General features: G+C 39.0%; 2 protein-coding genes across 2 annotated transcripts; both read right to left on the reverse strand.

The window, feature by feature from the left end:
* Positions 1–18012: 18012 nt before the first annotated feature.
* LOC146000055 (uncharacterized) lies at positions 18013–47787 on the reverse strand. Its single transcript, XM_083137378.1, has 2 exons — positions 47351–47787; positions 18013–18741 (listed from the first exon to the last, which is right to left on the reverse strand). Exons 1-2 carry the CDS (start codon positions 47741–47743, stop codon positions 18505–18507), a joined length of 630 nt encoding a protein of 209 aa, XP_082993504.1. The 5' UTR covers positions 47744–47787; the 3' UTR covers positions 18013–18504.
* A 13112-nt stretch (positions 47788–60899) lies between these two features.
* On the reverse strand, positions 60900–62063 carry LOC146000574 (uncharacterized). The gene has a single exon (XM_083138325.1). The coding sequence runs from the start codon at positions 62061–62063 to the stop codon at positions 60900–60902; it is 1164 nt and encodes a 387-aa protein (XP_082994451.1).
* Between the last annotated feature and the right edge of the window lie 10026 nt (positions 62064–72089).

Genomic DNA, 72089 nt, shown 5'->3' on the forward strand with positions numbered 1-72089 from the left:
AATAAAATAACTAAAATTAAATAATGAAAATATACTTGTTGTTTAATCGAGGGTTATTTATTTCTGCCGAACGTATTGGAAGGCAAGGATTATATTGGGATCATACGACTTTGAATGACTGTAGGGCAAAGAAGATTTATGCAAGATTTATTACTACTTAACAATAATGCATACAATATTACCAGGAACGTTACTTTTCGTCAACTGGATCTAATATCTTATTTTTATATTCAATTCTTTATCTATTTGTAGGGAGACAAATTTATGGTAAATAAAAACTAAGGAGAGCGGTAAATAAAATGTTAGAACAGCGGTATATACCAGCGGTGGAAAAAAAAATTGGCACACACTTTTTCATTATGAGAGGAAACAACATACAAAAGAGCTATAAATTGATAAACTACTTCATTTTTATATACTGTACACATACACAAGTACACAAGTACTTAGCTGTCCAACCAAAAAGAAAACATCAACACATAATCACTTCATTTCTAAATTGCATATCTCAAGTGATATATTCATTGTATGTATTTAAAGGATATCCTTGCTGTCCAACAAATAAAATAATCACTACTGCACAAGCACAAACACATGTTGAAAATCACATGATGATAAACAAAATTCATTCATATAAACACAAATGACACCATTGTTTCCCTTGATGTGTGGGAACAGACTAATCTTATCGCTGCTACAGCTAGCAAGTTCAATGAAACTTGAAGTTGAGTAGACATTCGGGGGAAGAAAAGAATGCAGCTTGACAGGGAACGAAGTTTTCGAACTGAGATTATGTGCATGGGAAATCCCAATTTGCAGCGTCTTCCTGATGTGATCGAAGATAAAACGTTCTTCAGCTGCAAGTGGTAGGAAATTTTAGGCAAACGTTTCGTCACAAATGGACAGTTTGCGCACACAACCTCGATTGCCAGTTTTTGCGTGTTTTCTACTTAATTTGATGATATTTCACGGTTATTTCGCGAAAAAGCGTCCATTTCGTGGAAAAGCACACATTTCGCATTACTTCGCGAATAAAACGCATGCATATTTCATCATTGGGGGTGTAGTTACGTGCAGAATGTTCAAAATTGCATACTTTTTTCACATTTCGCGATTTCGCGCATCGCGAAAATTCAATGTCCCTATCTATTTGACATCAATTTCCTTGCCAGGGCAGGAAATTTTGCCGACCTTAACTATTCGAAAGCTACATAATGAATACGTGCCATTTATATCACTATCCTTATTGCGTCTTTTACCTATTCATGTAATAAAAATATAATATTAATTCATTTGAATATTTTAATTAACACTATTTTAATGAATTTAATGTAATTATACTTATTTTAATTTAAATATTCTTCTTCTTATTATTGTGGGACACTTGATTTCGACCCCCCCGAAATATATTTCTAGATACGGCCTATTAGAAATTTCTTTTTAACAATTAGATACTTTGTATGCTGGGCATACATTTTTTAAAATTATAATATTGGGAACATCTATTATCTTAGTTTCTCAAATTGGAGTGTCTACGTATGCAAGAAAGACGAACGTTGGGTTGCACACACCGATCTTACTCTACAAAGTTCTCAACCTCCAGTCACCTTCCTATCTCCTCTCGCGCTTCCAATTTGTTCAAGGAATTTCACGATCGCGACACCAGATCACGCAACTCCTCATCCCTCTCTCTCACCGTCCACAAATCAAACTTCTCCAATTCTTTCTCTGTTTTCGCTGTAAGGCTGTGGAATCAATTGCCAGACAGCACTAGAACAGTAAGCTCCGTCGCTTCTTCAGCAGACGTGTTTGCCACTCTCTTTAGAGTACTCGTTAGATCCAGGCCCGTAGCTAGAGGGGGGGGGGGGGCAAGGGGAGGCAGTTGCCTCCCCTGAGAGCCTGCTTTGCCCCCCCCCCCTGTGAAAAATGCAAAACACATTCTTACCTGGAATTCAGTATCTAGAACAGTTGTAAAATTTTGAGTGGTCTTGTATTAAAGGTGCCTAATGTGTTTTTCTGCCACTTCTAGCTAATCGCAACAATGAGTGATGACGTGAAATTGATGAAGAGACACTCAGAAACAGTGCTGCACCACAGGCGGGCGGGAGGCATTGTCCCCCCCCCCCACCTTGGACGGAAGTCCATTCATGGGGAAGCAAACATTGAAGTAAAAAAACAAGACTTGGAGAATCTAAGAATAGCAGGACAATTGGATACTCATGATGGGATTAGTTTTCACGTGTTCCTTGCATTTTTCTTCCAGACGGCCAAGGGCACTTGCAAGGGGCACAGAGTTGCTATTGCCCCCCCCCTCCGCTCGATTTCAAATTTTATACAAACAATACAAATGCATTTCGTAAAAATTTTTTGCTCGCTTCGACCGCAATGTCTGCTATTCTTATAGTCTAAGTGACGGGAGTCGGCCCTGGGAGACAAACGATTTTTTTAAAAAAAAAAAATAATGAGAATGCCATGGCACCCCGTAAAATTATTTGCGTCTATTAAAACAATTCCCTTCTATGAAACTTAATATGAAATATTAATGATGACACTGTAATCCAAGAAGTCATTGATCAATCAAGGAATTTCTACTTGTTTGTCAGGTGTCAAAACATGTATTTCAACTATAATATAATACATTTCACACAATATTTTGCAAAATCGTTAATGTAACCAGAATGGCAAACATTGTCTGTAGTGATGCAAGAGTCTCCCCTTTGAAGGAAATAGAGTCTGTTGGGGTCAAAGGGGCCATGTTTTAATGTTTTAGCAAGTACAAAAAAAATTATTACAATTTTTTACGCAATTCATCAAAGTGTAGATAATAGGTAACCATTAGTATTTAATTAATTCGATTTTTCTTTCATAACACAACACAATGGTGTTGTTCGATTCTCGTTAGATTCCTTTGTGCGTAAAAATCTTGCATACTGGAAACTAGAGGAAATCATTATGAAGCACGATTTATAAAGGACTTCCTTAATCAGTTCTGTGAGAGGCCCAAAGCTGTTGGTACATATTAATCGTCTATTAACATTATCGACCTGTAAATATCAAGTAGATACAGTCCCTACTAGCCTATTTATGTTAAACTTTATCTCTATATTCTTTGGCAATCTGGAAAGGTCATTATCGAAACATTGCTATTTGATGTTGCTCGAAGATTTTCTTGTTCGTTGGAGTTTCAGGATATCATCCCTTTTCTGTTACTTATCTCTTTTGGGGGAGGGGGAAGTGCCTCTGTGTATCCCGCTATATCTGCCAAGGCGACACAATATATTAAAAAATTGCCCCCCTCTAGGATTGACTTCACCCCCCCCCCCCACAAATAATTCCTGGCTACGGGGCCGGTTAGATCTTCCACTGTCAAGCAGACTGAAAGTTATATGCAAGTGAATGAATTCTAAAAATACATTGTACGTAGTTACTTGAAAACAATTTTAAATTTTGCATTCTCCCCGGCCGGTTCAAATCCGGGAACTTTTCTAACGTTGCAAGCGCCCCGGCGCCCACCCAGCGTCGAATGACATGGGTACCTGGGGGGAAACCCTGGAGGGTAAAGGCGGTCAGGGGCGTGATGCTGATCACATCACCCCCACTCACGACCGAATGAAGAAAGTGTGCGACGTTACCCCCACACCCCCTATACGCCTTCATGGCGTGGTGCTAAGCACAGGGGAGCACTTTTTTTAAAATATATATTTCGTATTTTATGTGTTATATATAGAACCAGGAAGTTTGGCAAAATGCCTCTTTTTATCTACTTCATATATTGATAAAATTTTTACGGATATACGTTTCTTATGTTGTTTCGAATGTTTTGGAAGCCTTTTCATTTTGCCTATTTTTGCCTATTTGGGACTCCACTGCCTATTTTTAATTATAATGCCTTTTTTTGCCTTTTTCAATGAAATTTGACATTTTTTTAAAAAAAAATGTGTATATAAATTATTTTTCTCCCAAAAAACGTTGTTGGCATTTATTTTTCTTCCGTTTATCATGTGAATAATTTTCGCCTTATTTAAGTAATATTGAACTCACGCATGTTTCAACATTGCTGAAGGAGAAAAGTGTGAGAAAAAAGTATTTCATGCTGAGTCAGGATATTGCCTTTCGGTTAACATTTCTTGTGCATGATTGACTGCTGAAGTGGACAGGTTGATTTCGAACACAAAGAAAATATTTCTGAAATCTCCCTCTCCAACCGAAAATTTCAGGAAGTTGCGATTGAGCTTAGTTTACCTCAGCAACCAGTCTTGACGAGATGGGGAACCTGGATATCAGCAGCTATATATTATGCTAACAACCTTCAAAAAATCAGTAAGGTGATCGATGCTCTTCCAGAAAATGAAGCGGCTTCAATTCGTGAGTGAAAAAACTCCTGTGCTATTCAAGTTTACTTTTGCACATTATGGTGCATTGCCAGAGACAATTACAATTATAGCATCCATGAAAATCTATGAGGAATCTATGCAGCAGATGATGGAAGTGCCAGGAGAAAAGGGGTCAGCTGTTGCGGAAAAGTGCTAACGGGTAGTGAGTGCAAATGAGGACTTGAAACAATTGAAAACACTTTGTGATATTCTAAAAGGTGAAAATGCTGTTACCAAAATGAGTCCAGCTACATTAGCTTGTTATATGTATGCTCCAATAACTTCTGTCGAAGTAGAAAGATCATTTTCTATTATGAAAAACATTCTCTCTGACAGACGACTATCAATGAATGTTGAGAACTTAAAAAGCACCTTGTAGTTATGTGCAATCAAGACGGAGAAAATTGAAATGCTCTTCCCAATTTAGATTTTAACATTTTGACAGGAATGATAGATAAAAGTAAGCGACTTCTAAATATGCCTTTTTTCGGTTTATTTTGCCTTTTTTTCATTTTTAGTGCCTATTTACCACATTATAAATGCCTTTTTGCCTGCCTATTTTAACGAAAATAAATGCCTGAACTTCCGGGCTCTAGTTATATATTTTGTATTTTGTGTGCTATATTCAGCACGTCAAGACTTGTATGTATGAGTATTCTGTGTGTGGTGTTGACATATGTGAAATGAATAAATGTACTTTGTGTTTAATATAATAAATAATAATATATAATTTTATGTATGTGGTTGAGTGGAAGAAAAGGCTATGTACGGCCTTAACTCCGCCATAAACAAGTCGTTAATAAGTAAATAAATAATAAATAAACAGCCACATGTAGAGCTTCAACAAGCACAATGAAGTTGTCAGTGATGATATTTTAGTAATAGCTTACCTAATAAAAGGTAATTCAAATTGTCATTGTAAAAATAATAGAACAAAGTATACCTACTATTTTCATTAAAAGCCGCAAATCGTATTAATTGTTTTCATAAATTCCTTTATGTTATTTTCATAAAGATTTCATATATAAATAGAAGAATGTCCTAACATCGAAAAATATTGATCAATAATAAATAATAAGTATGATAGCACATATATTACAAGAGGAAGGATTATCATCCCGGTTGGAAAGGAATCTAAGGAGGGGAAAATTTCTTGGGTCCCCCTTCTGTTTAATTCGAACACTGCAAAATGGCGCTGCCCAAAGCAGGGGGGGGGGGGTCGGAACTGGCTGGGAGATTTTGGGCTCTAAATCCCTACGCAAGATTATTTTTCGGGGGGAGCTGGAATTGTAAAGGTGGATAATGCACAGCTGCTTTCAAGGAGGGTGGCATACACAATAAGGTATCTCGTATATTTAAAACTTTCCACTATCAAAAATGGCAACCGCGGGCCATACTAAGGGGAGTTTTCATTTTACTCGTGAATATATGCAAACATGAAACCACAATGCAAATGAGCAGTCATTCACAGCGTGAGGCTGGTTGTGTGACGTAAAACCGAGAAAATCTGCAATTGAATAAAGCGATTTCACGCGTCATGCAAGTTCAATAGTAATTTCATCACCCAAATTCACAGCAACACATTTGCGCCAGTCCTAGGTGTTGGAGGCGTGTTCTTGGAACGATTTGGCAAGAAAAAGAGAAGGAAAATGAGACACGCATAGCGAGACTGTCATTCTCCCTAATAATGTCGTCTACGTGCCCTAAAGGCAAAGATTAACTTCCTCTGTCAAAGTTCTGCGGCTGTGATTCCACAGCGTAATTATGCAAACTCATGTCACTTTTCTTCTCGGAATGTGTAGTCTGCTGTTCAAGGGTAGACGATCATGGTGCAAAGTGTAGGTTAGGTTGCCTTGTATTATGCGTGTTGTGTCTTACAGTCTTACTCTTACTTATAATCTCAGCCTTTCTGGCATTGATCAAGTCACGTAAAAGCTTCAAAAGAAAGCTCAAAAGCGATTATAACACCATTAAGCCTTGTTTCCATGATATGAAAAACTCAATATGCTGACCAAGGCAGAAATTTATATTATTTTAAAACATAAACTAAACGTAACGTTTCAACCTTTTAGCAACATTTTAGAACATTCCAGCAGGTGGCCTTCCCTTGTCAACTGTACTTTCACATGACAGGCGATTTAGCTAAACATTTCCAGAAACAACTTTCTAATTATCTTGTGTCTGGAGGGAAGTGATTTTTGTGTATATACATCTTCCTGTTTTGTACCTTGTTTCATTTGTACTTGGTACAGAGTCTGATGAAGACCTTGCTAGAAGGTTGAAACGTTACGTTTAGTTTATGTTTTAAAATAAAATAAATTTCTGCGTTGGTCAGCATATTGAGTTTTTCAAAAGAGATCTATTCGGACAGCAGCAGAATGAAAACTATTCAGTAATTTTTGGTTCAGTGGGATACACAAATATTACTCGGGAAATTGTCCATGATAATAGGTCTTTTCTACTGGATAATGGATAATAAAACCTTTTTCTACTCCCACAAAAAAAGGCGATAGTTATGCTGGAGAGTTCAAATGAACTAACTGATCTCTAACTACGGACTAGTTTTTAGGTCTTTTCTACTCTTACGGCGGGCGATCTATATGCTGGCAAGGGAAGTGGGGAGCCGGACACCAGCGGTGGCGCCGAGAGTTACGACGTCGAGGGGAGGAACTACTACGCTCACCTCGTTCTAAAGAAGACTGCCACTTCCCTTGCCAGCATATAGAGCGTCCGTCGTAAGACTGGAAATGAACTATAATTTCATTAATTGTTCTCTTCCATCCTATGTATTTCAAAGAATTGATTTATACGTATGAGTGTAGACTGTAGAGGTTGTCAGGAGCTTCCTTGGTGATTTCTTTCAGTTCTTCAAACTCTCATTGAGTAAAACAGAGATAAGTAATAAACATGGTGATGGACAATTTGCTTGAAAATACATCTTACTCTACTAGTATTTATGTTGTGACTACTATTAAATGAAATTCAAAGGACCTGTAAGCAACTTATAGGCCCCTATTATTAGATGAAAGTTCAATCTGTTTACTCACATCTGTTTTTTGGTCTGTTTTTATTTTTCATTTTTTAAAAATAAAATAACTTTGCTATCATTAGGACAGCGTACAGCGCTAAGGGTACCGGGTTCGAATCCCGGCTTGGGCATTGGTGTTCTTCATGAGTATTCCTTCATTAATTTCATTATATCGTCACTCATCCTGATCTTCGCGATTTGCGAAAACTGGCAGAAATGTGAAGTAAAATTAACCAAATCAAATTAAATAGACTTATGGTCATTTCTGTGTTAAATTTACTATTACACCGCCTAAAATTGTCCTTGCATCCTCTATTTTTTTTAAATATACAAATCTCTTTTCTAGAGGTATAGGATCACTGAAAATAGGGATGCTACGGGGATTAAACCCTTCCTTTTGGACGTATGTATATTTTATTGGAGATTTGCTCCATTATCCTACTCAAAATGGCGTCAAAATACTTCTTCAGCAGCTGAACCTCCACTTAAACACCGTCTGGGTGTGTCTACAACTGGAGGGTAAATATGGGAGAGTTGGATACTGATAGCCGATATCAAGAATGTGTGGATTCCTATCTCTACACTTCGTGAGGGGACTTCCCGGTAGTGTGGCGACTAACGCTCTTGATTTGCAGTCAAGGGAACTCAGGTTTGATATGCAGTGGAGACACATTTCACGATGGTTCGGAGCTCACTTTAAACTGTGTCCACAATCCCTATTAGCCTATCAGACCTTAGGGTGGACGTAAACTTTACTTTCTCAACCTAGCAGTATCTTCAGGTGCAATGAACAAGTAATATAATTTGCTCTTACTTGTCTTACATTCATAGGCTACAGTAAGATGATCGCCTTATGTAACGGACGTGAACACCTAACTATATCAGTTTTCAATCAGGATGTGAAAGTGTGTATAGCGGTACGGGGTAGAGAGTCCCAGATATTTATTGTTTGACGTCACGACTCATACCCCCATCTCGATCTTACCTTGAAATATTTTTTGATCTCGGAGACAACCGACTGTGCTCGTGCATAGAAAATCCGCTTCTTCATGGACGTCACTACTGGCAATTTGCATCATCTTCCCTCGTTTCCAACTCACGAACGGAACTATCTCCAGAAAATAGTTGCAGAAATTATCTTCAAAAACCTTGAAATTTCGCAAACATGACGCAATGAAAGTACACACATTCAGTGTGCGCATTGACGGGAGAAGGGACATAAATCAAGAGTATTTGAAAATAAAATCCTTAGAAAATTATTGGGGGCTAAAAGGAATGAGACAGGTGAGTGGAAAAGGTTACATAATTTTGAACTGCATAATTTGTATTCATGTCCAGATATTATGATTAAATCAAGAGGACTTAGATTGGCAGGCCAGGTGGCACGAAAGAGGAGTTTACAGGATTCTTGTTGGGAAACCTGATGGTAAGAGACCTGTAGGAAGACGAAGACGAAGATGGAGGGATAACGTTGAGTTTGATCTAAAGGAAATCGGTAAGGATGGAAGAGATTGTATTGATCTTACCCAGGATAAAGACAGATGGAAGGCTTGTCTTGCTGCAGCCATAAACCTTCGTGTTTAAGAAGCCTAGACAGTTACTTAGTTAGTTAGTAGACTTAAGGGAGTTTTCAAACCTAAGCGACAAGCGACACGTGTCGCTTGGAAACGAACCCTCAGTAATAAACTCAACCGAACCGAAGCGACAGAGAAGCTGCACATGTCGCTTGGGTTGTTTGACTTTCGTTATTTAGCGTCGCTTTTCTGCCACTTTCGGCTAATCGCGGTTATGAGGATGAAACTGATGAAGGGACACTCACAACGAACACCCATACACAGGCCGGGATTCGAACCCTGGACCCTTGGCGTCGTAGTGCGCTGTTCTAATACTAGTTATAATAGCATAATATAGTAATAATACACATGTCGCTTGGACCGGGCTGTGGAGTAGTTGGTTTTAACAGTTGATTTGTAGTAAAATTCACAAGTCTGTAAATTTTCGATTCCCACCATCGGCAAGAGATATTTGACCTGCAGGCGAAAGAAGAGATGCTGTCTCGGAACGTAGTGTAAGAATAAGTATAGTTTAAAGCACTAGATAGTGGATAATGTCCTATTAATATTGCATGCTAATATAGAACCATTGACACTGACATTGAGAGATTTATTGTATTTAGTAGAACAACAATCTTTTATTTAAAAGAATAGTGAATCCTGGAAATCTTAAGTGTGAATACATACTCGAGTTCATTAGAAAGCATGTTGAGTACATAGTGTTTAGTTTACCATTTCTTCTCTCGAGCAATTTTTTTCTTCATCTTTCTAAATCTTTAATTTTGGCAATTGTATGGAAAATAGCAACACTAGATATTCTCCTACGACGTATTCCTCAAGTCTCTAGTCCATATTTTTAGCCTGTATGCTTTTCGCAATGCCTGATGGGATTAAAACGTTGCGAACAAGTACGGTAAATACACAATTTGGAATATTGACGCGAGTTGGCATCACTGCAACTTCTTCCAGTGTATGTTTATCTGCTCGTAATTCTGTGGTCACGGCCATGACGTCAACTACTTAAGTGGTTAGTAGTTTACGCGCACTTCAGAGAGAGATCATTGTTATTGGAACCCAACGAGAGTGACAGAAATGGCGGGAAACCCACGCAAAATGTCCAACACAGCATATTTTCAGTTTGCCAACTCATTCCAATCGTTAACCAATGCTAGTTAGGTGAGGTACGCGGTTATGATCGATTTCTGCATCAAACTATGCGTCTTGGCTTGGCAAGCAAGGGTGCTCGCAGGATTCTTTCTCAGGGAGAACAGAGTCATAGAAACTTTTATTATTATAATTATTAATATTATTATTGATATTATTACTGCTATTATTATTATTATTACATTACTATTCCTACTACTATTTATGTTGTCTTTAAATGACATACATTGATAAGCTTAAATGTAACAGTAAAAAAAAGGTAAAGTGGTGCTTAGCACCACGCCATAAAGGCGTATAGGGGGTGTGGGGGTAACGCCCCACACTTTCGTGATCCGGTCGTGAGTGGGGGTGATGTGATGTGAAATTGTAGAGATATTTTATAACAAAAAGTATTGTTTTCTGTGACTTGCAAGCCGTAAGTTACAATTATTATTATTATTATATTATTTATTATTATTATTATTATTATTATTATTATTCGAATTACATTAACTCTTTCCAAAGGGCACCCATGTTGGCAAGTAGTGGCGTGCCCAAAAGGGTGTTGGTGGAGGTTTTAACCCATCCTTTCGCCCAGTATTACAAAAAAAATGACCGTCAAAGCTAGGAAAAGATGGCAAAATGAAAGCTGACTACCAGAAAAAGTGTATATATATCCCCTCCCTTTCGAAAATCCTGGGCACGCCACTGTTGGCAAGAGCTATATGAAACTACAAATATCTTTCTTTCCAGAAGTGGTCGATACGGGTTTCCTGAAATAAACGATTCAATTAAAAAATTGTATGCTGAAATGTTATGCTGTATATCGAATACGTGTAATCAGAAAAAAAAGAAAAGTTTTAGTGAAGGGAAGGGAAGAAGATAGAAAGGATAAATGAGAAAAAGAATGAAGAGAAAGAGAGAGATGGGGAGATAAAGAGAAATAAGGTCAGGTTCAGGCGTTGTAGTCAGGTGTTGACATAGGCGTAACTTGGCGGGGGCAAGGGGGGACACTTACTTCCCCCAAAATTCAGGTTTGTTTATTAAAATTTACAAGTTGGAGACATGAGAAGCAAAGTAATAAAGAGTAATATTTGTGATTTCGCAAACGTCACAGTTATTTAGCAAATAATCCTGGATGCTGTTTTTATGGGATGGATAACTTTTCGATTCTCTTTCCCCAAATTTAAGCTCCAGGTTTGATTCTACCCCCTCAAAATTAGGCCCCAAGTTACGCCCATGTGTGTAAGTGAGAGAGAGGGGGCAATAGAGAGTAAGGAGTGAGAAAGAGAAAAACGAAAAAAAAGCCGACACAGAGATGGGGGAGGAGAGAGAGAGAGAGAGAGAGAGAGAGACAGAGAGAAAATAGAAGATAAATAAATCAGGGAAGTGCGAGAGCGGGGAGGGAGAATGATAGAAGAGAAATAAATAAGCAATAGAAGGAGAGAGGGAGAAATAAATAAGGGGAAGAGAGAGAAAGAGAGGATGAAAGAATGAAATGAGACATAAAACTGGAGGGAAACATAAAAGAAAGAAATTATCAAGTAGAGAGGAAAAGAAAAAGAGAAGAAAGGGTTATAAATAAAACGGAGAAGTAAAGAAACGATAAACAATTTTCTCTATTCCACTGGAGGGGGGATCAAGTGACACGTTTTGATCCTGGGGGCTTACTTAATCACATAGGCGTGTGCACGGGGGGGGGGGGGCGGCAAGGGGAGCAGTTACCCACCTACAAAATGTTTCCACTTTCTTTTCTTCGCAATAATCCAATACATAGTAGCTTCACATATCAACTAGGCATGGTATCTTCGAAAGAATTTTAAAAGAAACAGTACAGAAACCCCTATCAGCATTAATGTCAGCAGGATTTTTTTTTCAGGAAGGGGCAATCAAAGTAATTTTCCGGAGCTGTGGGCAAACATAGGCCCTGTAGGCACAGACGTATGAACGAGGGAGAAGAGGAATGCGATGATGTGGTTCGGCTGTGATTCTTTTAAAAGCAGCAGTGGTTTATTTGTTAAAATATGAAAAATATAGCCTTTACAAACTAGAAGATACCATATTGCTCCAATCTTCTCATAATTATTAAGCACATTAACATGCATTTAATCCCCTTGTTATTCGGCAACTGTCGACGTAAAACAAACGAACAGAATCACGAAGTAACTTAAATATCGTATCTTCCTTCCATGTTGAAATCATATTAGTTTAGTAAACTAAGTTTGCAGAGTGCCTTTAAAGCATAGCATTTTTTTAACGCCATACAAAAGAATAATCTGTTAAACCGTATTCTGGGATCATATATTTTTATTGATTCTGCATGGGGGGACAAGTCGCAAGACCTGAATGAACTATGCACGCCACTGCAATCTCCAGTCTCCTGTTCGTAGTTACGGCAGAGAAAGGAAACAAATATCAGCCATACTGAAGTAAAAGGAATATACAATGAAAAATACATGAAACATAATGCCGCCCCCTCACCCTCTTTCGTTGTTTTGAACTTGCATGGGCTTGAAATAAGCCTCGTCTTTTTTAAAGGGTTTAATATTGTTTAATAAGATCCCTGTACACTATACATTTCTAAGTGAAAATATTAGGCAACTGCCCCCTTGTCCCTGCGGAAGTCTTTAGAGCGGGAAAATAGTTAACGAAAACTCAAATATTAACCACAAGACCACATGTATTAATACCAATTATGATGTGTGCGTTACATATCATTTGTGAGTGCATAATTTGAGCTCTTTCCCAGCTTCTACAGGAATCGCATGGACGCTAGTCTTCAAAACACCCATCGGTTTCCGGAAATTTTCTCCTGTTTTTATTGGTTTCATGCTCTCTTTCTCTGTGGAAACTACATATCAGAAAGAGTTCAGCGTTTTATTGTAGCGATGACAGGATAAAGAAGGGGCACAAAAGCCAGAAATGCACACAATGCAATCCTGGCAGCGAACGACATTTCCTGTATCGTGCTCTGCTTCCGCTCAAAACATAAGCTGTCATCTCTTTCAACTGTTGGTTGTGAGAGCGAGCATCGGCGACTGAGTAACAGTAAATAAGAATAAAGCGACATAAACAGACACAGAGAGAGAGAGGGAGGAGAAGAGAAAGGATAGAGAACATAAATAAAGAAGCGAGACAGAGAGAGAGAGAGAGATAGAGAGAGAGAGAAAGAGAAGATGAATAAAGATGCGAGAGAGAGGGAGAGAAAGTGTGTGTTTGTGTGTGTGTGTGTTTGTGTGTGTGTGTGTGAGAGAGAGAGAGAGAGAGAGAGAGATAGAGAAAGGAAACAGAAGAGAAATAAGGAAATGAGAGAGATAAACAAGGAAAGAGAGAGAAAGAGAAAGACAAGAAGAAAACATAGAAGCAAGGAGAAGGGAAGAAGAAACACGCAATTTCACGGTGACAATTGTACATCGAGTTCAAAGAAATCTCACAGGAGCAGCCTGGCAAAGAATACAACTATGAATGGTTCAGAGACAAGTATAATCTCCCCGGTGGCGTAGTGGTAACGTCGTCGCCTTGCAATCATGGGGGTTCCTGGTTCGATATCCGGTGCAGGTGCATAGGATCTCATTTTAAACTGTAGGTCCAGTCCCGACCACGCTTTCTGTGCATAAAGTGGACTTAAAAACAACAACTCAAACTCAGCCAGATACCGGTTTCGAATTTCGATAACAGATGGTGTTTTCCAGAACACCGTAGGCTCGTGAACTTGTACACTTCTGAAACTCAATGAGTGAGTAGCATATTTTTGATTTGATTTGATTTGCTTTATTTTACTTCGCTTTTTGTGCCACTTTTGGCTAATTTTACGAAGATGGGGATGAGTGAGGATATGATGAAATTGATGAATGGACACTCACAAATATCCATGCCCAGGTCAGGCTTCGAACTCGGGCCCCTGAGTGAGTAGCATATGAAACAAGCTGGACACGTGTGTTGTTTTGAATGTTATAGCATAGAGTGCTATACGTGTATAGGTAACTCATACAGTGGACTTGTTATTACGGAACTCATCGCTTCAATTACTGGGTCACTGTTATTTTCAACTTGTTTGATGAAGCAAGTTTTCTTTGTGATATTTATTTCTTTACACGGTGAGGACGAGACGAAATTTCACATTCCCCTCCAGTGCAAAGAAACAGGGGAGGCAAGACAAATATATATCAGGGAAATGAATGAAGCAAATATTGAGAATATAATGACAACCGCTATTAGGAGGGAGAGACCGAGAGGGGAGGAGGCGCAAATAAAGAATCTGGGAACTTTCCTGCACTATGTCTGGGCAAAGAGAGCAAAGAAACTCAGTGATGATAGCAAAAATTTGTGAAAGGGGGCTGCTAAATAAATAAAGAAATTTGAGAAAATTTAGGAGTCACTCAGGTAACAGTGCAAGTGTAGTGAAAAATGGAAATGAAAGACGGTGTTTGTGAGCTCCCAAGCGGTGTAAATGTGGAAGTAGACTGAGAGCAGGAAGGGTGTAGGAAAACTGCACTAAAATTTTTAATCCTTTACAGCTGTACAGGCTCATACTTGAAATATATTCTATTCTACTTTAATATTTGGTAGTTATGTAAATTCTACGTGGTGTCAAACTGTTTCTCACGCCTTTATTTGAGTCCTTATTTGAACTCTTTTCATCATTCACATCAATATAAGATTTGCGAAAGGAAGACTTCAGAAGATCCTTCTTGTGCTACCTTCTATACTCTGTCCCGGGAATCTCTGGACCAAGCAACCGAATGTAGTGCTCGAGAGGGTTCTACCAATGAACACGTTCAAGGGAATGGATCTGCGTGGAGGAGACAAGCGACTACAGTTCTAGTCTTCACAGCAGCGTGTACTGCTTCGCTCCGCCCATTCTCTCCCCCCCTTACTGCTCCATAGATTCCCGGGATAGAGTATAGATGATTGAGAGAACGATGGTAAATATGTGGTTACATTACCATTCTATCGTCACTATCGAAAGATTAGGAAAAAGGGGGAGATAATTTGCGTAACAGTTTTCTTGGAACTGCGGAAGGAAGCAGGAAAAGCATCTTTCCGTATATGGAAGAGTAATCTTTCCGGTTCCGATAAAGACGAAAAACCTTGAAGTATTAAGTCATCGTGAGATTTCTGTGGTATAGGTGTTTCCCCGTTCTCTCTCGTGCAAGAAGTTCAGATCTAGATATATTGGTTCTTGGCTCAAACTTTCATATCGGAGACTCAAGGTCAAATGTTGGATGCTAGCTTATCGGTGTGGAAGGAAACCGGTTGCAGAGTAGCAATTATATTTCCTCACAAATAATGAGCATTGTACTCCGAGCAGTTCCACACCAGGATATGATACATTCACAAGCACAGGCGTGCGCAGACCCTCTGATTAGGGGGGGGGGGGGCAAAAGCTTTGATGAAATTTCAGTAGGGAAAGAGAAACCTCATTTTATCACTGTTTTAGTTTCATTGAATGTATATATAATCCAGCATAACGAATAAATAAATTGTTTCTGAAATGTGCCGCGCTCCTTCTCCTCCAAACAATTGTTGATTTAGTGTTTTAAGTCCACTTTATGCACGGTAAGGTTAATCGGGACTGGACCTACAGTTTAAGCTGGGATCCGAACCACTATGTGCCTCCACCGGGTTCGAACCCGGGACCCCTTGATTACAAGGCTCCAAACAATTGTGTTCATGCACATAAGATAAAACGGTTTAGCAAGAAGAATCTGAAGTGCTTAGTAGTTGTAATTTCTCTCTCTGGTAATTTACAAATGCATTACAGGAAACCAAAAAATTGCGAGCGAAGCGAGCAAGGAAATTTTTCGACCCAATGTTTGCTAACTGAAAACAACATTCATTTAATATGACAAAAAATTTCATGGGGCGCCATGACATTCTCTTCTACATTTTTTTTTTCATTTAGATCGTTTGGCGTCCAGGGCAACTTCCGACGCCCTCTAGCTACGGACCTGAAGTTGATATGACTGTAAGAAAAGCAGGTATTGCGAGGGAAACGAGCAAGAAAATTTTACGGAATGTATTTTCATTTGTATCAAATTTGATATTCAGGGGGTCAATTGCCCCTCTGTGTCCCCCTGCAGGTGCTCTTGGCAGTCTGGAAGAAATAATGCAAGAAAGACGCGAAAACTAATTTCATCTTAAGAATCCTTTTGTCCTGCTACTCTTAAATTCTACAAGTCTTGCTTTCTTTTACCTCAATGTTTGCCCCCGTCTTTCCCCTTTAGAATTGATTTTCGTCTAAGGTTGGGGAAGGGCAATGTCTCATATCCGTAGTTGCTTTGAACTTTAATCGGCTTGAAAATACTTAATCGTTTAATAACGGCGCTAAGATTCCTCTCCACTAAATTTCTAGGTGAAAGCACAATAATGTAGGAGGGACATGGACGTCTGGAAGGGGGAGCAAGCATGGACATACCTCTCCTTTAGAAATCGAATGTCGACCTAAAAGTGTATATTTCACACGTATAATTTGATTTATAATAATGCGATAATTTCAAATTCAAGTGGTGTCTTTTCACTGTTGTCGGGGTAATATTCCCCATGGAAAAATACCGTGCTTGTCCCTGCGTGGAAAAAAATTGCGGACGTCCATGATTAGGGGGCGCAAGTGCCCTCCTTGCCCCCCCCGTGCGCACGCCTATTTTCACAAGACCAATACGTTGGTAGAAGCATATGTTTTTTAGCATTTAAGGAAGACAGATTTTCTATTTTACTATGAAATTTAACAACATATAGCATTTTAACATGCAAAAGAAGGTAATTTATAGTCTATATTTCAGCCTGAGGGCCTTCCCGATGTCGAAGTGGTAAGTAACGTCCCTGCCTTGTATTGAAGTGGTTCCGGGTTCGATACCCGGTGGAGGCACAAGTGGTTCTGATCCCATTTCAAACTATAGATTCAGTCCCGATTAGCCTTTCTGTTCACAAAGTGGACTTAAAAGTCTGAGATTGTATCACACAAAGGTGCACTAAACAGGTGCCTAAAGGAAAGTGGCATAGACAGAAAAAAAGGCTAAAAACTATTTCCAATGAAGAAGATAATATCTCTTAAACATACGATATTAGAGCAACCGATTTTTTTTATGTATAAAGTACTTACTTTCTGCAACACATGTTGATATGTGTTGAAAGAGTTGGTGCAGGCAATAGTACGGAGCGAGAGAGTCTGCAAGATGGCCGACGATAGGGAGTTGCCCTAGCTCGTGTAAGCTTCGTTAACCATTAGCTAAAAATAGAAGCATGTTAAATAAGCTAACAAGCGTCTCATTAAAAGACATAAAATACTTTCCACGGAACTGGTATAAAGTTTCAATGAACGTTCTGTGTACTTTTACAAACCTGGCAAATTATAAAAAATCACTGTTTATCTAAAAAGTAAAAAAAACGCTCGTTTGAGGTGAGTTTTTTGTTAGGAAAATGCAAACTTTATTCATAAAAAGTATTTATACATGTTAACACAGCACGTTTTGTTACACCCAGGGTGCGAAATCCTGGAGGGTCACAGGGGGACTCCCCCCCCCCACCAACAATCTTGGCCTAAAAAATCCCCCCAGCAAAAATTTCCGGGAGGGGGGAGTTTTTGTTTGACAACAAAAGACAAATAAATTAATTTTGACTTCAAATATACTAAGGATAATATCGAAAACCCACACAAGATAGCGTGATTGTGAGTGTTGAATGCTTTATCTCTTTCAAAAGACCATTAACATATCTACAGCACAATAACAACACAAGCACAATAAAAGTAATACAAGAATGCAAGACGATGCCTCCCCGATGGCGCAGTGGTAGCGTCCTCGCCTTCTAATCAAGGGGTCCCGGGTTCGATATCCGGTGGAGGCACATAGTGGTTCGGATCCCACTTTAAACTGTAGGTCCAGTCCCGATTAGCCTTAATGTGCATAAAGTGGACTTAAAACACCAACTCAAGAATGCAAGACAAATATAACTATGAAATCTAATTGATTTATATTAATAAATAGAAGCAAAAACTAAACACAAACTTGTACATAATTAAACTGTTTCAACTATTTTGTATTTATTGGCATTTTAACCAGTTAGTAAAGGATGTATACTTTGCTACTTTATAAATATCTGATATATTTAAAGTAACAAATTAATTTCTTAATGTGTAATCAATAACTTAGTAATTTACTTTTATATTTAGTAGCATTATATATATATATTAGGAAGGATAAATAAAAGGAAGGAGGGGCACAAGGACCCTTGTGATTAAGATCTTCCTTTCCCCCACCAACCTTTAATTATTTCGCACCCCGGTTACACCTATGTGTACAAAACAAAAGAAAGCTTTGTAAAATATTTGAGCTGCCAAAGATGGTATCTTCCTAGCGATTCTTGTTCATTGCTGATTAACACAGTATCATGTTCTTCTGCATCCTTCCTAGAGTGCCGATGGGAAGAAATGGATGTCCTGGAATACCGTCTGGGATTCTGGGTAGTGTGCACGTGACTTCCTGGTAGCTAGGCAGCGATAGGTGCCCTTATCTTCTGGTCCCACGTCTCGCAGCAAGAGAATCGATCCTCTCGAATGAGGCGATACTCGAATGCGGTCACGGTAATAGCTGTAGATATTGTTGTAGTTATAATATCGATCCTTCATCCTGTCCCACACTACATTCTGCAAAGACAAAGTTAGTTTAAGAAATGATCACTTCAGGCAGTATTCATGAGTGTAAGAAATGAAACAGTTATACATATTTAAGCCATTATAATTTTTTTTTTTCACCTATTCACAGAATTTATGAAGCAGGCATTTGGGTGGTAATAATCGGAGCGTGGTGGAGCGTTTTCGTTAAAATCCCTAAAAGAAACGTAACAAGAGTGTTTGACTGTACACAGTGTGTCAAAAGTCACGATTGGAAGATGATATACTATCATTATTATGAAATAAAGTGCGGTAACCAATGCAGAAACTGTACTGAACCGAACAAGATACATCAAAGAGTGAATACCTGTAAGAATTAAAGGACGTGGCTTTTTCTATCGGATAACATGACTCCTAACCACGATATTGGGACGGACCTCTATCGGAAAACAGACGAATTATAACCACGGAACGTATGTGATTGTACAAAGAAATGTAAATGAATTTCCTATTGAACTGTAATTGGTAAATATCAAATAGCTCTACTTTATAATATTTGAGATAAGTAATATGCGAACTTTCTATTAAATTTACTTTTCCACTATCAAGTGGAAAACCAACATTGCTTAACCGAAATACTACACAAAAAATGTTCCATTTCGCTTTGAAAAATCAAGATTAGGAGTACGTTACCGGACGAGGGCGTCCATGGGATTTAATGGGAGTGGGGACCAATCAAAGATTTTTTTCCAGGGTGCAAGCAAGACACCCCCCCCCCAAAAACACTGCTTCAGTTTGAAGTTATTATGTTCCTGCAATCATCTTACTTGTAATTATCAGCCCTTTACAATAATTAACGCAAATTACTGTAGCTGATATGAAATTGCATGTGAAATTAACATTTTAGATTAACATTAATTTTTCAGAGGGTAACGCCTCTTGCGCCACCCCTCCGGACGCCCATACTACCAGACGTCTTTATCCTCAGATTCTACTTTTCGGCATCCGAAAGGAATTTTTTTAAAAAATCGTAAATGTTCTACATTTGAACATCGCACAATTAGCATCAAGAGATTAGATCTTTCAGTTCGAGGAACAGAAAATTAAAGGAGAAATTAAGAGACATTGATATCTGGAAAAAGTGTACTTGAAAATTCATGAAGTTGTGTTATTGATTACTCGTTTATGAATTTTGTAGTTATTCAAGAATTCGTTTCTCTTTAAGTATTATTTTTGAACTGAAAATATGAGAGTTTCACATTATTTACTAGGTAACATTCATTATTATATTATTTACAGTGGATGATTGAGTTTTACTTTTGCTTATAGTGGTCTGATAAGTTAGAATGGGATAGGCCCACAATTCATCACCCTTCTGTTGGCACATCACTAAATTTCAGAGGGTGCCAGGTAGCACTGTTTACTGGTCTATAAACATTCCACACTCGGAAGTTTTAACCACAGAATGCCCCAACTGAAATCCACAAAAACCACAGCGGACATGAAAAAAAGCATTAAACCATCTTCGATGCATCATGACTTAACGCTTTCCTGTCACCGGATGAAATGGAAGAAGGGCTTCTGGAAAAAAATCTCAAGGCTTTCCGTTGATGACACAACAATACTTGGGTGCGGTTCTGCAAAACGGACAATGGAAACATCACCCTTCTTTTTCTTCACTGCACGGAATGCTAAACTCGCCCTGACTGCGGAATTAGCTTGATGAAAGGCGTTACTGCAAAAACGACACGAAGAAGAGGAAGAATGGTTCCTTTTTTTCTTACTTCCGGTGCGAAATTGCTGTTTGTAATTATGACCCATTCCCTGAAGGAAAAAGAAGCCGACAAGTGCGTTTCCTCGCAGTTCCCTCAACAGTCAATGACGCATGACCAACCAACCCTTCGGTGATGTTTAGGAAAACCCCAGCACCTCGAGGGCGCTTCTAAGGGGGGCTTATCAAGAAAACCTACGTTATTAATTCCTGTCATATGTAATGCTACGCACTTAAAACATATCCGCTTATATTGAGTACCCTGCCTGCAGCGCAGGACCGTACCCAGGATTTTTTTAGGGAGTGGCCAGATCCCAAAATGTGGAACAAAGAGAAGGGCCGATAAAAATGCTCTTGGATTTATTTAGTTTATTATACGTCATTTTTCTGCTATTTTTGGCTACTTTCGCGACGATGGGGATGAGTGATGCTGAAATTGATGGACCACTCACAAGGAACACCCTTGCTCATTTATTTATTTATTTTATTTATTTATGCAAGTATTATCCTGCTGAAAAACAGCTGGCTGGCCTTAGTACAGCAGTACGTATACATGTAAATACAAAAAAGTCATAAATTTATAATACAAGATTGAATGATAAAGATGTGACTGTACAAAAGAAATACTAAATACAATAAGAGGTACAATAAAATATGAATGATATATACATTAAAGCATACATGATAAGTCATTAAATTTGCCTGATGATTGATTAAAATACAATTGATCTTTAGGCTCGTTGGAAATCATTATAACTACTGACTATGAAGTTTAGAAACTCATTATATTTATAATCTGTAGATGTTGTCAGTAACGACCCTTTAGTGCGTACTCGATACGGCGTAGCTCGTATAGATTTTTTGAATTTGAATTTGAATTTAAAATTGTGGGAGCGTCAGCACTTAGGCTATTTTGCTCCCGTCACTTTATACGGGGGCCAGCCCCTTATCATTACAAATAACAACTCTAACGTTGCATAACTAAAAATCTTAAAATCTTCTGACTTCTGTTAAAAGCTGAGGCTGTAAACGGGCACTCAGCACACACAAGGACAAAAAACAGGACAACACACACAAAATTATACTGGCCACAGTGCCAGTCGCCAGAGCCTCGTTAGTCTGTAGTCCAGGGTGCACTACGTGGAAGTGAGGTTGACTTTTGGGCACCTACGTGGAAGGTACCCCTTACACCCCTAGCTCGTACAGATATTCTCGATAAAAGCGTAGGGACAGAGTAGTAACCTTCAAAAATTTTCGCAACGAATTTTATATCATTTCTATTTCTTCTAACTGAAAGGGATTCAACTTTTAACTTATTCAATAGGTTGTCATAACTATAAAATAATTTAAACAGTTTAAATCTAAAATATAAATAGGAAGTAAATGTCTTTGGTATATTCTCAATGATGTCACATTTTCCAACACCACAGGAAAAATTCCACGTCACAGAACTGAATTCCAGAATGGGTCTGACAAATGCCATACACATAACTAAGAGAAGGTGGAGGTTATTCAGATCTTGCCATTTGTTTATGACCCAACCTGTCAGTTTTCTACTTGTTGACACAATATGATTAAGATGCACCTTAAAGCTAAGTTTCCTGTCAATAAAAACCCCAAGATCCTTAACATCTTCTACAAGACTAAGATTCACATTGTCTATGTTATAATTGTAGAAGGAGTGCTGTCTCTTGCGTGAGAAGGTCATTGCAACTGACTTAGACAAGTTGATAGAAAGTTGATTATTATCTAACCACTTCTTAATTGCATTAATGTCCGTTTGTAGTTTATAATGGTCATTCACATCATTAATCTCTGCATACAGCTTAAAGTCATCTGCATAAAAAAGACATTTCGAATAATTTACATCTTCTATATCATTTAGAAATAAAATAAACCAAAGGGGACCCAGGGGAGACCCCTGAGGTACACCTTTGTTGATAATACCAGGTTTGGAAAGAGCATTTTGAAACCTGACTTTAAATAATCTGTGCCTAAAATAATTACTAAACCAGTTACAATAAATCGGTGTACAACCATAGTTGCTAAGTTTAGCAACCAATGTTTTATGGTTCACAGAATCAAAAGCCTTAGACGATCTAGGTAAATAGCATCTAATTGGTGTCTATTGCTAAAAGCCTGAGAGATGTCAGTTAAGAATACTGAATGATTAGTACTTATTGATCTCCCAGCCATAAATCCATGTTGGTTGATACTAATCTTATTCTTAAAATTAAAATAGAGTGATTTGAAAACAATTTGTTCAAACAACTTACTAAAAATATTAATAATTGAAATAGGTCTAAAATTAGATACCTCAGTGTTTCCTCTCGCTTTTGGGATAGGAATAATTGTTACTTCTTTCCACATTTTAGGGTATGTACCACTTGATAGAGACCTGTTGAAGATGCTGCACAAAACAGGTGCATGTAAATTACTGCACCCCTTGAAAATATAATTAGGAATGCGTTGAATGCCGGAATCACTTCTGGGTGATTCATACCGGGATTCAAATCCTGAATCCCTGCCGTCGTAGCGTGCTGTGCTACCACTCCGCCAAGGCAGTCGGCAAAATGCTGTTGAACTTATTAGAGGTATTCAGCAATGCCATGGTAGTATTGCAGCTAGTGCGATACTCAATATTGCCACACAATTGTAGAGTGGCAAGGCAATTGATTGATTGATTTGTTTAATTTTACTTCGCTCTTCTGCCACTTTTGGCTAATCGCGAAGATGAGGATGAGTGATGATACAATGAAATTGATGAAGGGACACTCACAAACACCCATGCCCATGCCGGGATTCCCCCCGACCCCTGGCTTCGTAGTACGCTATGCTAAGCACTCGGCCACGGAGGCTGGCAGAGCAATAGTAAAGTCCAAAGTTACTGGAAAAAATCAACTCACCGGGACACCCCTTCGATGCAATGCTTATTATAATAATTAAAATAAAGAACATGTCTGATTCTGAGTTTACAAAATAAACGAGACATTTTCGCAACACGACTGCAGTCCGAAAAACGTCCGGACAGTGATTAAAAACGATGGACTGTTCCGACTACGTTTGGTTATAATACAGAAATTACTCAATATTGCGGACTGCAGACTTTTGGAGCCTGCCTCTCTCCACAACAAACCCATTCATTTGCGGTATGCAAGGACGAAATCGAAATTCTTGTAAAATCTTAAAAATTGTTATTTTCGAAGAATTCCATGGGTTCACTTTCTAATATTTCGTTCTTCGAGGGTCCCCTCGGTACGAGCCTGCTGCAGATAAATAATGTGAGCGCAATGATAGGTCTTTGTAGCACTACATATTTGGTAACGTCAACGTCAAGCTACGCTGCCATGCAAAAAGAATGGGAGGGGTTGTTTTCAGTCAGCAAATATACTCAAAGAAGATATAACAAAGCGAAAGAGAAGGAATAGTACGAATAGTAAGTGAAGGCAGATATAGAGAGACAAAAGAGAGAAAGGGAAAATAGATAGAGAAACAGAAAGACATAAAGATATAATCTGATATTAAAGTAGGAGAGAGAGGTGGAAAAAGAGTTACAAAAAAGAAAAAGAGAATGAAGAAAGAAAGAAAGAAATGAAGAAAAAGAGTAAGAAAGAAAGATATAGAGAGAACAAAGAGAGAAAGAATAGATATAGTGAGAGAACAAAGGAAGAGAAAAATTTGATTTTTTATATTTAGCGTCGCTTTTCTGCCACCTTGGCAGATGAGTGATGATATGGTGAAATTGATGTAGGGACAATCACAAGGAACACCCATGGCCAGGCCGGGATTCGAACCCGGAACCCCTAGCGTGGTGTGCTAACCACTCCGCCACGGAGGCCTGCAGAGAAAGAAAGACTGTGACTAGCCTATCATGCGGTGCGGTAGTCATAAAGAAAGAAAGGGAGAATGAAGAAATAAATAACGGAAGAAAATAAAGAGTTAGAGAAACATAGTGAGAGAAAAGATATATAGAGGGAAGACAGAAATAAAGAAAAGATAGCAAAAGAGAAAGAAAGATGTAGTGAGAGAATAAAGAAAGAGATAGAGAGAAAAGGGGAGATAGAGTCAGAAAGAAAGGAAAAGAGAATGAAGAAAGAAAATATAAGAAACAGAAATAAAGGATGGATATTAAAGAAAGAAGAAGAGTAAGAAACAAGATGTAGAAAAGAGAGAAACAGGGGAAAGCAGAAAGAGTAAAAATGAACACCGAATCAGGTATTATCTGGAATATTTCGCCAACCTTCGAGCCCAACCGATTGATTTGCAAAAATCTTTTGTATTCCTTATATTCCACCTCTATAGAGCCGATAAGCACTAAGTGTAGCGAGAACAACTTCCGATAAAGGAAGTTAAATCCAATCGACCTTGAAAGATCAAGAACTAGGTATTGGTTTTGCAACTGTGCTCCAATATTCCAATTGCAGGAAGTAAGTACTTTCCAGGGTTCAGTGACGAATTAGCATTGTAATATTCACAGAATCATGAATTATGGCAAGGAAGATCGCAGCTTATAAGTTCCAAGAAACCTACTACGTGAAGAAGACTCAGCAACGCTTTCGATATGAATTAGTCCAGGGATTACCGACCAGCAGGAGTGAAAACTTGTGTTCTGCGCCAGTGGGTGTGGCATGACGTCATCGAGCAGCCAATACCCATAATGACGTAATTTATTCATGTTCCATGTGGGTCGTGATAGCTCGTACACTGACAGGTGGGCCGCTTCTCGACATACGTTAAGTCAGTGTAAGAATTAATGGGGGGGAGGATGCCCCTCCCCCCCAAAAGAATATCCCAGCAAATACATAAAAACTATTTTTATCCCTACCGGGGATGAATTTACCCTCTCAAAGAAAATGGAATTCAGAGCATATACGAGTATACCATTTCTAAACACACACAACTGAAAAATCATTCGTGTCTATTAATGTTCCAGTCATAGGCGTAACTTGGCAGGGGCAAGGGGAGCGCTTGCCACCCCTCCCCCAATTTTCAGGTTTATTAAAATTTACAAGGAAGAAAGTAATAAAGAGTAATATTTGTGATTTTCCAAACGTTATTTAGCAAATAATTCTGGATGCTGTTTTTATGGGATGGAAAACTTTTCCGAGTCTCTTCCCCTAAATTTAAGCTCCAGGATTGATTCTACCCCCTCAAAATTAGGCCCCAAGTTTAATTCTGCCCCCTCAAAATTAGGCCTAAGTCCGAATCAGCCCCTCAAAATTAGGCTCGTCTGATTCTGCCCCCTCAAAATTAGGCTAAAGTCTCATTCTGACCTCTAAAAAATTAGGCCCAAGTCTGATTCTGATCCCTCAAAATTAGGCTCGTCTCATTCTGACCCTTAAAAAATTAGGCCAGTCATCAAAGATTTCCCTGCCGAAAAGTATGCAGCCTTGTGGAATAAGGGACACCATTCTGCAACTGGCCAACGTCAACAAACGTCTATTAGAGTGCTCACAAGAAAGTTGCAGGCAGGTTAGAACTTGGCAATAGGAATTTAGTCAAGTTTTCGGCGTAACTATTTCGATAACTCTTGCATGAGTTAGGGATTTCTTAGGTCCGCTTTAGACGAAATCATTTTCCTTAGCATTTTTCTTAACATTTATGACGTGACCAAAAATCTACCGTGTAAAGTGAGAACTGTTACGGGATTTCAGATGCCATGGCATATTTCATGACATTTCTCAAGGATAGGCTCGGTCCGAATCATTTTTCGTAGCGTAACCAATCAGAAGCGACCTCATGGTCACGAGTGCAAATGTCATGGCGGTTGCGTGAGATGGAAACAACGTATCACTTCACACTTTTAAGCGACGATAACTATTCAATCAAGTGGAATATCGCTTCGTATTAAATGTCTTTAGGTAGAGAAGAATGGCGCTGATTAAATATGTACCTTACAACGTTTACTGTACACGTATGGAAGAATATTTTAGTCGTTTCAAATATAAACACCGTGCACACAGCATTGACGGTGTAACTCAACGTGCCTTTCGTGCTGTATGTATTGTACATTGTAATTGAAACAGCTAACCGAAATGTTCCATAAAATGTTTTCGTGTAAAGTACTATCTGTTGGTTGGTTGGTTTGCTGTTTTAAGTCCATTTTATGCACAGTAAGGCTAATCGGGACTGGACCTACAGTTTAAAGTGGGATCCAGTATTATCTGTTGTAAGATTTTTGGAAGGATATACGTAGCATTTATGCTAGCAAAAATGTTAAAGGAAATGCTTTCGTCTAAAGCCGGCTTTAGAATGTAAACGTGCTAAGGGTTTCTAAATTAAGTAAATATCATAAGATTTATTGACCTAGGTTAAATCCAATATTCTAAGGTACTAAAAAAGCAAGGCAGTAGTTTAGTTTACTCCCTCCCAAGCGGTTGGTGCATTGGGCATTGTCTTTGTACACGAAAGAATGCAAAATGTACTGTTTTAAAGATGAAGTAGTGTTCTACAACGAATCGTCAATGAAAAATTATATTCCACACAGAATTCATAACTGACGACACAAATTTACCATTTTTTGACTTTGAAAGTTTACCAATGTTTTAGTTTAGAAATGAAACAAATAATAAAAAAGATTTGTCCAGAAATCCATTCGAGAGTTATAAGCAGATTCCAGAGAACGTGCGCTTTTGATGTTTGGCGGAAAGAGTGGGGGGCAAACAAACGTAAGTACTGTATCTATTGTATGGCTGCCCTTATCATGTCGGGAATATGCTAAAACCCTTTAGAGATTTACCCACGTCCATATATGCCGTGTGCATGAGGAACACATAACACAGAAAAATCTACTTACTCACATTCTTATTACAGATCAAGAGGACTGATTAGAACAAATTACTTTTGTTCGGGACTGTATGATCCCGAATAAACATTTTTTTGTGAAGAAAGTTTATTATTTTCGAGCTTTCCACTAATATGATGAAATTTATGACTTTGATGGATTCGAACCCGGAACCCCTGGCTTTACTGCGCTGTGCTAACCAATCCGGGCACTCCGCCACGGAAGTTGTCGGCAGACCTCTTCTTGGTTACGCCCTTATATTGTATGATATTTTGATATTTCCTTGGAAATAAACGCAATATTCTCATTTCGTGTTTTCTGCCTGTGCGTATGTGCCATATACGCGTACTTCTGTCTTAACCCTTAGTACTTGATTGAGTTGGTATTTTAAGTCCACTTTATGCACAGTAAGGCTAATCGGGACTGGACCTACAGTTCAAAGTGCATCCCATGGGATCCGAACTACTATGCGCCTCCACCGGGAATCGAACCCAGGACACCTTCATTACAAGGCAGCGACGCTACCACTGCGCCATCGGGGTTCGGGGAGGCCCTAACCCTTAGTACTATATAGAGCTAAGAATACATCAATCTTGACAAGTACGGAAAGTGCAATAGGCCTAATGCGTGTCACGTTAGCACTTGTGACTAACTTTTATATCAGGCCCATATTCACCAACTATGATAAGCTGTAGTTTAGCGTGGACGTCCTAGGATCGAATCCTAGGCGAAGTGTGTTTGTCTTAAGTACTTTCCATAGGCGTGCGAAAACCCTCTGATTAGGGGAGGGGGCAAAGCCTTGATGAAAGTTCAGCCGGGAGACATAAGCATGGGCGTCCGGAAGGGGGGGCAAGGAGGGGCCGTGGCCCCCCCCTGGAAAATGAAAGTCAATCAAAAAATATGTATTTCACACATAAAATTTCATTTTAGTGACAATAATATGTGTTAATTATTGCATTAACTCCATAAATTCAAATTAATGCAATGTTTTTTAGGGAACAACACTATTTTTGGGGAAAATTTGCCATCGTTTGCCCCCCCCCCCTGGAAAAAAATACCTTCCTTGCCCCTCCCTGGAAAAAATCCTGCGGACGTCCATGGACATAAGCCTCACTTTATCTTATCCTCCAAACAATTGTGTTCATGCATTTAAGGCAAAAACGGTTTAGCAGCAAGAGCCTGAAGTACTTAGTAGTTATAACTTCTCTCTAGTCTCTGGTAATTTACAATGCATTACAGAAAACAATAAAATTGCGAGCGAAGCGAGCAAGAAAATCTTTAGATCCAAATTTTTGCAAACTGAAAACAATATTGATTTAATATGGCAAGAAAATATCATGGGTCGCAATGGCATTCTCTTTTACAATTTTTTAAAAATTTAGACCGTTCGGCGCCCAGGGCCAACTCCCGCCGCCCCCTAGCTACGCTTATTGATCATTATTGATTAACTTGGTGTATAAGTCCACTTTATGCACAATAAGGCTAATTGGGACTGGACCTACAGTTTAAAGTGGAATCCGAACAACTATGCGACTCCTCCTCCGGGTATCGAACACGAGGACCTCTTGATTACAAGGGGATGACGCTACGCTACGGCTCTGAACTTGACAAGACTACAAGAGAAGCAGACACTGCGAGCGAAACGAGCAAGAAAATTTTTAAGAAATGTATTCTTATTTGTATTAAATTTGATATCGAGGGGGCCAATTGCCCCTCTGTGCTCTCCTGCAGGTGCTCTTGGCCGTCTGGAAGAAATAATGCAAGAAAGACGTGAAAACTAATTCCATCTTGAGTATCCTTTTGACATGTTACTCTTAGATTCTGCTAGTATTGCTTTCTTTTACCTCAATGTTTGCCCGCCTTGATTTGATTTCCGTACAAGGTTGAGGAGGGACAATGCCCATTGCACCCCTCCTTCCCCCGTAGTTGCTTTCAACTTTAATCGGCTTGAACATACTTTTTTTTCTTTAAGAGTATAATATCGTTTAATAACGGCGATAAGATTCCACTACACTAAATTTCTAGGTGAAACTATAGTAATGTAGGAACATGGGCGTCTGGAAGTAAGGGGGGGGGGGCAAAGATGGCCACCTCCCCTTAGAAATCGAATGTCAACCTAAAAGTATATATTTCAGACGTATAATTTGATTTCAGTCGTGGTAATTTACATTACATAATTTATTTCAAATTCAAGTGGTGTGATTTGAGGGGGCAACACTATTATCGGTGTAATATGCGTGATGGAAAAATATCTTGTTTGTCCCCGTGGAAAAAAATCTGCGAACGTTTATGATTAGGGGTGCAATTGCCCCCCTTTCCCCCCGTGCGCACGCCTATGGTACTTTCAATCATTCTCATTGTCGCGAGAGGCATAAAAGCGATGTAAAATAAGAGAATACAAGCAAAAAATCTAGTAGGTAGCCACGTGCAGCTGATCTGTAAAACCACTCACTGCAAATGCGCGACCAGCAGACCGAGGCGACACAATGCACGCTACTGAGAAATGGCCCAGTCCGAGTGACCCGCAAGTTAAATGCTAACTCGTACACGTATCGCTTGTCGCTTCTACTTTCAAGTTATATAGCGATGTTTGTGTTCCGGAAAGTGTTACAAACAAGCATTATTCCTAGGGGTCGTAAGTTGACCTAAATAATCTAAAAAAAATGGCCCATAGGATTGCCTTAAAATTATTAAATAACGACCTAAAAATGGTAAAAATTCACCTAAAAATTAAATTTTTGTTCTTAAAATGAAAGCTGGATTTTTATTAATTACAACAAAGTAGTTGAATAATTAGACAAAACCCGTTGTTTGGTGTTTTAAACTATTGAAGCAATGGAAAAGAAAGCAATTAAGTGTTAACGTAGTTTTCTTTATCTTTCCCTCAAGGTTTTCCTTGGAAGTCATTTACTTTCTTTCAGAGTGGGCCTTGGAAAAATAAATTTACCACAATTAAATATTTAATCCATTCGCAAACTTTCAGTTAAAAATAATAATATTGTGCATTTCCATCCACCGTATTTTCGATTAATGGCAAACTTGCTAAAAGACCATGTCAGAAAATTTTAATACATAAATTATGCTAGCAAAAGCATTTAAAATTCATGAAACGACAGGAGAGAAGAAAAATAAATCTCAGAAATGAAGAGCAATGCAATAAAGACGCCAAAAGATACTGAAAAATGACCTTAAAAGCCTAAAAGGCCGAAAAATAAAAATAAACTCTGCGAAATAAAAACACGGTTTTCTGGTTCTAACTAAAGGGAAACAGACTGACATCAGGCTTAACATTGTTTTCAAGGCTCAGAAAAAAAATATGGTTTATCATCAATTTCCGAGCCCTAATTATTACATTTACTTCCACCGAATTATGCAAACTCAACTTCACATGAAAAAAATAAATAAATTGCAAATATATATATATATTACATCAAATCTCTAATTTTTAGCACTTTCTACAGGTAATCAAGCATTCTAATAAAAGATGAAATCATTTTAGAACCCACCTAAGCAATGATTCTGGAAACCAAGGATTATTCGTCACTCGAATTTAGGAAACTGTGGAGGTAACATCCCAAACACGAGGCCACACCTTCGGCTCATCCGGTCGTTTAACAATAACCGTGAGAGGACGGGAAAAAAGTCAGTAGGTTGTTTTTCTCTTCTCGTGACTCAGAAAATTCATTTCAATATACAGGATGGGTGAGGCACACCGACATGTAAACTTCAAGGCTTTCAAACCACAATTTTATAATAAGGTCGAAACCAGTCTGCTTTACTTTGCAAAGATAATAAACCATGTTTGGTTTCATATGTTCAATTCCCATCTCCTATTCTCCAAAAAATAAATATGTATTGTCATCATGACAATGTTGAACTAACTTTGTAATCCAAGTTAGGGGTTTGTTCATCCATCAGTTTCAATCGGGCAAGAGGGGGTGGGTTGTAAGATCACATTTAGGGGTGTGTGAGGTTAACTTTAGAGTCAAGATGACCATAAATTGGGTTTTTGTAAAACGTTTTAGGGGGTGTTGAGGAAATTTGAATAGGGCGACATGCTACGACGCCAGGTTGTTCCCGGTTCGAATCTCAGCCTAGGCATGGGAAGTCCCTTTATCAATTTCATCATATCATCACTCATCCTCATGGTCGCCATTAGCCAAAAATGTCACAAAGCGGCGTAAAATACCCTAATTCAATCAAGTATATTAAAAAATGAATACATGTGTGTATTAAATATAAACATGTTAGGAAATGTGTAAATATATGTAGTACTTATGTGTAAAATCTGTAAATATATGTATTTTAAAGTGCAGGTTTTTAGACATTTATTGGCATGAAAATAAATTGCACTGATTTCATGTGAAAATGTTTTCAGGAAAAAAAACATGTAATTATATAATTATCCGAGTTCTGTTTGTAATATTGTTTTTGCATCTTTTATAATTGTGTAGCAGCTTTTTGACCTAAGCACATAATGTGGTTACATATATTCAGGGAAAAAAGATATTTCGAGGGTTGGTAGAGTCGAAACGAACCATCAAACGAATAAATCATATTAAGAGAAGTTGTTTCCCTCAGTTGTGAAAGTTTGTCCAGTGAAAAGCTGTATATATTGATTGCGCATCTCCAGACTGGAGATTGATCTTTTTACGTACATTGGAGTGACTGATCTCATCTCGATACCATATTTAGTAGGATTGTCCAATTAGGACTTTAGGTTCCGAAAATGTATGGATCCGATGAGGTGAGATCTGGGTACCCAGATACGAAACCGAAAATCGGGTACCCGGATTCGAAACCGATAATCAGATACCCGATTCCTGAACCGAGAACGTGTACCCTGAACCGAAATCGAAAATCCGGTGCTGGATCTTGAACCGAATATCGGGTACCCGGTTCCCAACCGAAATTCGGGTAGCCGGAACTGAAAATCAAGTTACCGGAACAGGAACAGGTATCCGGATTTCGGTTATCCGAGACCCAAATATTTCAGGATCCGGAACTGGCCATCCCTAACCCTAAAACGATAGTGCATAGCTAAACGGTGAAACATTTGTTCTTAGTTGTAAGAACATTTAGATGTACTTGTTCGCAAACCAAGATAAGTGTTGATCTTGGCCCAGACGGCATTCGTCGGTTCAAAGCGTTGTGTAACAGAGCGCTCGCGGTCTCAGCTTCCCAATGCAAACAGGAAGCCTATAATTTCCTGCGGTTGTTCAAACAGTGTGTACGTACGTTTCACAACGGCTACTAGACGGGACGTAACGTTTATATTGAAATGCGCATCGATTCATCTGAAAAGCTGGTATGATTTTCACATCAAACAACTGCTTTTCTGTTGACTTTCCAAACAAGGTGATTTCACTGGTGGGCTTATCACCCTTCCCTCAACAAGGAGAAACACGTCATAAGCGAAGTAGTTACGCGTCCGTGTGTACCATAAATATTATCCCATCGTTTCTTTATGAATAGAGCATCCCAAACATGATGCCCGGGGATAATAAAGTTAGCCTAAAATTATACATTTCAGCAGTGGCGGCGATTGGGTTCCAAAACCGGGGGCAAGGACAGTTTATTTAATTTTCTAGGTTTAGCATAGTCTGGGGGCAAAAGTATCTAAAAGTGTGGTTGGGGGGAACTGACCCCACTCGCCCCCCCCCCTAATCGCCACCACTGCATTTCAGGCCCGTAGCTAGAACTGACCTCCAGGGGGGCTCACGGGTTATCAGAGGGGGCTTTGTAAACCAAGTCCATTTTTCAAAAGTTTATTAGTATTAAATGAAGGTAAATTATGTGTGTCGGAGTCATTAAGTTAATTTAAAATATAACATTTAGAAATATCATACAAATACTACAGGTTTTTTTTCTATATCTTCTAAAACATCTCTTGAAGTGCTAATAACTGCCACTGACACCATCCCTTAATACACACTCTATACTATTTTTGACAGATATTTATATCATACATGTTAGAATGTACAATATTCACTCCAATCATACTCCACCCCCGGCCAAAGCAATATAACTTGGGATCTGTTGACATTTGACGTAGATGCGGAAGGAATGTGGATAATGACATCAAAGTCACAGATTTCTGTCAAACGAGAGGCTGCAACAGGGGCAGAGAAGGTACAGATAAAGAAGGCTCCCTATGAAAGAACTTTCTAAAGTCTAGAGAATCTTCTAAACACTTGCCGCTGCTTAGACTTCTGCTCATAAACAAGATGAACGAACGAAGTTGTGAACAAAATAATATATGCTGTCTACATTTTCACTCTTCACCTCAAACAAATTAGAGTACAAAATAGTTTTACCTAATGTCAAAGTGGCTGGCGACCCTGTCAGGGGGGCTGAGCCCCTCTGGCCCCTGCCTCGCTACGGACCTGCTGCATTTAACAGATAATTTCAATTTCAGTCACGTTAGTCTGATAAATTACAAGGTTGGCTGGTGCAGGAGGCTGTCGCAGGAAGGCGATAATTTCAAACGAAAGCAGTGTATTGCGTGAAGAAAGAAAACTTTTCTTGGACTCATGAAACCATATTCTCACACATTCTTTTAAACATCATGCACGATCTTTAACCAAAAAATATATTTTTATACTTCTTAAAGTTATGAAAAACTAAATATGCTGACCAAGGCAGTAATTTATTTTATTAAAAACATAAACTAAACGTAACGTTTCAACCTTCTAGCAAAGGTCTTCTTCAGACTCTGTATCAAGTACAAAAGTAACAAGATACAAAAACAGGGCATTATATATACACACAAACATTACTCCCTCCAGACTATTAGAAAGTTGTTATGGAACTTTCTAGCAGGTGGCATTCCCTTGTCAACTGTACTATCACCTAAAAGGCTAAACATATTTACTTCCATATAGAATGTGGTTGGACTTTTTATCTAATGCTCTTTTTCCATCATTTTTCTTCCTTCTCCTCTCCTCTTTCTCTCTTGTCCTTTCCACTCTTTCTAGCACCTTCTTCCATTCTTGTTTAACTTCAGTCCCCTATTCCAGTTCAATGTGTCTTCTTCACCTTTCTTCTCTATTTCCTTGGACTCCTTTCATTTTCTCACTAGCATTCTCTTCTCCCATCCTATCTGCTTCGCCTCATCCCACTCTATGTCATGCCCTGTTTCTCTCGTGTGTTTAAATATCGCATTTCTCTCTCTCTTAAGTCGTACATCATCCCTATGTTGTTTCAACCTGTCTTTAAGCCTCTTTTTCGTTTCTCCTATGTACACACTCTGACATTCTTTACATTTCACTTCGTAGATAATCCCTTCCTCTTCCTCTTTTCGGTTTTCCTTTTTCTTGTTTGCATTCTTCGCTATTCCTAAGATGCTTCTCCCTCCCTTCCTGTAAGTTTTAATGCCCGCTTTCCTAAGCACTTTGCATATCTTTTCTATGGTCTTTCCCATACTTCTTATTCCAAACATTCTCTCTTTTTCTTTCTCTTCCTCTTTTTCTTTCTCTTCCAATTCTACCCTTCCTCTTTTCTTCCTTCTTCTGTTTATGTCCAGTCTATCCTGCTTCTCATAGCCATTCTTTTCCAGCTGTTTCCATAGGCTATTTAGGATATTATTGGAACTTGAAATAGAAGAAGAAGACAAGTTAAGCTACCTTGATATATTGATGAAAAGGAAGAGAGGACAAGAAGTTGAAACCGCTTGGCATCAGAAGAAGTGTGCAGCAGGGGTATTCTGCCACAAAAGAAGTGATGTAAGTGAGGTGACAAAAATAAATTTTATAAAGAATATGGAGGACAGAATAAAGAAAATATGCACGAAGGAATGTGAAAAAGAAGGCAAAATAAATAGCCTATGGAAACAGCTGGAAAAGAATGGCTATGAGAAGCAGGATAGACTGGACATAAACAGAAGGAGGAAGAAAAGAGGAAGGAGAGAATTGGAAGAGAAAGAAAGAAAGAAGGTTTGGGATAAGGAATATGGGGAAGACCACAGAAAAGATATGCAAAGTGCCTAGGAAAGCGGGCATTAAAACTTACAGGAAGGGAGGGAGAAGCATCTTAGGAATAGCGAAGAATGCAAACAAGAAAAAGGAAAACCGAAAAGAGGAAGAGGAAGGGATTATCTACGAAGTGAAATGTAAAGAATGTCAGAGTGTGTACATAGGAGAAACGAAAAAGAGGCTTAAAGACAGGTTGAAACAACATAGGGATGATGTACGACTTAAGAGAGAGAGAAATGCGAAATTTAATCACACAAGAGAAACAGGACATGACATAGAGTGGGATGAGGCTAAGCAGATAGGAAGGGAGAAGGGAATGCTAGTGAGAAAATGGAAGGAGTTCAAGGAAATAGAGAAGAAAGGTGAAGAAGACACAATTAACTGGAATGGGGGACTGAAGTTAAACAAAGAATGGAAGAAAGTGTTAGAAAGAGTGGAAAGGACAAGAGAGAAAGAGGAGAGAAGAAGGAAGAAGAATGAAGGAAAAAGAGCTTGAGATAAAAAGAGTCCAACCGCATTCTATATGGAAGTAAATATGTTTAGCCTTTTAGGTGAAAGTACAGTTGACAAGGGAATGCCACCTGCTAGAAAGTTCCAGAACAACTTTCCAATAGTCTGGAGGGAGTAATGTTTGTGTATATATAATGCCCTGTTTTTGTATCTTGTTACTTTTGTACTTGATACAGAGTCTGAAGAAGACCTTTGCTAGAAGGTTGAAACGTTACGTTTAGTTTATGTTTTTAATAAAATAAATTACTGCCTTGGTCAGCATATTTAGTTTTTCATAATCATGGAAACAAGGCTTAATGGTGTTATAATTCTTAAAGTTCTTTAAAATTTCTAATTATATATTGTAAATTTACTATAACATATTTAAAATATTTCAGACGGACACAAATATTAATTAAGTATTATCATTCCTAAAGTAATTGAGTAAAACAATGTTGAAATTCTATTTTTCTATTGTCCATTCTATTGAAATTCTATTATACATTTTATTCTGACATATGAACGGAAAGTACAAGCTTGAAATCTTTACGAACAATAAATCTGCGATTTATACAAAAAACTAATAATAAGGAATATGGTGTATATTTTTAAACATGGAGGATTTTGCCGGAGAAGGAAGTTTTGGAATTTGCAGGGTGTATTCTGGGACCAATTCAGAACACTTAAAAGTGAACATGCAGATGTAAGATATTTCGAAAAAAATTGCAACCATATATTAGAAAACATTTTCTTTATATAGAATGTTTGGAAATAGTCGTTTATGGAATGGTTGTAGTTCACTCGCACTAAATCCACTCTAAGGGCGAATAGTGAATTTATCTCGATGGATTCTTAATTGGAAGATCGTAGAGTTACCCTTTATCAAATTTCACTTTTGTATCCAAATATAGATTACACTTATTCTACGCACACGCATTAAACAACAATATATGTATAACACATTTTGAAATACATTTTTGCAGTGGAGTCGCGGCACTAACCGGTGTGCAATCACAGTGCAGAACGTTTATTTTGACAAAATCCTGTTTCCCTAATGGCTGCTTTGGGGAGTTTTTTTTTTTTAATGTTGTCAGTTCTTGCCCAAACGGTGGGCGTAATTGGCTATTTGCCGCGAGTGCCTTCGCAAGTAAACGCGGCAACAGAGGGTCACTGCCATAAAGATGGTTCCCCCGCCGGATATAAGAGCGGCGGGACTGTAGTTGCAATTGCAACCCGAACGCTTATTGTACACTTAAGCATTTTAGAATAATTGATTGATTGATTAATTTTGTTCACTTTACTTCGCTTTTCTGCCACGTTTGGCTAATCGTGAAGATGGGGATGAGTGACGATGTGATGAAATTTTTGATTAAACACTCACAAACACTCATGCTCCGACCGGGATTCGAACCCCGGACCCCTTACATGTTAGAATAAGATTGTCTGCTATATCCAGTTACTTTAATTTGAACATTGTGTTCATATTTTTCTGCATAAAAATATATTCTCAAATGAAAATTATATTCTGAAATTACGAGAAAAAGTGCTGTTATTAGGCAACATGCAAGGAAGAATTAAATATATATGGTCGATTAGCAAAGCGAATGTATGCATTCCAATATGGCTGACGTTTTCTCAATATGGCGGATTTTCCTGGAGCGGGGAATGTTGTGACACGTTCAGAGACACGGTGAACATTTTACGTTTCGTAATTAATTTTGTTCTAGTTTGATACAAAATTTGCCTAAATGCACCGTACTATACCTACTCCACTGTATTGCGTAGTATCTAAACTGGGCCCCTTAGGGTGAAAATTTGTTTTACAGTAATAAATGTATCCGGCAAGACACATGAGGGAAAGCCCGAAGTGGGTGGTTTACAAGGTGAAAAAAATGATTTTGTGGTAAGAAGCACTTTGGATTTAACACGTTTACGACCGCTCAATATTTCATACTGCAGGTGTAAATGCCTTTTACACTTATCAGTTGATTAGTGCATTAGTCATGTGGAATGGTTAGCAGCCTGACCTTCCCTTGCAGCACCTTTTCCCGGCGTGTCCTGCAAGGAAAACGCAAAAAAACATGGTAGCCAGGTCGTGTGGCGGGAAAACCCGGGTCATGAACTCAACTGTGGCCAACTGGAGCAGGAAATTCCTCGACATAATGTTACAGAGTTTTTACATTATCTGCAAAAACATTCACGCGGTTATTGTGTTTTCCAGAGTTTCAAAAGCATGTAGGTCACAAGGAATCTACGTTTGTTAATTTGTTATTTTATGTAAGAGTTTCTTGACATGTTTAGACTTGCCTAATGGAAGTCCTTTTTTTTTATTTCAGTGATTTTACGTCGTTTTTCCATCTCTTGAGTTAATCGCGACGGAGGTGAATGGTGAGCTGATGAACTAATGAAATTGATTGAAATTGACAATAATATTTAAAACTAAAATTAATAATTTTGCTGTACATTTTCTCGATATAGCATATTTTCTTTAGAGCAGATTAGACTAACGTACTGGAGATCTTCAGAAGTTGCTTTTTGATTTTTAATGTGGAGTTACAGAAAAGTAGTTCAGTTATAGTTGCTTAGAAAGTAACTAAGTTTCTTTCACAGTTACGTTAGTCTAGATAGATAAGATATGTGTAACTGTGTGTGTCTGAACTACAAACCGACTGTTTATAAAAAAAACCATCTAAAATGGACATTAGTTTTCATGAAATTATGTTTGGTTAGGTTAATACTCGTACATAATCATTTTTTAAATGTGAAAAAAATGCAATAACATTGAAACTAAACAATTATACTCGAAAATGTATTGAGATTAACATTTTAGATCTATAATTTTGTTCATTGAACTTGAAATTTAGAGACAAGTTATTGATAAAGGAATTGTTAATTTCGTTTTTCGTTGCCTGAGTTACAGTATCATCTCTCGATACTCGAAAATAAATAGTCATTACTTGGAACTGCATTACAAGTAACTCGTTACTTTCGAATTAGGATCTGATGAACAGTTATTTGTTTATCGTCTATTTCAATAAATTGATTGATTTGCCTTATTTTACTTCGATTTTTGTGCCAGTTTTGGCTAATTTTCGAAGATGGTGATGAGTGATGACATGATGATATTGATGAATGGACACTCAGAAACATCCATGCCCATGCCGGGATTCGAACCCGGGACCCCTGGAACTCCGCCACGGGAGTCGGCTCTATTTCAACAAACATTTAATTACCATAAACTATGCGATTAGTCCAAACAAAGGTTTTTCTCTGTACAACGTAAACCTATTGTAATACGTGTAGAGCCACCGACAATAGAAATAAGACACCTAGATCACAGACACATTTGTCTGTGCCTAGATCCTTGGAGTACTAGCTTTCCTGCAACGTGTTATGTGTGTTGCCTAACTCTCCGGCGGTGGTAGAAGTTGCCATTGAAAATTTGCTATTAAATTCAATTATTGCCTTGGAGTTATGCAAAACTCATAACGCCTTGTAGGAAAAATAGTATTTCTGGATCTAGGTGTCCAATTTCTATTGCCGGTGATTGTACATTGTAGTTCTAGTTGCCTTACGTCATTTTTTTGTGCTCCCGGGAAACATTGTGAGGAAGTGAAAAGTGTTTAAAATGAATGCAAAACGATGGAATGAGGCCTGAAGCCTTATATATTATGGAATTTTACATGTTTTTAAAACATGTTAAAATCTAGCTTTAAAATAGCTATAAAATTTTATATATTTTGTGAATACTGCTTTTTTTATTTGTAGTTCAAAGTTGTGTAAATTTTACTTTGAAAATTGACAACAATGAAAACTATTGCTCATTTTAGATTTTTTTTAAAAATAATAAACAGTCGCCTTGTATTTCAGACACGCAGTTATGCATATCTTATCTGTTACACCCAGCCTCAAATAAATGGATACCTGGAAGATAAAGGCTGTCGGAAAGTGGTGCTGATTACATCACCTCCAAAAATGTCCGAGATCGAGAACTTGTAGGGCCACATCACCCTATGTGCCTTCATGGCACGTGGCACGGTGAAGCGTGTGTGTGGGTGTGTGTGCGTGTGCGTGTGTGTGTGTGTGTATGCACACACATTTTTATATATATATATACGTATATACATAATATTCAATTATTTCTCCATGTATCAAAAGACCGTGACACCAAATCCAGGACACTGTACAGGGATCAAGGTATTTCATTTTATAAATAAATGTTCTGTGGTTAATTATAATGCAATTAATTAGTAATAAAAATAATGTCGGAGGTCAATTCTAATTTTGCAATATCGTTCATTCTTCAGAAAAAAGTTATTGCAAATCAAAAGCAACTTTATCTTAAAATTGAACTTAAATTTTCGACAATAGGTGATGATTTGTGTGTTACTTATTGTTGCCATGGAAACACTATGTAGATTAATATGAAGCAATACGAACAGTTTTTTCCAGATTTTATTATTTGTCCACTGAGCATATTCTTATCCCAACGGTTCAAATTGCGGAAATCAAGATCTCTCTGCAAATGACTTCTCCATGAAAAGGTAAATGGAGTATAGTCGTGAATTCTCAAGTAGAACTAATATATCGTGCACCAGATTGGAAGAGCTTACAAATCAAAACTTATTCCATTACGTTTTCATACCTCCTTTTCTCTATAGATTATTCCAATGCTTTTAATTAATATTTGTCCCAGGAAAGCCTTGTAAATGTTATATTTGTCTCGCCCAATTGCAGAAAATGTCAACTTTTCATTTAATAACAAGGCATAGGATATCTGACTATGGAAACCAATTTTCACTCTGTGCGTTTTACTGATATGGATTAAAACGGACAGCCGTGTACGGAGTACTTTTTTTCGAAATAATTAAATATATTTGAAGACATAAATGGCAATATTCGAAGCCAGAAAGTTAAAATTTATTGCGCATAGGCATATATTTAATAGAACAAATTGTCACAGAAGGTTTGAGGGATATTGTAAAGAATCTGTTTAGGATATCTGTCTACGCCACCCTTATCCTACATTGTAGTATAGGTATCGTCTGGTCTTACGCCGGGCGGCCTACAAGCTAGCAAGGAAAGAGGGGAGGAGGGAATACGCAGCAGACCAAGCAGACAACACATTTTAGAAGGAGAAATGTCAGTCTATCTGATCGGAAACTACAGAGTTAGAAGCCGAGGGGAAAGGATAAAGGATTTAAACATTTCTGTGAGTTCTCACATCTAGAAGTTGACCCGCATACGTTAGTATACAAAGGGAAAGGTATGTTGTGGTGTATTGGGAAAATATATAAATTCGACAAAATATAATTCGAGACAATTATTTGAGCCTCCCCCGACAGCCCACTGGTTAAGGTTGTCGCCTTGTATTCAAGGAATCCCGGGTTTGATCCTGGTGGAAGCTCTGTATTTTTTTTTATCTTAACACCTTACCGCAAAGGAAGAAAGTGCTGCTGCATTGCAATTAGAGAAAATTAGTTCAATTCATTCTTTTGATCATTTAATATCAATTTGGTTGTGTTCCTCTTTACTCCTCTCACCATTCTAGAACTATCAGCGCCGACCTCCGTGGCGGAGTGGTTAGCATAGTGTGCTACGACGCCAGGGGTCCCGGATTCAAATCCCGTGCTGAGCATCCCTTCAGTTTCATCATGTTTTAATTTGTCCTCATCTTCGCAATTAGCGAAAAGTGGCAGAAGAGCGAAGTAAAATAAATCAAATGAATCAATAAATTGATCTATTAGCAGTGAAGACTGCCTCTTCTCCTCATAGGATGAGACCACTTATTTCGCATTTAATAAGAGATAATGCATTTTTTTCATCTCCAACTCTGTTACGTAGATGTATCGGGACTTTTCCCCTACTGCAGTAGCAGAGCAAGTTAACATCAGTACTTCTAGTTTCTTTTGTGGTAAGTTGAATGTGGCTGCCCTATCTCACCTCTTCAAAGATTATTTCTGAGGATCATGATCGATAACTGATTTTGTTAATTACCTCGTCTTTCTTAAACATGTTCATAAAGAAACTCATCATGAGAAGTAAGAATATATATACTGCAAAGTAGTATTTTCACAATATTCCATTAAAAGTAATGTTTGTAATAAGGCCATTAAATATGTAGCGTTGATGATTGAAACGTATGATTACTTTTCTTAAAAATGTGAGAGTATTGAGCAATTGAAGTAAATTTAACAGGCTGCCACCTAGTGCTAAAAATTGAAATAAGGCTGCAATTCTAACATAAGGTAGATTTTTTTCCATAGTAAGCAACCTGTGATGTAGTACATTTAATATTAATAATTAGTGAAATATTATAACAAAAATATAATCCAATATAATAACAACAATCGTATAATGCGATCCAGTCAGTACTAGATATCTAGAATGATTTCCTGTTGTAAAAAGAATTTCCTCGGCATTTTAAAATCTGCATTCAAGTGATGTGTTTGTCCCTCATTCGTATTGCAGAAAAACAGTTCTCTTTATTTTAAAAAAGGTATTAATCAAAAACTCTTGAGAATTTCTTTCCAGAAATTGAACATGCGCGAGCAAACTATGACACCAAAGTAAAAAAGGAAAAAAGAAGAAGGAGCACGTACAAAAGAAACAGGTGAAATGACACTTTCATTTCAAGCAGTTCCAATTTTGATTTGATTTTTATCTAGCGTCACTTTTCTGCAACTTTTGGCTAATCGCGACGACGAGGATATGATGAAGGGACACTCGCAAGGAACACGCTTACTCAGGCCGGGATTCAAACCCGGAACCTCCGCCGTCGTAGCACGCCACTGAGGTTGGCAGGTCTAAAATTTATCAAATAGAGTTTCTGTCTAGTTTACACGGCACTAAAAGTAATAAACAGATATTGTATTGTTCGTGTCATTGTTCATTGTGAGTTTTCATTTCCTGAATTGCTAATTATTGTTTTCTCCGTTTATTTTCCACACGCAAATAGAGAGGGAGAGAGAGAGAGAGAGTTGGGAGGCTGCCATCAGCCACAACCTGAGAGGACAGGAAAAAGAGAGAAGATAGAAAATAGATTAGAAGAGAAGAATGGAGAGTTGAAGAGAGGAGAAAAGAGAATAGAATATAGTCGAGAAGAAAATAGAAAAGACTAGAAAATAGAATAGGAAGGAAGCGAAAATAGAATACAAGATAGTCGAAAAGAAAATAGAAGAAAGAAGAAAATAGACTAGAAGAGAAGAAAGGAGAATAGAAGAGAAAAGGAAATAGAATAGAAGAGAGGAGAAAATAGAATAGAAGGGAGGAGAAAAGAGAATAGAAGATAGTCGAAAAGGGAATAGAAGAGAGAAGTAAAGAGAATAGAAGAGATAGAAGAGCGGAAAAGAGAATAGAAAAGAGGAGGAAAGAGACTAAAAGAGAGGAGAAAAGAGAAGAGGGGAGAAGAAATAAAAGAGAGAAGAAAAGATGAAATTGAGAGCCACGTTCAGAGAGACTATACCTGAATCAGTAAGGAAGTAAAATTTTGAGATTTAGAAATTCTACTTTTATTTCCAAGTGTTTGCAGTAGCTACCTTGAAATTTAGCAAAGTGAATGACGGCTTTCAAATTCCTACAATCAACTTTTGTAGACTTAGTAGTTGCACAGTAGAGACGACTTTTTCAAACGATAGCGGAACTAGCTTACTACTTTTTTTTTTTTTTAAAAAAAATGAAATTTTCGTTTATAGCACCATAATATGAACTAAAATCCTAAAATGGCTGTTACAATTAGTCACTGAAGAGAAATATAAATGTAGTGAAAAATAAATGTAGTGAAAAATAAATAGAGAGAGGATGATTTATGGTAAGATGGGAAACATTGCACTACAGAGAAGAAAATTCACGGAGTTGGGGGAGATGGAGATAAGGTACACACAGAGAGAGAGAGAGAGAGAGAGAGAGAGAGAGAGAGAGAGAGAGAGAGAGAGAGAGAGAGAGAGAGAGAGAGAAGAGAGAGAGAGAGAGAGAGAGGAGAGAGTAAAGGGAGGGACAGAAAAAGACAGAGAGAAAAGGGAGAGGCGGAAAGAGAGAGATAAATAGAAAAGTGAGAGACAGAAAGAGACAGGGAGAAAAGAGGGAGGGAGACCTTAGAGTATAGAAGGAAAGAGAGAGAGCGTGTGTGACATCAGCTGATGCCAGGGGAAGAGGGGTTGAATTTTGTGCCTCGCAAGTGTTCACAAACTTTCCTGCATCACTGCTAAAAGATGTATTAAGAGAGAGAGAGAGAGAGAGAGAGATTCCTAACAGAATTGGCTGAATTTCTGGAGCAGGAAAAAATGTTTGGACATTCTTTTCTCGGTTTTGAATGCAGAACAGATTATAATCTCATCACAGGCCATCAATTTTTGCCTTCACCTTCAACTTAACTATTAGCTACTAGAGCACTGAATTTCTTAGCATTATTTCTGATGGTGATGTTATGGATTTATATCTCAGGCGAATTTGGATGTATCCTTCTTACTGTTTTAACACATTTGAATATGCTTTTTGTACTGCTAGCACAAATTCATTTGGAACTCTCTCAACCAGTGTCGAATTCAGACACTTTCCTCTGGCGGGATATCAAAGTTCAAGAGGGGATGGCATTGGCTTCAAACTAATACAGTAGACTCGCGATTATCCGAGCTAATTGGGACCGACTTCGGATACGGAAAAACTCGGATAATACGGAGAGAATGTGCTAATAGGTCGTAAACGACGAAACAACACTTAAAACTGTATAGTAATTATATATTACTAGTACAACATGAATGAGAAGATTAATCCTTTTCGCTTAGGATAGGCCTGCACAAACTTAAACACAGTGGCGTCGCTAGGCCCTTTTTGGGGGGCTTCAGCCCCCCCAATTTTTAGCTATTATTACATACAGTATTTCGAGAAAACATATTTGAACAATTGTTAATGCAGGAACATACTTCTAGATACATATTCTGGGAAAGAATCTTTTCGTTGTGACATAGTTTTTTTAAACCACGATCTTACATCTGACACACCATGTCTTTAGCTGGCAACTGCAAACGATCGCCGTCATTTGTTCTATTTTCACAACGTTTGCTACGCGAGGAAACGGTAGTGGTGCGTTTTGTGTTACGGAGTTTGTGATATTGTGTGTATGTTATCAAAGCTTTTTGTGACATTTACTGTTGTTCGTACAACAATGGACAAATTTATTATTCCAAGTAAGCGCCTGAAATCGGAAGCTTTAAGCGAATCCTTCACACCCACAGATTGTCTCGATGAAGATAAGGTACCTGCTTCAACTGCACCAGCTGAATCGGAAACATGTCCTCCCACTCCAAGTTCATCTACAAAAGAAGTCGAGAGTTTCATCACTTCAGATTTAGGCAGTAAAAGCGAAGGGCCTAAACAACCGTTTCTTTCCAGATTTCCAGGTAGTGTTTTCGGTAACCAGAATAGGTGTTTTAATGAAGTATGGTACAAAAGTTTCCGGTGGATTGAGTACAGTGTTAATCACGATGCAGCCTTTTGTTTTACATTTACATTTCGTAGGCCAGACAGGTAAGGCAGATCCTGCATTTACAAGTATCGGTGTTCGTAACTGGAAAAAGGCTATAGAAAATTTAAAGATCACGAGAAATGTGCTTCTCATGCAGGCGCGACTCGTGCATTATTTTCCTGGGGGTTCACCGAAGTCATGACACATACTCAGTTTCCGCAAATAGATTTTTTTTCGGGAAACAAAGGGATGGGGAGGGGGCTTGAAAGATTGGTACAGAATTTTTTCATAGAATGAGGTTTCATAGTAGACGTGTGCGTATAAATTTAGGGCTAAAACTAAGTACAATAAATTGTACATCTATGAAAGAAATTTCGGGTTTTATGGACGTCATAGACGTCCTCAGGATTTGTTCCAGGGATTGTGTTATTGATAATTTTGCAAGAAATTCGAACCGCAGAGTACAGCTGATACATAAAGACAGTTCACTAACATTAGAAAAACAGGACAAGAATATCCATCTGTTTTCATAAAAATTAATGCAGTAAGTCTATATTAGTTTTAATTCCTTATGCTTGTTATATATTATTGTCTTATTAATCACTTTGCTATTTTCAAACATTAAAAATATTTACAATAGTAGTAAGTCATGTATCTGGTTGCAGCCCCCCCAAAGCAGATGGCCTAGCGACGCCACTGCTTAAACACCACCGTAACAATCGGATACACAGACAATGTAACGAACACGTGCTGCGCGGACGGACTTGACTTGACTCCATAAACAAACAGGTGGTTGCGTTATGAAGCGCGATGTTTTCCAACCACTCCCTCGGTTAACCCGGAGCCTCGGTTAATCGGAACTCGGTTAATCGCGAGTCTAGTGTATTTGAAACTTGCCTCCGAAATGCAATTAAATTAAATTAAGTGTAATATCGTATAATTAACAATCGTTTTAAGAATGAGCTTATGGGAATCAATAGAATAATATTACTATAGCATGCAATAACTTACCTTTACAGCAAACTAATGAGTTGAGTCTAGGGTTGCTACAAGTGAAAATTCGGGACGCGTATGGCCGGAAACCTGTTGGGGAGTGGAGGAGAAGGGAGCCTGAATCCGGCAAATGTACAGTCACCGTCAATAAAAATGGCACACCTAGATCCTGAAATACTGGCTTCCCTGCATAGCGTTACGTATGTTGCATAACTCTACGGCGGTGGTAGAAGCTGCCATTGAAAATTTGCTATTAGAATCCACTTATCGCCGTAGTTAGGCAACACGCATAACGCCCTGCAGGGAACCGACTATTTCAGGATCTAATTGTCATATTTGTATTGCCGCTGAGTGTACATCGTAATTATTATGCACTATACACTGAAACTGCCGTAGGATTCATAAGTTACTAAAGTATTTCAGAAACTATTTTCAAGGACACTGAGGAAAATGGAAAATACCTACTTGTAGACTAATTTTAGACGACACGATTTTGCAGCAAATGTAAGAATTCAAGACTTAAAAAATAATTTTTGGTGTGAAACTCGATAAGTCTTGTGAGGGAGCGGTTCAATGTAAGGTTAGATTGCTTTGTTAAATTAGCATTTCTTTCAATAGACGAGTCTTCAGTGCACCGTATTTTCTTTAAAGGGAAAGAATATAATGTTTGTTATTTACACATTGTATATCGGTAACATAATAGGCCCTCTTTCCTCTGTAGGCGCCCTTCTTGTTCCTAGGCCTCAAGATGGAAACTGTTTTCATGTTCTTTAGAGACTGCAAAAGGAGGCTGGTGATGTACGGTGATACTTTTGTGTGTGTGGGGGGGGTTGAATTTTGTGCCTCGCAAGTATTCACAAACTTTCCTGCATCACTGCTAAAAGATGCATTAACATGGGAGATGGTTTGATTTATGCACAGTAAGGCTAATGGGGACTGGACCTACAGTTTAAAGTGGGATCCGAACAACTTGTGCCTCCACCCGAGACCCTTTGATTACAAGACGGCGACGCTACCACTGCGCCATCGCGGAGATGGTAACGATTGTATATCCTCACGTATGAATCCGGGGCCTGTTCGGTGGAGTTCTAATCAGGAGAGCTAAACGAGAGTGAAAACTATTAAACATGTGCAAAGTTGATGAAATTGCACACACAAACAGTACTTACCGATATAATATCTCCACCACCAGGGAACTCACAATTCAACTCCGCATCCCGACCCACAAGACGATATTGCCCTTCTCCCAGCCGGACCCTTGACGGTAAGAGTTCATTGGAAGTTGAGTGGACGTCGCTCGCACGACTTAAAGGCTTGTCGTAATACCTGTTATGGAATCGAACAGGGTCCGTATAACGCCAATCCACATAAGGATTCACATAGTGCTTGTATCCCTCCACGTCGTAGTAAAAAGGTCCGTACTTGTCCCAGTAGTAATGTCTCGGAGAGAAGGAGCGATAGTAATAGTAATAATCTTGAGGCTGATCGTAGTAATAGTATTCCTCGGATATGTGTGGTAGGATCAGAGCGACGGTGAAAAGTACCAAACGTCCCAACGCCATTTTGAGGAATGTGTCGTTCCAGGTTGTTGCCGTGTGAACCTACTGCATTGAATCGAAGGAGGTTTGCCTTTTATAAAGTACGGCTTACAAAACAGCCTTTTGAACTATGTCCCTTCAACCAAAACATCCACAAGAACAACAGGCTCCGAAGCTTGCAAGAGGAGGAAGAAGAAAAAAAGATGTAGAAGTCGATTTCTTTAGCCATTCTGTTACGCTTATTTCATGCTGCTGACCTTGAAATTTTTCAGTCTGAGATGGTTACTGCTCGCGTTACGCCCAGTGTTGTATCTCTTTCTTAGAGCATCATTTTAAAAATTTATTTTAAGAGTTTTCACGGAAAGTTGCCTTGGTTGTATCGGCTTTATGTCCCATCTTTTTTGTGGGTGATGAAATGGACGAAAAAAGCAAATCGTGACCAAGGGCGCTCGCAGGTTTTTTCTTCGGGGCTGCGGTAAAATATGCTATTCCCCAGCTAATATTTCATAAAGAATTACCTCACTAGGATAATGTGCAAGGGCATCCCTTACGCACTGCATTTTCTCCATGTTGACCCACACAAGCATCCCCAACATTTCCCCAAACTGGGCAAAGCACACCCTCCCCCACCGGCTAGGAATTTCAATTTTGAACACAGGGTGGGGGCAGACTAACATTTCATATCTCCCCATTCAGTCATAAAAACTCGTATTTTCATTATTTTTAATATTTTTTTTAAAAAAAATCATAAAATTGAAATTCATTTGAAAATACCTTAGCGTTGTTATCAAGTTCAGACTTGAGTCCATTATTAAAATAGAAACTGCATTCGATTTCCTTCCTTGACATTAAAAATCTATAATCTTGTTGATGAACAGGTATTTGTGTTTTTTGTACTTTTCCACGATGGGGAGGGGGGTGGACAATCAAACAAAAACCATTAATCTGTTCTATTTTTAAAGCACCCTTCATCCATGTTTCACGCTACTATTTCATCATTCAAATCAAATGAAGTTCTTTCTGATATCTCAGGGGAGCAGCGCCCCCTCTGAACCCCAGTGACCTTGACCGGGACATATATGTAGTTTCCTAGCGACACGAACCCAGTAAATTTGGTTTCCAGTCAATAATTTTTTTGTGTGCGGGTTTTTCTACCTACGATTTTTTTAGTGGATTATTAGCACAATTTAATTTTTTTATTGGTCTATACCTAGGTACACACAACAGTTAGTATTTCATTCCTTACGCTGTATAGAAACAAGAAATAACAGTGATAAGCTCAGACCGGTGACTGCGAAGGGGAGAGGGATAGGAGAACATGATTTTTTTAAAGAATGAAAATACTAAATAAAATATATTTTTATTGAAATTAATACTCTTTCACTTAATATATATAAAGATATCCACGGTTCCCTTTAATTTTGGCGAATTCCCTGATTTTTCCACATGTTTCAAGCAATTTAAAAATAATTTCCAGATATAATGTGTTTTTTTTAACGTTAGCAACTAAGTTCTAACTCTTGAACTGCACTTCCTATTTAACAGAAAGATCCTTCAGCCATCATTGTTCAAATTAAATTAATAGAGATAAACTCTAAAAACAGTTCACATAGAATGTCTCTCATCAAGAAGCTTTTTTAATGGGATTTGTTGTAATTCCAATTACTGGAAAGTTAAAAAAAACGCCCTGAATTTTCCAGGTTTGGATGTAGGAAAGTGTGTGCGAGGTGGGTTACGAAAAGTTTGATATCTGAAATGAAGGAGAAACGTGTTGATGTGTGCAGGGAGCTCTGCGTCGTTATGAAGATGACCGTGAGGCATTTCTGCATCGTATTGTCACTGGAAATGAAAGTTGGGTTCATTTCTATGAACCAGAACGTAAGAGGACAGCAATGGAATGGCGTCATCCTTCGTCTCCCAGACTGAAGAAGGTACGTGCTCAACGGAGTGCCGGAAAGGTCATGTTAACTTTGTTTTGGGACCACAAGGGGCCAATTCTTGAACATTACTTGCCCAGAGGTCATAATGTAAACAGTACGACCTACTCCAACCTTTTAAGCGAAAAACTGAAACCAGCCACTCTGAAGAGACGACGTGGTCTGGTGTCCACTGGTGTGCTTTTGCTCCATGAGAATGCAAGACCACATACTGCCAATGCCACATTGTCTACCATCGAGGACCTAAAGTTTGAGTGCTTACCCCACCCTCCATATTCGCCCGATCTCTCACCTTTTGATTTCCACACCTTTGGCCCACTGAAAAATGCAGTAAGTGGATCGAGGTTCCAGAATGACGACGAAGTCCAGTCAGCGATGCATGAGTGCTTACGCACGCATCCAAAAGAATGTTTTTCTGTGGAATCAGTGCCCTTATCAAGCGCTGGCGTAGGTGCCTTGAACTAGGTGGAGACTCTTGAAACATTGTACTGTAGTTCTGTTGGTGCTGGTAATAAATGAATGTTACAATATATTTCCGGTTATATATTGAATGAGCCTTGTATTTTCAAAATTTCCTGATATTTCCATGCTGAGACTGCGCTGTAAAGACAAAGAATCTTAACTCCGCTGCATATGATTTTGGGAAAATGAATTACATATATATGTCACGCCTTCTACCTTTAAGTAGGGAGATGGAAACTTATGATCGACGTATGGAAACCAAAGTAGAAATTTTGCACCGACAAGTTTGAAAATGTTGAAGATTCTGATTTTGATGTCAATGATATTTACAAGTATAATTAAGATGAACCGTAGTCACAATTTCAACTCTTCTAAGTAACTGATCAGTGGTGGTTTATTCATGATCATTTTTTTAGACTTTTAACCACTGTAGCTTCTTGGTTTTTTATGCAAGCACATAGACGTTTTGGACACTCGTTCTGTCTTCATCGATTTGGTTTATTTTACTTAGTTTTTTGCCACTTTTGGCTAATCGCGAAGATGTGGATGAGTGATGAGAGGACATTGATGAAGGGATACTCACAAAGAACACCCATGCCTCGGCCTGGGATTCGAACTCGGGACGCCTGACATTGTAGCGCGCTGTGCTAACCACTCCCCCACGGAGGCCGGTGCTCCAAGTATTCTGTTTTCTCCACTAATTTCAATTTCAACTTGATTTGCACTATTAAAGCAGGTTTGTCTACTAGTCAGACTACTAGACAGGGCGAGATTTAGGACACCGCTAAATAATCCTCCCAGGTAGAGGGAGAATATTTCCGTAACATCTTTGGCAGGTATGCATTTGAAGCTTCGGAACGAGTCACAACTCTCGAAGAAGCCAATTAACGAAGCGAGCCACTGACGTAATTTCACCCAGAACCTATCGCTAAGCCCCTTGCTCAGGTTCTACACGCCCACTAGGCTCGCTAGACAGACTCGCGCAGTCCGCTGGAGATGTTCCGAAAATAATTCGACTCTATTAGTGACTACTTTCATCCAAACACTGTCTGTTTGTGACCGCTTGGGTTGTAAGGGGAGAACCCTTTCCGAAGACATCCAAATGTTAACCTCCCTCCCACGCAGTACACCCTGGACTGCATTTTGCAGACTAGCGAGGTTCTGGCGTCTAGACTCATGGCCAGTAAAATACTCTGTGGGGCACGTGTTGTGTCGTCCATTACATGTTTTTCATTGTCCCTTCCTCCACCTCATACTTTCAGAAATCAACCTCATCTTCGTTTTTGATTGATTGATTGCATTGGTGTTTTAAGTCCACTTTATCCACAGTAAGGCTAATCGGGACTGGACCTACAGTTTAAAGTGAGATCCGAACCACTATGTGCCTCCAGCGGGTACCGAACCCGGGACCACTTGATTACAAGGCGACGACACTACCAGTGCGCCATCGGGGAGGCCCTCCTCTTCTTCGTGATTAGCCCAAAATATCAGAAAAGCAAAGTAAAGTTGACGAAATCAAGCAATCAAGCAAGCATATGGCTTCGCACAGCACAATGCACTACTATGAAACGTTGGAGTGTGTGTTCCAACGAACATGAAAATTACCTTACTTTATTTTTAAAAAAAGAGGAGTGCTGAAAAGGACCTGTAAATCAAATACTTGAAGATTTACAAAATGGCAGATTTAGATGGTTCGCGCATGATGAGAGAATGGGAGAAGAGAGCTTATCGAAAGGGGAGGGGGGATCAAGGAGGGATGAAGTTATCAACGATTTGAAGAACATGGGAACTCGTATAAGACTGAAATAGAAGAGCTCGGAATAAAGGAGATTGGAGGTATGTTGTGGATGAGGCCATAGCTCACAGGGGCCGTAGAGTGAGATGATAAGGTATGGTAAAATATATGAGTTCTTTAATGAAAAATAATTTAATTTTCTTTTAGGGTCTCAGAGTGAAAAAAAAATCTGCTTGTAATTTACGTTTGAAACTTGTTGTACTACTCTACAAGTTATATCCTAAAGTATATGTACAAGTAACTAACTGTGACTCGGTTACTTTCAGAACGTAACATTGCAAACACTGATAATAAACAACTTGTTAAGATTATATTTAAGCTAATTAAACATCTGTCATGTAGGCTGTTTCTGTGTACAGGAGGGTGGGTTCAGAGTTAACTGTAGGAAAGTGCCCATATTCGCCCTCCAGTGACAATGGCCCTCACAAAACGACATAGTTGTTTAAATTCCATCCAGGACATTTACCTGAACCCGATATATGGTTTTAATTTTTAAACAAGGCCTTCCCGATAGTGCAATGGTAACGTTGTACGTTTGTAATCAGGGAGTCCCGGGAGAAACATTGCACATTGATTCGAATTCGATGTTGAACTGTAGGAGCAGTCCCAATTAGACTATCTGAGCATAAGTAGACATAAAACTAACTTTTTTATTAATGGCAAAATTCTTCCGGTTCGGTTGGGGTCCCGGGTTCGAATACCAGCCTGGGCATTGGTGCTCTTTGTGAGTGTCCCTTCATCAACTTCATCATGTCATCACTCATCCTCATCTTCGCGATTAGGAAACAGTGTCATAAAAGCGAGGTAAAACACGAGGGGCGATTATACGACGTACGCTTTTAGAAGCGATATCGGGTGGGGCCACACAGAGGGTGTGTGTGGCGATCAACCAATGGCAGAAGTGCAACGTTGTACAGTTAGGAGACTGCGGCGCGGAAGTTAAAAGCCGTGTTCTGTATTTTTCTTGCGCGCAAGAAGTTTTCATAAAACACGTCACTTTAAGGTTCATCATAAGATGGGGAAAGACATTTTGAACCTGACTGTCCAAATCCCATGAATTTCCGTCGCCTACAGCCGGAGTTATCGTTCATTGAAGAAACAAGGGAAACACCTTTCATTTCCTTCAGCCTGTTTTTTTCATTGCCACCGCGTTGACGCAGCTGAGTTGTTGTGTCTAGGGAAAACTGTGGGTGTTAAATTCTCCTCGATATAAACAATGATCCTTCATTGTTCTGGCCGTTCTCGAACATTGAAAACCTGGGTCAGTTTGAGTTCAGCGTTTTCGTAGCAAGGCCGGTGTAAAATTATTCGCTCATCGCTCACTCGTGCGCCACAAAGAACAGTTTGTGAAAATATTAAATACAGCCCTTTCTTGCGATAGTGTGTGTTCCGTGTGTTCATTTTATTTTAAATAATGCCACTCTCAAAACTTAGCACCAGTATATAGTACAGGCACCAAGGGTGCAAAAGCTAATCATTAACCTCCAGGAGAGTGATTCGGAAATGATTGAAATCAGCGACATGGAGACCCATGGGCGTCCGGGAAGGGGGGCCGTGGCCCCCCTGGAAAATGAAAGTCAACCAAAAATTATATATTTTTCACATATAATTTCATTACAGCCACAATAATATGTGTTAATTATTGCATGAATATGATATTCAAATTTAAGCAATGTTTTTGAGGGAACAACACTATTATGGAGGAAAATGTGCCTTGTTTGTCCCCTCCTGAAAAAAAACACCTTCCTTGCCGATCCTTGGAAAAAATCCTGCGGACGTCTATGCGGAGACCGAGGAAGACGACGAGAGCGGTGATGAATAAATAAATACTTTCAAGCTTCTTTCAGGTATGGGTTTCTCGTATATGCTACAGTGATATGATATTATAATCTTGTGTAGAAATATTCACTATATTATTTCACTGTACTCATATATACTGTGCATGCATTATCAAAAATAATGGACACATCGCGAATTTTCTGTCCTTCCCTTGCGCTAGCAGTTAGTTTGGCAACAGCGCAGTAGCACTGGCTGGGTATTGGCCGAACTCATGTTCCTTCTAAAAGCGTGCGCCGTATAGGTTGCTCTGACCCTAACATAGAAAGAGCGGCAATAGGGTTTCAATTTTTATTTTTATTTTTCAACATACTCCCCTGCAACTCCAATGCACTTCTCCCATCGGTGCTCCAACGCATGGATATCTTGCAAAAAAAAAATATATATATATTCCGACTGGTCCTCCAACCATGAGTCCACAGCCCTTATCACCTCAGAATCATCAGAAAATTTTCCCCCACGAATGTCATTCTTCAAATGTTTGAACAAAATGGAAATCACTAGAGGCCAAATCTGGGGAATAGGCTGGGTGGGGCAGCAATTCGAACGATGCATCTGCGATAGCGGCCCTCGCAATGCGTGAGGTGTGGACAGGTGCATTGTCCTGGTGAAGGAACACACCACGGGTCAACATCCTACGAATCTTTTTCTTGATGGAATCACGTAATTTCTTTATTAGGTCACTGTAGTATGTGCCAGTGATGGTTTGGCCTCTTTGTAGATAGTCTACAAGAAGGACACCCTTGCAGTCCCAGAAAATTGAGGCCATCACCTTCTTGGCTGACGTATGCACCTTGAACTTCTTCGTTGGTGGAGAATGTGGGTGGTTCCACTCCATGCTTTATGATTTTGTTGCTGGGTCGAAGTGATGGACCCATGTTTCATCCATAGTTACAAATCGGGTAAGGAAATCGTCTATATCAGCACGAAACTTGTCAAGAATTTCTTGACTAATGAGCACTCGGGTGCGCTTCTGATCTGGAGTGAGGTTTCGAGGGATCCATCTTGCAGCAATTTTTTTTCATTTGCAATTCCTAAGTAATTATGTTTGCACAGTGCCATATGACAGGCCACACATATCAGCAACATGACGGATAGTGACTCGACGATCCTTCAGCACGATATCGTGGACTTTGTTAATGTTTTCGGTCGTCATGACAGTTTTTGGTGCTCCACCTGCATGTTCATCCTCACACGACTCTCTCCCACAATTAAACTCACGACACCATCTCTTGACCATACTGTATGAAGGAGCACTGTCCCCTAATGTATCCACCAAGTCCTCATGAATTTTTCGTACCGTCCACTTCTTCTTCACAAAATATTTGATCACCGCTCTCACCTCAGTTTTCTCTATTCTAGCACATTGACACATTCACTCAGTTAAACCCCTGTAAAACGAAAACTGTACGCTACTCAGACTTGCAATTCAGAATGAAAGCATATAAAGGATCACTAAACAATAACAAAACAAAAAAATCAATCATAATGTTATTCCTTCTATGTTAGGGTCGGAGCAACCTGATCGCCCCTCGTAAACCAAATCCAATCAATCTTCGTGCTAGGTTGCATAGCGACTTTCGATTTCGCCATCGAAGTTCCAGGGCTCGAATCAAGGCCTGGGCATAGTCTAGATGTTATTTGGAGAGTATCCACATTTTTTCTATGCATGGCCAAAGCACAACTTCCGTATTTTCACGTGTGCCTATTGTATTTTGCCTACACTGAAGATAATTCCTCAAAATACAATAATAGGTTTTGTGAGAACTAAGGTAGGCTACATAAGAGGCCTGATGTTGACCGCGGACCGCAGTGTGAACGACCCTGAGTAATACCATCTAATCATAACTGAATCTCATCGTCGCAATTAGCCACAAGTGGAAGAAAAGCGACGAAAAATAACAAGAATACAATGATCCAATCACTAGTATCTACATTCTAATTAGAACGTCCTTGAATTTTTAGTTTCTTGTTGTCTCCGTCTTCCCTCAGGTCTTGCAGCGTCATTTCAGAAGAGCAGACATTGCGCTATTGTTCTTACGGGATAGAAAAAAATTGCAATTTCTTTTCGTTTTATGCCACAAAGGTCGTTTTCGTTCGGCAAATAATACACCGGAAGTTTCGGTTTTGCGTTTCATTTCCCGTTTCTCGTCTCTGACGAAGTTCCGGCGTGAATTGAATCTTATCTCATGCGTTGTTACGTCGAAGGTCAAGGTGCTGGCTTAAGATGATAAAAGGAAATCCTAGTTGTCGCCAGTCGAGGAAAACAAAACAAAGAAGATTCCATTGTTACGGTTCGGTTAACTATATAATAATAATACTGGTTTCTGCTTGGTTTGTTCAAGAAGGTAATCTACCCCTCCTCCCACCTCCCCTGGTCGAAACTATGTACACAATAAAAAACAATAAAAATGAGATACATATGCAGATCTTCAAATGTGGTCCGAATGGGAGAGGAAAGAAGAATTTACAGGATTCTTGTTGGGAAACCTGATGGTAAGAGACCTGCAGGAAGGCCAAGACGAAGATAACGTTGAGATGGACCTAAAGGAAATCGGTAAGGATGAAAAAGATTGGATTGATCTCTCCCAGAATAGGGACAGATGGAAGGCTTGTGTTTTCAGGTTTGTTGCAACCATAAACCTTAAGGTTTAAGAGGCCATATCATGGGCAGCAGAAAATAGACCTTCATTCAGTACACTTTTTCTCGAAAACTATTTGAGATAGCTATTTTGAATCATCTTCGTGGTAAATTGATTAGAAAGGATGAATCTTAACAGTGAATATTATAATTTTTCTTTATCACTTCTATATTTTAAAAGATATTAGCTGTCAAATATATCAGTTTTTGGATCGACGTATAGTGCCCGATTCTAAGTTACTGTTAAAATTTAACCTTGCAAGCCTTTCTTGCATCCTTCCTGAGTAAACTGATTTTCCTTTTATTCAAATTGAGAAGCCCATTTTGACAATACACCATTGGAAACATTGATATGCATTTTGAAAAGCCCCAAAATGTCCTCCGAGAATCACTATTTCGAGTCCTGCAAGTTCAGTCGTCTGCCGATAGAGGACTCGACTAGAGAAGGAGTAGAAGTCATTTCAGAATATTACAAATTTCTTTGTTCTCCTGTGTGCAGGTCAGTGATGTGCCGTAGACTATAAGTTTACGTCTACATGCGTTGTCTACAAGTAATCACGCGTAGATTACATTGGGTTGTAGTTTACATAGACTACGTAGACAATCTAAAGTGCATTAAAATTAATTTTCAAGGGTTTCATGAAAGGAAAGTGACATTTTCAACTATATTGGTACCTAACGAAATAAAAAGAATCCTATTTACAACAAATTTCTCTTCTCTTCTATTATCAACTATGGAAGAAGATAAATAGTATGCAAAAAACAACTACAGATGGCAGTAGTGAGGCAAAAGTGGTCTTTTCCCCATAAAACACTAGAATATTTCCTATATTAGGTTTCTTCCTAGGTGAGAAATTGTTCGAATTTGGAAGAATGAGTATGAAAATTTCTTCTCACACATCAGCAACTGATACGCAGTATAATTTTATTTTAATTCCACGGTGCCCTTCGCTAAGTTATCACCTTTCGCCATGTTGTTTACATAGATTACGTAATCCACGTGTATAAAATAGTCTACGTGTAGAATGTAGACTATCGTTGTTTACGCGTAGACGCACATCACTGGTGCAGGTGTTCACAATTGTTGTAAACAACTGCACCTGTGTGCACACGTGTTCACAAAAACTGTAAACAAGTTTGCCATGTTTGACATGTGGCGAATAGAAGTGGAGGGTGAATTATCATCCATGTAAATTATTATTATTATCGACGTCATTATTATTATTATTATTCGTCATTATTATTATTATTATGAATTATTGAACTTACACTTTATGTACGAGATGGCTAAGTGCCGAGGGTGAAAACCGATCCGGTCACACGAACTCTGGAATCGAACCGTTAGATTTGGTGCCCAAAAACAGGAACCTCCTAACCGTTGAACCGTTAGATCTTTCCACTCTTACGGTTGCCGGTCCTAGTTCTGGCAAGGGAAGTGGGGAGCGGGGATTACGCCGCTAACCAACCAGACAACAGCGGTGGCGCCGAGAGACACGACGCGGCGGGAAGAAGTACTACGTGAACCCCGTTCTACTGGCTGCTGATTTTTTTATCGTGCTGGATTGGTCGCTTCTCCGATCTCCACTTCCCTTGCCAACATTAGGATCGGCCGCCGTAAGAGTAGAAAAGACCTTTAAATAACAGCGAAATCAAACCACACGAAGATTTATGTCAATGGCGTAGAAGGAATTCCAAAGAGATGTAATTTTTCAGGATTTGGAATATCATAACAGTTTTTTTTCTAAATTAGAAGAATTTTCGAAAATGACTTTGCTGGCGAAGGCCAAAGGGACAGCACAGCCTTAAGCAGGCTGTACACGTACGAGCTTCGAACAACACCTTGAATTCCACGCTTGAAGGAAGTGACTTCAGAGCATACGTCATTTTCTCCCTTGTGTTCGTATTAACGTTAACGAATTCTTATTTACGAACGGTTGTGAATAAAGCATTTCAAAACAGACTTGTCTTGGTGGTTTTGACGAAGTACAGAAGGAGACTATTTCTATTCTGCGGTGAAAACAACACTGAAAATATAATCAAGTGGTAGTAAGAAATAAAAGAACGAGGGGTGAGACATTCTAGTTAGTATTAATTGCGGTTATACAACAAACAATAATGCACTAAGCATCAGTGGCGTCGCGTGCGGTTCTCATGCGGGTGTTCACAATATTTTTTTTATACTCAATGCAGATTTACTCCTCTCCCTTGTAACTTCATCTTCACATGAAAAAGTAAGAATAACCAGTTCAACTTATTTTCAACAATTTCCCCCAAAACTCACGCTGTATTTGAAGTAATACAAGATTTGTATTCAATTAACACCCTTTTAATTACGTAATTTACGATTAGTAATGGCTAGTGCAAACTAATTAGTATAACATGCAATCTCATGTATGTACAACGCAAGACTACTTACTGATTTGCCCGAATAAGTGGCTAAAGAAAGTGTGTGTTCTTTAGCCACTTATTCGGGCAAATCAGTAAGTAGTCTTGTTTGCAATAGATACATTTGCACACAAAACTCGCTCCTGAAGGATGACCGACCGAAGCCTATAATTGAGCTCTAGATATTACACAGAAAATAAAATTCTCACTGTGGGTCAAGAAATTGAACGCTACACTCCGACGCACAATGCACTTAATAACGATATCAAGAGAAATAATTAATATTAAATTTTAAATATGCAACTATGTAACGCAGGCCGTCTCGAGTCCCCATAGACATGTCTTGTATAAGCTGCACTCTGGTGCCGAATGCAAGAAGTATTTCCGCTTGCATCAGGGTTCGCGTTCGCACAGCGCAGTGAACATTTTCGGGGTATAGTGGCCAACAGCCCCTTAGCTGCCAGTTTGATGCAATACTCACAGCAATTGTGTTCAACGCAATCCGTGGAACACCGTGGGAGTCAGTGTTACTATCTAAAAAAGTTATCAAACGTGAAATACGTCGTGCCAGAGTAAATTGTGTGTTTATACTCCAACATCAAAGAAGGATTTTTTCGAATAAATATATATGTGTGTGTGTGTGTGTGCATTTAATATGTACGTAATTTAAAACATATATACATGAGTGTTCACGTGCTCATGCGAACATTATCAGGTGACGCGCCTGCTAAGCATATTTCTACAGCGGTGATGTGATAATAAATTATGTTCGAAAGCAACCGTAGAATATCTTTCATATGGATAATCTATTTTTATTTTCTTGCCGTACGCACCGCCATCTTCCGGTAGAATATGAATGAACTCTTCATTTTACTCCCTTTGATGGCGTACGAGTGCAATTTCAGCCCTCTTAAGATTTCAAATAAAAGTATTGTTCAGTGGCGTATTCTCCATGTTGCCCCGTTTACCGCCACTAAACCAACTTTTCATATTTCTTTTTGTACAATTAGCTTTAATATACGGAAAGTTGCTTATTATACAGAGTGTTTCCGTGACCTTGATTCAAACTTTCAGGGTGGATGGAGATTGACCCAAGTAACAATATGAAAATTCAACATTTCCTGTACCGTTTTCATTGTAGAATGCTACAATACACTGTAGTAGCGTCCATATTTAATCTACAAGCTGCATATTTTAGTTGTCTTAATCCATTGTCATAGGAAGACCCAAATAGTTTTGGCTCATAACGTTTTAACGGTGCATTTCCAGACATGGTAGAGTAGAGGCGGCAAATGTGGAATACCGTTTTTGTTTTGAACTATAATTACTTTATTTGTGCACATTTTGATATGAAAATTCAACAAAAAATACAATACACATTCCTTTTAAAAAAAACACTTAGAATATTTGAAATAATTAATGTGCTTTTGAAGAAAAAAACATTAGTGAATAAAGTGCGAAATGTCAACAAAATGAAAGTGGGGGGGGGGGGGTAATGTGGAATACAGTATTCCACATTACCCTCATAATTAGAGATTACACAACTTTGACACTTAGCCTATTGTTCTGTTCATTTATGTTAATTCGACATTCGTTATGCAGTTAAATGAGAAACTACAAATTTACTTGCAAAAATCGCAAAGTAACACATCTCCCTCTGATGCACTACAGAGCTCATGGGCCCACAATTCACACAATAAACACTGGATCCACTTACTACCTGGAACATCAGTCGACCAATTCTCTCCACAGAACAAGCACTCAGTGTCTGGGTTCCTCGGACCTACACTTTCACCAATCACACTACAATGATCAGAGGTGATTCCATTACTTTCAATGGTCGATTCACTTGTTGTACTTGCAATGTCTTCCTGCTTCTTGCCACGCTGCCTTCTGGAATTACCATTTCATCTTTTCCTTTCCCTTCACACTGATTTGATTCTTTGAAGATACATCTCTTGCACGAGTTCTTTTTTTTTTACTTCTTCTTTTCTGTTTCATGAAGAGAGTGTTGTAGAGAATGTTTATAACGTGTTCCTGTGAGTACAGTTGACGAAGTGGTTCTGCTTCCCCTCTTGGATTGTGCATTACTTGTATTTGGAACTGGAGATATATCCCATGGTGTTACTGTATGGTTGGGTAGTGTTGATCGGCAAGTGTAGACAGCATTTGTAGACTTTTCACTTTTGAAGTTGTTTCCTGTACAGGCAGTGTGGGATTTTCAGTGGGAGAAGATGTGGATGGTTGTGGATTAACACTATCAGGAGGTAGAGAGACGTCATTACTGGCTGTGTTGGTAGGTCCAATGAAATCACTATCCCTAAAAACGTTTGGATTCAGGGAATAAATCCCTGTGCATTTGAATCTATTAACAGCAATCTCGCCCGACTGAGCACGTAGGTAAGCTCTGGAAAAGCGTTCTCCTACGTCAAAATGAGTTGCTTTTCTCCCATGGTTACGGAGAAACAATCTCAACTCCTCGTTGTGATATCTCTTCAGAGGGCCCAAGAATGTTCTATCAAGAGGTTGTAGCTTATGTGTCGAGTGTGGTGGCAAAGAAATTATAACAACAGATTCTTCCCGAGCTAGGTCAATAACCTCAATATTCCTGGTGTGGCTGTAGTGGCCATCAAGTATGAGGAGTACTGGGTCATCTTTGCTTGGCTTCACTTTACTGATGAAGTGACGAAACCAGTTAGTGAATATTGAGAGTTGAATCCAGCCTGAGAGATGGTACGCTGCGATGGAACCTGGAGGTGCATATTTCATCAGTTGAACATTTTCATTTTTAATTGGAAAAATTAACATGGGAGGGACAAATGAACCACCCGCACTCATACATGTTACTACAGTTATTAGTGATCCTCGCTCAGCGGATGTCAGAGTACCCACCTGTCTTTTCCCCTTTAATGCAATGATTTTGTCCTGTTTGGTTTGCACCACAGTAAGTCCACTCTCACCTACGTTATACACACGATCAGGGGGGATATTGAACTTCTTGTAGGCATCTTCCAAGTTGTTGAAAAATTTAGCCACGTTTTTGCGACTGAAGACATTTGCTCTCGCAAATGAGGTTCCAGTGGGATTTCGAAGAGTCACTACATCTATATGTCTTTGCATAAACAATCTAAACCAGTCTTTACCAGCACATTCTCTTACCACAGAGAATGGGTGCTTCACATTATTTCGAACAGCTACTTGATAAGCAACTGAACAAATGTCACGTTTTGTGAGTCCGTAGTAACGAGATTCCATTTCTAAGACATAACTGACAAGATCATTGTCCATGGCTGGAGAGAAGATTGGCTTTCGACCTACACGTATTCTTGCAGCGTCATCTGCAGATTTGTCAGAATGTTCTCTAAGTAATCGAAATAATGTGGTCCGTGGAGCATCATATGTTTTGCTGGCACGCAGAAATCCCATTTCTTTTTACCTGACTGCTGTCACTGCCTGCGTCATTTTCTCTGGGTCCCACTTCTTCTGCTGGACTCCTCCTTTCGGTATTCTGGAAGGGTCTGTGAATCTGCAAAATATAAAGAGACCATTTTGAGCATTAAATATGCAGATTAAATATAGGATTTTTTGTCATAATGCATTTACAGTAATTATTCTATCTTAACATGGGCACAATTTCATTTTTTTTTCTGCAAGGGTTTAGGAAAATCTAATTTCGTAATAAGAACAGTAATAAGGGCTGAAGAAGGAATGGCTGCCGCATAATAAGATCAATGTCGAGGGAATATTTGCCAAAAATGTTCTCATTAACAAGTTGCAGAAATTTTGAGGGTGTCTTGAACCCCCCACAACATGATAAACATTCTCTGCCATTTAGCTGTACCTTATAACTGCATGCAGGAAGTCATAAAACTATAAAAATGTGATTTTAACCAATTGTATCAAGGCCTGAAAAAGAGAGGGTAATGTGGAATAGTATTCCACATTAACCACCCTCACCTATTCCACATTACCCGCTAACTACTTTTCTTTTTTAATCTTAAATTAGATAATAACGGAAACTTCCAGGACACCTAATTGACAATGCTTATTTAGCTACGACATTGGTGAACAATGTCACATAGAACACTTGCAGAAATCTTACCTTGTGTTTGCTTTGTGTCTACAAAACGACGCTAACGAAAAAAAGTCCGCTCCCTCCAAAACAGCTTTATGTGCTCTGTCAGCAAACATTCACAGTGGATGGCGGGGGTTGCTTCAGTGCTGCCATCTGTACATACCGTCTGATGGTTTTAAAATACCCCGATAGATGGTAGACGTATGTAGTTGTAAATATCATGGTATTCCACTTTTGCCGACCTTCCACATTCGCCGCCTCTACTCTATCCTTACCTCATATTGCTTTTTGGGTCAATCTCCATCCACCCTGAAAGTTTCAATCAAGGTCATGGAAACACCCTGTATATTATACAAGTCTTTAAACCAGAATTTAAGCAATCTATTTAAAGAACTGAAAGACTGGTTTATTTACGCAATTGATTGTTGTATTGTATAACGCAACCTTCTGACGACCGGGTTTCCTCCCCGATTGTACACGGGAAGGGAGAGGAGCTGAAGAGAGTGACTAACATGTGGCCTTAGGGCTCAGTTCCACCACTGGAAACACTGTTTGTGGGAGAAAACTGCTTATTCCTTTCTATTTCTCTGCAGCGCTTGGGAGAGGCAGTGTTGCTATATGAAGACACATAATAAATTGAAATATATAGGAATAGTCATACACTACATCTACGTAAGATAAAAACAATAACCCCAATATACCTTTAAATATACCTCCACGTCCAATTTTTGGTGAAAAGGGAAATGTTATTAAGAAATCGATATTGCCGGAAAATTTGAAGTTGTCGGACTTCTGTGTTTTACTTGCGTGCCTGCATTCGTGTTTTATTATTTGTTATATCTAGGGAGCGGAAGTTGATGAAATGTCATCTTTTTTCTGACATTTCGGACACGATGCCCATTAAATATACACAATATTACACTTCGTCTAGATCCCAAAAAGGTAATTTTAAAGTGCATTTTTTTTGCCAATTTTCAGGTTTTAGGTCATTTTCTCCGATTTTCAACATTTTCCCGTCATTTTTTGCAATATTCGGTGTATTGTTTCATCACATTTTGTCACTTCTTTCATTTTCGTAATATTCTTGAGTCTTTTCACCAAGGTGAACATAGGCCTGTATATATATATCTCGCAGGATTGCAATTTACGACCAAAAGAAATGCGGAAATGGTGACAGCCTTTGTTGTGTCGGGGGAAACCACCAGGTGTCCGTCTGGGGCAAACTCAGATTTAAGATCAGATAAGGAGAGGCTGGAAATACCCTGGCAATAATGCATTTTACACCAATTCATTTAGTGTATACGACTCTTTCATTAAATTGTTTTTAAATTATTTGGTTGTTTCCATTGGAAATCTTCGTTGCATATTATAATTGAATGTGCATGTGGTATCATTTGGTGCCTTTTTTTTAAGGCAAGATTTCATTTAGTTTCCTTTTCATTTCAATATTTAACCTGAAACTAACAAATTTAATGGTCATTTTTTGCATTTTTTACGTCATTTTTTCCCATTTTTTAGGACATTCTATAGGTCACATACCTATATTTTTTAGGTCATCAACTTCCGCTCCCTAGTTATATCAAATTTATATAGATAGGGGGGTATATAATAAATATATATAAATATATACCATAAATAAGAAATGTTCAGGATACGCAAATGGCAATGTTCAACGCCTTTCGATTGTCGTTATTGTTGGTTCTTCAACGCTCTGTTGCAATGACAATTGAATGTGTACGGACAGCCTTAAAATCCGGTCGGACCCTGACTGTATAGTCTACAGGGTGGCCACAAATTAAGGGGGTACCTTTTGTCACTCTGTAACCTTTGCATTAATTGAGCTATTATTTATCTTTCCTTTTTACCTTTCTTTACACGTACGTAAAATCTAAAGGCCGAATCGCACGGAACTGGATATCCAGTTAGTTTACGCTGAACTGGATACCTGCCCGGATGTGATGGCTGCCTGGCTGGCTGGTTGACTGGTTTGAAGGAATAGGACATGTTCTAATTGCTACTGGCTTTCCTCGACTGGATTCTGTGGAACAGCCAATCAGATCAAAGTTTGGCCATGTGAAGCTAATCTGAGTTTGCAAAGGGGAGTTTTTTGTCTGTGGTTTCCGAGTGTTGGCTGTTTTTGTTAGTTTCTCGATAAAAAACGAAAGAGAGGACGTGGTGCATTCGTGTTCGGTTCATTAATATTTAGGTATGTATGCAAAGCGATGAGATGTGTACGTGACAAATATGATTATCCGAAAATGAAAATCCTTATTATTACAAGTGTATTAAATTAAATATTTGACTTTTTTAAAATTTGTGAATGAATCCTGCGAATCTCATGTATGAATATGCATACCCGAGTTTTAATTAAAAAGCTTGTCCGGCACGCATTGATTTTTTTCGAGCCAATCACCAGTCCATACTTTTCTTTTTTAATTTTTAATAAAAGCACAAAGCAGTACCTACAACATTCTTCAAATTGCTCGTCCATCTTTACAGAGATTGTCTGCTCTGCGCAATGTCTTATGGGAACAAAAGCCTATCGACAAGTACGGTACCAAGTACTGAGCAGAATGTCAAATGTGTACGTGTATTTTCCATTACCAATAACGTGTAGCTGAAGTTCAGCGACGAATGCTGCAAGAATGTGGAGCTCTAGCACTTAAAAGTGACGCTATCTCAAGAATCAACAAGTTATTTTGTAACGAGTGCACTCACGGTCCCCGAAATGACGTGTCAATCATTCCCCGGCACGGGGCCAAACGTCGTTATGTGTACGGGAAACCGGTCGTGACTCACGGTCCAGTTATCAAGTTCGGTACTGAGACGGTCGTTTATTGTCATACTATTGCGAGGCGGAGATTAATACCTTGAAAAGTTACACTGTTTTGTTTACCTTTAGTATGTAGATTCGAACAATCATAACACACTAATAGCATAATATCTGGTACCTGAAAAACGTCAAATAACAACACTGACGAACGGTAAAAAAGTGAATATATATATTGTAACAACAAGAAAATATTGCAATCAACAACTGTTTACAAAGCCTCCTCACTCTCACAACATTCACGCAATCTCTCTTTCACACACATGAGGTATTTTTACATGTGAAGTATGGATACAACTCACGGATCTCATTAACATATCATTCCTTTTAATTTTTAAACCTTTATGTGAATTTAGGGCATGTGTCTGCCAGCTCCTGTGCTCTTTTAAATTAACTTAAGTGCCAGCCCTCGGAAAGCGGTTAACTAAGACAATGGGTCGGCGTGGTTAAATCTTTCGTTCGAATGAACGTGTGCATCGAGTCGTAAGGACGACATTATACAAGTTTCTCGGACGGGGGTCTTACACACAAGCCTCTCTCGTCCAATGAGAACAACTACTCAATTACATAGTGATGCAAAAACTTAATTGACTCCAGCTGCCGGAATACACTAATCAATCGTCGGCGCGAGCAAAAAATTACCTTAAAAACCACTATGCAACAAATAATACTATTTCACGCACACGACCTTGCAATAAAAACAACTACGCTTTCCACAATGAAAAAGGACTCATCAGTCAAGTATTGACAAATAAATGGCGCGACGGGGCGGTCGGTTACACAAAAAATGGAGCACACTTTGACAATTTACACTAAATATTAAAGAAATGAAATGGAGCTTCTAACGCTGAATGCAGACAATTAAATTAGAACATCTGAACATGAAATTACCCTTTTTTATAACAATACCAAAAATTATCAGACGCGGGAATTAGTTTCGGGGTTTCCTGAGTGACTTTGCTAATAAGTGAGACTTCGGCGTTAACTGTACGGTGTTGATACTAACGACGCACGTTTACATGTACATGAGACCCTCTGAAGTATACTGTACCAGACTCTGCTACATGGCGTGGTCATTCACCTCTCCTGGACGCGGGACTTGCACACGGTTCCTTTGTGGCGAAATTGTCCTCCAAGGTCGATCGCGACGAAGAATAATTGCGACGATCTGTTGTACTTGCACCTCCTTAGTACTTCGGGCTTCCCTCTTGTCACTAGCGTCGGGTGTACGTGGTCACGCGCCGGTCGGGATATCTCTAGTGTCGGGCATCAATTGGACGTCGATCTGCAATCATCTCTCTCTGGTAGCGGGCTTCAGTTGGAACGTCGAGCTGGAAAACGTCCTTCTCTCTCTCTCTCTGGTAACGGGCTTTGGGCAGTGCTTGGTTTTGGCGTCGTCTGGCTGGCTTCTGCGTCGTTGCAGGCGTCAGGGGGAGCGACGGCCCCCTTCTCTATCGTCTTTAGCCCTCCATCATTATGTAGTCCACGCTTCGCAAAAACCAATCACCGCGTAATCTTCACCAAAATAAGGCGCACACTGGTAACTCTATCTGCAATTCGCTCACGGTACGTAAGGAAACAAAGTCCACGGACACAAAACTATGATCACGCGAGAGTGTAGCGCGGAGATGCTCTCTCTGTGAAATCCGGGTAAAAACTGTCTCTGGGATGGTAGCACCGCGTATTTAAGAGAGATTCAAATTCGTCCGTTGGGAATGACGCTAAGGTGGCTTCGCTTCCCTTTCTGAGGGGGTGGAAATGACCTCTCTCCATTGTCTTGAAACGCGGTCAAGTGCGCGTCGTCGATCCTTGCAGACTTGAGCTCCAGCTGGCTTTCCTGGTCATCCGTGAACATGGGTTCGAACGCCTGCTGCGACTCAAGCTCGGTAGCGGCGAAAACAATCTTTCCTTATCTCCGTGTTGGTGCAAATATGTCATGTTCTAAGCCGAAAAGACAGTTCCGCTGTCACTCAAGAAAAACCCTTCTCCCAACTCCCCACGTGTGGCTCGGATACAAGTTTATCCACAAAATAAGATCAAACCTCACACTTTCATGTTTGTGCATAAAATGAATCAATAAACAAAAAATAATTTATATCGAACTGCGTTATACATGTCACTAGATACCGTGACAATTTGATGCAGACCTTAAAAATCTGGTAAGCCACGAACACTTAGAAGGAAAGCCAATGACGTCTCCAAGCTTACATGAATTTAGATGGAGCTCAAATTGATAATTATGTGGAAAACAGATAAAATTGTCATTGTGATGTCTAAGTTACTATCTTCACAATATAAAAAAAAAGTTGCCAATATTATAAATATGTTCTCATTGTTAAACGTAATTGATGATCAAAATGTGCCACCTTAATCTGTACATTGGTACCTACATGGTACAGTGCAGTGCGCAGAGAGCTATTTATTTCTTTTCACCAATTTAACTAAATTAAAGCCACAGGTGACCGACTGTGTCTGTGCTAAAACTGAACTTCATGGTGCACCAGCTGTCTGAGGTTCAGGACCTGCTAAGCGGCCTTTTCATTGGGTGGCGCGTGGTTAGCGCATCGAGTTCCATCCCGGCTTTCCTGGCTTTTGAGAATGGAGCCCGCTACTACTCCTTTTCAAGTAGCTCCCCAATTGTCCCCACGGAACTGGGCCAGTACCGACATTTTGAATGCTCGAACCCGGGACCGCTTGCACCAAAGACGAGAGCACTAACCATTTGGTTACGCAGAAGCCCTTTCTCCACTTTAAAGGACTGGAAAAGAACCTCGCCTGATCGAAGCTATTTTCTAAAATACTTATTTCCTTTCAATTATTCCAGGAGGTGATTTGACCTTGAAGGTAAAAAAAGAAAACGGATCGGCGAGAACGTGACTCTTACCAACCGTAACACTTTTGAAGGAAACAAAGTCAATCTGAGACAAGGTGACTGGAAGGTCAAATGCTACTAACCTTATGTAACCGACCACCATTTTCTTCCTATTTTACCTAGGTCAGGTTTCATGAACCTGCAATAAAAAGGGGTACTTGCAGGTGACTAACTCTAGCGATCATTGAACTTGTGGTTACCACAGGGCCGCCGTTAGGGAACGCGAGGCCCTGTGCGAACTATACCCGCGAAGTTCCTGTATTATGAAAAGTGAAAATATCATCCGTTTTTCGTAAATTTCTACGCTAAACAAACACGGTTATTAGTATTATGTAATTATTTTATATTGTTACACCCACACGCGTGTTCGTAGTATCAGAGTATCCCCTTTTACCACCAATAAGATTTGACACTCTAAAGAGGAAGGTGACATCAAGGCAAACAAGTTTTCTTAATGACTTTTGCTGATTGAGACCTTGTTTCTGCGCTATAAGCCCTAGAAAAATATCATTTTTGTTTGCAGCGATGTACTGCAAATTTATTGTTTAAAACAGACGGTCACTCACCTGTATCTAATCTATCATCTGGGCAGAAGATGAAATACACACTTCCTCGCAATTTGTTACTACATTGCCACCTGGCTCACAGAAGCACTCACTGCTTCGACTATTTCACACTAAACCCAGGATTTCGTCATTATTTCCGTTCATAGATCGTGGTGGAATTTGAAGCAAACGGCATTTAGATATAGTAACCATCTTTCAAAGGCACCCTTCTGATTTTTTTTAAAAGAAACATGTCCCCCTTCTTTCATTTTTTATACCCTTTTGGAATAATGATTAAAATTTACGAAATTCGTCTCTGTTCCCATGACATTTAATTTCTTCCCATAATCGTTATTCTAAACACCCGCACGCACTACTATCTCAAACAAAAATGACAAGGTAGAAAATGAATTCATTGACTTGAAACTTGTTGGCACTTTGGCATAATTGTAGAGTCTGTGAGGAAATAAAAATAAATTATCTCCATATCTTTATTTCGATTCATCTACGGGGGAATATGCCGACCCAAGGGCCGTTGACTTGCTCACCGTAGTAGAGGAAATATACAGTTTCACCCGGAAATACTTGCAACACAAATTTTTTTGGCCCAGATTGTGCGGAATGGTATAGTAAATAATATATTAAAAATCCGCCATCCAAATGGTTGGGGAAAATCCACCATCTTGGAAAATGGCGGCAAAAATTCAACTTAAAATTTAAGAAATATTAATATCTCGAAAACGGTGCATTGTACACAAAAAGTGAAGATAACCAAAATGAAAGAACAGAAAATTTGCTAAATTATGGTTTTTATTTGATAGAGCTACCATAAATCTTCATTCAATTAGAAAGATTCAAATATTTTCCTTCATTTTTAGAATTAGCGTAAAAGTTGGTTTCTGACACAAAAAACAGCAAATATGTAAGATACTATGTAATCTACGTCCTAAAGTTACCGAACCAAATTCAAAGCTTATGATTTCCTCTAGAGATTAGTTTTGTTTCGTACTTTTAGAGTCAGGGGTTGAGAAGATATATAGTTTAATGCGGAGTCATGTGTTTCCCTAAATTTACGTGTTCCATTTCCTATGATATTGGTTAATTGATTGATTGATTTTATTTTTTTACTTCACTTTTGGCTAATTTGGGAAGATGCAAATGAGTGATGATATGATGAAATTGATCATTGGACACTCACAAACGTCCATGCCCAGGCCAGGATTCGAATCAGAGACCCCCTGGCGTCGTAGCGCGATTATGATCTTGGTAAAAGTGAAAAAAAGAAAAAAAGTGCTCCCCTGTGCTTAGCACCACGCCATGAAGGCGTATAGGGGGTGTGGGGGTAACGCCCCACACTTTCTTGATCCGGTCGTGAGTGAGGGTGATGTGATCAGCATCACGCCCCTGACCGCCTTTACCCCCCAGGGTTTCCCCCAGGTACCCATGTTATTCGACGCTGGGTTGGCGCCGGGGCCGCTTCCACCGTTAGAAAAGTTCCCGGATTTGAACCGGCCGGGGATCGAACCCGGGACCTTTAGCATGGTAGTCAGACGCGTTACCGACTGAGCCACCGCGGCCACTTATGATATTGGTGAGAACGTAATACATTATTTTATGCAATGTTTCGTTCGCGTGGCGTTTGTTACTTACATGTTGTTTTTGTTCTTTTTAAAATGTATGCACAGAGTGGCGGCGATTAGGTGTCTTAACTGTGCAGGGGTTGAGGATAGTTTACTTTCTTAGATTATGGCGGGTATTTTAGTTAAAGGGGGATTGGCAGTGGCGCAGGAACGGGGGGGGGGGTACAGGGGTACATTGTACCCCCTAAATTTTTGAAGGGTACATTGGTACATTGTACCCCCTAAATCCGTAAATCGAATTGTACCCCCTGTACCCCCCCTTTGGTAATTTGACAGCAGACGCAGGGTGCTACTGTTAAAAGAACCTATTTTCAGTTCGCTCAATAAAAAAAGTGTACATTGTGTATAACTTATAAACATTATCTTCCTTACCACAGAAATTCAAACCATTCTAAACTTATTCTACTATTGAGCGAACACAAGGAAAAAACCTTGGACGAAAAGTCCCCTTTCCCTTCTTCCGTTCAGCTTGGACCATAAGGAAGCATGGTCCACTCTCCCCCTGCCATCCTCGCGGGAGTACGGTGCACAGGAGTCGCGGGTGTGCGCAGGTTGTTTTGCTTGTGGTTCCACTATACATTGTGGTTGCTACTATTTAGTTCATTGACCTAAGTTCTTGGAAACCTCTTTAAGGAGATGAAAATTGTTTAAAATGTGTGTGGAACGATGGAATCAAATTTGCTCTCAGAAAATCACGCTGCAGACGAATGCTCCTTTGCGTAGGGGGTTACACTTTTCTAAAGAAATGGTGGCTTCGCTTCGAAGATAAGATACAAATCTTCATCAGAAGGGTATATGACTGATCCCATTTCCTTTTGAATATTTAAAATGGTATTTTCCAAAACGAAATACTTACACGAACGAGACGAGATAGTACACACCAACTTTGGGGGGGGGGGGGGGGTACAATGTACTGCTGTATCTCACCCATATTTTTCATAACTTTGTAAAGGGGTGTTCGGAAAACTATACTTAAACCTATATATTAAGAGATTTTGAAAATAGAGTCCCGATTAGCCTATCTGAGCATGAAGTGAATCTAGAATAAGTTTTAATGACTTCCGAGTGGAAACCGAAACAAAAATTAACACAAACAAGAACGAGAAGGACCTCGCCACACAGGATACGAGATGAGGCTGTGACAATTTTCGACTCATCGCATCGCGATATCATTCCTAGATGAAATGAAATTTTTCCTAGACATTTAAACAAGGTGCAATTTGCGATATTATCAGAGGGGGTGGGGGGGAATTATTTTTACCTATGTATTAGATATACTTATAATTGGACATTAATTGCTTAAAATCTAATTTTGGTATCGAATGCAACACAAACACAACACCATTTTAAGT

Source organism: Lepisma saccharinum, chromosome 16 (genome assembly GCF_977018435.1).
Source record: "Lepisma saccharinum chromosome 16, izLepSacc3.1, whole genome shotgun sequence".
NCBI lineage: Eukaryota > Metazoa > Arthropoda > Insecta > Zygentoma > Lepismatidae > Lepisma > Lepisma saccharinum.

What these genes read in the sequence shown, in the direction of transcription:
- LOC146000574 (XM_083138325.1), bottom strand. Translation starts at nt 62,063, where the DNA reads ATGGACAATGATCTTGTCAGTTATGTCTTAGAAATGGAATCTCGTTAC.
- LOC146000055 (XM_083137378.1), bottom strand. Translation starts at nt 47,743, where the DNA reads ATGGCGTTGGGACGTTTGGTACTTTTCACCGTCGCTCTGATCCTACCA. An exon ending in GTGGTGGAGATATTATATCG is followed by an intron (nt 18,742 to 47,350) that starts GTAAGTACTGTT and finishes TTGTCTTTGCAG; the next exon opens with AATGTAGTGTGGGACAGGAT.